The sequence below is a fragment of the Ostrinia nubilalis genome, chromosome 20 (genome assembly GCF_963855985.1).
Source record: "Ostrinia nubilalis chromosome 20, ilOstNubi1.1, whole genome shotgun sequence".
Lineage (NCBI taxonomy): Eukaryota > Metazoa > Arthropoda > Insecta > Lepidoptera > Crambidae > Ostrinia > Ostrinia nubilalis.
The window spans coordinates 6,444,784-6,509,595 of NC_087107.1; the positions used below are offsets into that span (position 1 = coordinate 6,444,784).

Here is a 64,812-nt window from a genome sequence, read left to right on the forward strand (position 1 = left end):
GAAGTTGCTCTGCGCTTTTTCTTTAGGAGATCATCCACCTCCTGCAATTCTAAACACCAATGACTAACGATTGTTATTCGTTTGTCTATCACATGAAAAGCTTATTGTTGTCCCTGATGTTTTCTTTGAATTAAAAAAATACCTATACGTGCGTAGAGACGTGGGAAATATGAAAAATGGTTAGTTTATAAACATTTATTTATTTTCACCAACTTAAACTATCTTTACAGGTTAACATGAAACCAAAATTGTAATTATGAATAATAATAAGTTTTAATAAACTTTTGAAACTTCAACTTCTAATTCTTAGGATGTTTGGACTAAATAAAAATATTTTCTTTCTTTCTTTCTTTCAACATATTTTCATATCTATTGCGCCATGGTTATTTTGAAATGCATTATGCAAGTATAGGAGTAAATCAATGACCTAATCATAAATCATGGTGTGCAGGATTAAAAGAAGGCTTTTAACGCTTTAAACGTTTATTGCTTAAACATTCCGTTATAAATAAATAAAGTCTTTAATGGCAATTGTGACTAGTTGCAATAGCGTTTAGTGGTGGATAAGGGGAGCAGCGTGTACCAAGGGGGCAGCAGAGTACGCAACAGGAGCGGCGATCTTGGCTACGGGGGCGGCGTAGGCTACCGGGGCAGCAGCGACCTTCACGTGCGCGGGTTCCTTGTGTACTACGGCGTTGAAGCCGTTGTGGGGGTCAGCGGTGTACTCCACGGTGCGCTTGGTGCCGTCGGGGTCCACGACGGAGTAGGAGCCCTTGACGACATCACCGTCGCGGGTTTCGTGCTGGGCCTTGGAGTCACCGGTCAGGCCATCCTGGACGTCGTAAGCGAAGCTGTACTGAGGGTGGGGGTCGTATTCTTCGACGGCGACTTTAGCGACGGGGGCCACGGCGGCGAGCTTGGCGACGGGCGCGGCGTAGGCGACGGGTGCGGAGTGTAAGAGTGGCGCGGGGGCTGCGTGCACTACGGGCGCCGCGGCGTAGGCGACCGGCGCCGGGTGAGCGGCGTATGCAGCGGGAGCGATCACCCCAGCGTGCGCGGCGGCGATGGCACACACGAACACTACCAGCTGGAATGGAAGCAGAAATGTAATTTAGATTGCCATATCAAATTACAGTGCTTAATCTAAGGGATGCCGTATGCTGAAATCCAATGGAAGCGACGACTTAACTCGCTAATTATTAACCGAAGCACTGGTTCACAACTTTATAAGGCTTGTAATGTGCTGATTGATTTCAGATAAAAGTGAGTGATTTTCAGCCGAAGCCAGGATTTATGATTTCGAAAAATTAAGAGCTTAATATAATAAAATTCTAGCCTACCTTAAAAGCCATTGTTGATAGAATGACAGTGACTTCACAATGAGGAGACCTCAAATTGAATGTACCGTAATTGTGTTCGTCGGACTTTTTATATACACCTCCCTAAAGCCTCGGGCGTTGCATTATACGTCGCGGCGCCGTGCGCATGAGATTTATTAACCGGTCGCTTTAAATGTTTCGAAACGTAAAAAGCTCTTTATGAACTGCAGGCGTCTTGAATCGGGACGTGTAATACGAAAACGAGAATAAGTAGGCTATGATTGATCTTGGGCAGAAAGATCACTTGCATTATAATGCGGTTGCTTTCTTTGGGTGTTTTGTCCTTGCAGCCCGCGCGACACACTCTTTAACTTGTAGGTACCGCAAATTGACAATCGTTCATAATGCTCTCTCATCGTTTAATTTTTAAGTTGTACCTACTTGTATTCTTTTTTATCCAGATTTTGCTGGTATTATGTTCATTATGATGATAGCTGATGTGGATGTAATGTGGGTAATACAGTAATGACATGAACTAAGGCGGTTATCACATTGCGCCGCGCTCCGCCGCGCAGCGCGGGGCGACAGATTTAATCATTGTATGCAAGTACCTCAGTTTGTATAGAAATCACGCGCGGCACTTCACACTGACAACGCGTCCGCGCGCGTGATTTTTTATATGAAAATCACGCGCTCCGCGGCGGAGCGCGGCGCAGTGTGATAACCGCCTATACGGGGCTGTTACAAAAAGTTGAAAGCTCGTTGAACACTTGTTTAAATTGTCATTTGTAATGGAAATGTCATATTAAACCAATGTTCAACGTGTGTTGTCTACCTAAAGTTACATAATAAATATGCGCTTCAATCAGTAATAATAAAAGATGAAATAATAAAAGTTCTCGTTGTTCTTCCTTTCTTCTTCAGTAGGTATTTCTTTTTATTGAACAAACCTTTTTTTATTCTTTCTTTCTTCTTCTTTTTCAGCCAAATGACGTCCACTGCTGGACAAAGGCCTCCCCCAAGGTTTTCCACAGGTTTTTTTTATTCACTTGAATTTAAACACGGAAAGCCTTTTTGGTGCTGACATTTTCATTGTCAGTGTGACAAAAGCGTCAAAAATTAAACAAACTTGCGAGGACGGTGAAATTATAAATCTATTTCTATAACTTTGGAGTAATAAGCTTCCTAGTTCTCGTTAAACATTATACTTAAAGATAGTATCACCAGCTTAAAACTATTGGTTTCTTAGAAGCAATGTTGTGGTCGCGCGTTTTGCCTGGCGTGAGGCGCGCGGGCGCTCGGCTCTACGGCGCCTTCCACGACCCGCTGGACCACGTGACCGGCATCGAGAAGAAGGAACTGCTGGCCCATCTCGCGGGAAACTGCGACCCCTTCCACATACTAGCTATTAAACGAGGTAATGGTTGTTTAATCACAGAAAATTCACTTAACGATTCGTCTGTCGTTCTACGCCTAGCAGGCACGTAAGTTATGTTTTTCTCGCGTGCTATGTTCAATAATGTTTTCAATTTTATTGAGTTTGTAAGAAAACCGAAGACCGTAAATTTTAAATTCTAAGAAAGGACACAAAACTGTAAATAAATAAATTGTGATCGTCTCCAGTTTTACAGGGCTCAGTCCGTAACTCAAAGAGTTAGATAAGCAGGGCAAGATTTGAGAAAGGGCAATTTGGGCTATATCCTTAAAGCCTATGGAACCTACATGTAATCTGTTCTGGCCTAGGGGAGACCTAGGACTTCAAAAATCCTGTTGTCTTCCCCTGGGTTGCCATCAAGAGCGCGAGTCCGTTCTTTTCCCAGCTGTGGTCATAAGAACTTGATAAGTTGAAAGAAGTCATCATTTCAGCCATAATAGGACGCCCATTGCTGAACATAGGCCTCCCCCAATGTTTTCCATGTTGATCGATTGGTAGCGGCCTGCGTCCAGTGCTACCTTTATGATGTCGTCAGTCCATTTTGTAGTTGAAAGAAGTAATCACCAAAATTTTATTTCCCAGGGCCAGGCACCCGCGAGCGGCCTAACCTAATGCCGAGCGCGAACCCGTCGCGGCTGATGGCGTGCCTGTGCAACGAGCACGTCATGCACCTGGAGTACATGTGGCTACACCAGGGCGTGCCCAAGCGCTGCGGCTGCGGCTACTGGTTCGTGCTGTGCCCCGTCGCGCCTTTTGTATAGATATTTATTGAAAATAAAAGAAATATAGACTGAGATTGTCTTTCATTAAACATCCGCTGCCCCGAGGTGTGTGCCCGTGCTGTGACTACTGGTTCGAGCTCTACACCGTCGCACCGCTCTAACGATACTCTGTAGATATTATTTATTGAAAGAATAGAAGGATGAAGAGTGAGATTATCTTTCATTCAACACTCGAGTAGCTAAGCTTTCGTAAAGTAGGTTTTTGAAAAGATTTCCGATAGTTAGGTTTTAGGAAATCTCCATCGCGCTGCCACCCTTGTTAAGGTTTGTAGGTTGTGTTGAAATCCACACAGAGCTTCATTCATACTAAGTTTTCTTCGAAATTGTATCTAATTAGGGAAAAGAATGGGACCTCTACTAAGCTCCGTTTAAGCTTTCTTTCTTTTAATTGAAACTCCGAACTTCCTTATGTTCCTTCCCGGGGACTAAATATGCAGTTGACCTTTTTCTCTCATGAGGTTTTTTTGTGTACTAGTTGACTGCAAAGGAAACCACAAACACACATCATGGGATCACACAACATTAAACATGGAATAAGAAACTATAAAATGAAGTAAAGCTATAACCACGCACGCTGCACGCTGGCTCGCTTCACCGACCCACATCTCGTTGCGACCTTGAACCGCTCCGTGGTTTCCAACTTTAGTACCGGAACCTTAATCTTATGGCCTATTACGTTTTGTTAATGTAATCAAAGTTATCTGTATCGTAGGTTTATTTATGGTAAAGGACGTCGACACTACTACGAAACTGGTTTTGATATTTTATGTGGAAATAAAATTAAATTTAATCTTATTGTTAACTCGTACATAAGTACTGAATCGTGGATATGCTATATTTTGTTAATATCTAACTCTACATCAGTGATATCATTGGGATCTTTGATAACTAAGCTGTCGCTTAAAGTATTTTATTTAGATTTTCATTTTAAAAAGTTCAAAATGTATTCTGCTAGATAAATAAATGTAACTTTTTTTTAAATGTAACTTAGATTATGGAAATGAATGATAGATGATGTACGTAGTCGTACCAACTGTTAGACCAATGCAAAGCATCTAAATACCTACATTACATAATTATTCTTTAAATTATAATCTAAGCAATTACCTACTACGTTTAATGTATGTTAGACGTTACCAATTTTTTTATTACTAGGCTACTAATCTACATGTTTCAAAATAGCATAAAATGCGTCGCTGTCTAATTATTACAAAATTATTACGAATAGCACTAATTACAGACTAGCTGTGGAACACTTTTTGTGTGGATGTCATTTCTCAATGTAGAGTCACCGTATACTAATACATTATTTTCCACAACCAGCACCCTTTGCACCTCTCTCCTAAATCCATACTAAGTACATTAATGATACCAGCAGTTTCTATTTACATATATAATATTATTATGAAAGAAAATGAAACATTTTTGTTTGAAACAAAATATTTCATTTAAAACACTTTTTTACAAAGAAATATACTCGTACAATACACAATAGCATAATCATAAAGTATAAAGTATCACTTTTAATCGATTAATTTTATAATAACCTACCTTAAATGATAATATCACAAGTGTTTTAGTAACTTCACACGCGTCTTACTTTCTATGAGCAGGTACAAAATACTGTCCATGGTTATAGAGCGCATCTTCAGGAGCTACATCGTTCGATGGAGTGAAATAGATGGGTTGTGGTTCTTGTTGGTACTGGGCCCTTGTGTACAAACGAACTGGAGCGTAATTTACTGGCCGTTGTGGCTGGGCAGGCTCGTAGCGCTCGGCAGGCTCGTACACAGCTTTAGGCTGAACTGACGCATATCCGTAGCCAGTATCAATTGCGTTATTTGCAGGAACATAAGCATTGTCGACTGGTTCAGTACGAACAACAGCATTAAAACCTTTCTTCGGGTCAGCAGTGTAGTCAACTGTTCGTTTCGTACCATCGGGATCTACCACGGTGTATGATCCTGACACCACATCTCCTTGTCTAACCTCATGCTGGCTTTTCACGTCTCCAGTCGACGGGTCATCAATGTTGTAGGAGTATTTGTAATCGAGTTCTGTGGGTGGTGGATCCTTGACGATGATGCCAATGACAGCCGGCACTGCCCACGTCAGTAATAATGTCTGGAAAGCAAAAAAATTCTAAATTAAAATGATTGACACTTTTAAAAAGCTTGGTAAGATCAAATATCTGGTTGCGCCAGACAATGAGATCGAAAGGACTAAACTAGTTCTGAGTTCTGCACAAAAGTAGGTCATTGATTGCTACCTGCTGATATAGTGCACTAACTAAACACTAAAGTCAAATGCTAACATCCAACTAGATATCCAAACACCAAGATAGCTTAGTTGACGCAAGTGTTGCGGTCAAAAATGACACAGCAACGCGTCATCCGATGAAAAGTTTTAAGCAGCATGAGATGAATAAAAAAATAAGATTAAATTTACCCTAATCATGTTGCAAAGCGCTCGACAATAGGATCTGGAGTAAATAGTCCACGGCACTCCGCGCCGGTGGTATTTATAGAGGCGGCTTGCATTCACTCGAATGTTCCGTGTTGCTACCACGCTGCTCCGATTGTCGCACTTACCTTTATTTACAATTAAGCTGCGCTAACTCGCTAATGCAGTGTTAAGACAATCACATATGAACTCTGGGCCTATGCGTCCTCTTGATCATTGCGCAAGCAAGTCGTCCTTTTATACACGGCCGTGGCTTATTATACAATGTATATGTAATTTGTCTTTAAACATATTATTATTCAAATAATAAACAATTTAAGTAAAGTCCAGAACCTTGGCAAATTAATCTTCATTCGAATTTCAGTGGGAAGGGAACATGACGAAATTCTTTTTACCCTAACTTTGCTCTTTTGTATTGTGTTCGTTACCACCCCTTGAAGTTAAGCATTTAATAACTATGTTGTAATGCGATACGAGAAGCGACACACGCAACAATGGCGTAATTAATTCACACACTCATACATTTTTCAAACACCATCACATCAAAATTCGAAAATATTTTCAAACATTCAAAACTAAACAATCGAGAATACCTCGAGCCCCTGTAAGATTGTTTTAATTAATTAACGTTACTTTTAACACAGGGTTACAGGCTCCGCTAATTATTAACTTAAATCTCCAAGTTTTGATTAATAATACAAAAATACCATTTTCCATTAAAATTATATAAAATGTTTTATATTTATAAAAGTAATTCCGAAAATATAGAAACAATTAAATAAATAAAACTAGAGGCGCAGTGTAAAATGTCCAAGTATATTTGTTTATTACTTAATTAAAAAAAAATAACAATTTGATAGTTACAAAAGTGCTTTATGCAGATACGGACACGCACGACAACATATTGTTTTGTCAAGCTTTAACCTTTGCATTGATCAAGATGTATTTATTGTTTTGCTACCCATTCAATTGAACTTTCCCGAACGAGATATGTCGTAATAGGTCAGGTTTCAAAAAGGTTCTATTATTTAGAAATAATTTATGCCCCGATCTTTCTGAACTAATTAAAGAAACACACAATTTTATTAAAATCTAAGGATTAATAGTATTTAAGTAATTTGTCATGTCAATCACCAAGTCGAGGGCATTTAAATAATATTTTTCATCATTTGTATAATAACAGATTGTTGGTGTCAGTGACTCATCATCGATCACTGGCTCGCGTGAGATGGACGTTTCGATAACATAGTGTTATGGTAGAACGAGCCACGAAGTACACCTTAAAATTGAACGATAATTTGGCTGTTAGGTGCAGTTCAAAAGTTACGCCCATAAATTACTAAGGAGCTTACTGGTTCCCATGCTGTTTACTCACAGATCAGTTCAAAGATAAGTCAATAGTTTCGTTACAGAACATTCATACCCATTAACTGACAAAACCTAATTAAGAACAAACCATTCTTCTATGGTGCTATAAAAATGCATTAAACTAAGCACTAAAGGTACAACGAAAGGGATATGTTGACATTGTGTAGTAAAAAATAAAATTAAACATACGGCTTTGATTTCCCGGAAAAAGTTTATTAAAATAAATGTAACAAGAAACATTATTATAAAATGAGCACCTAATATGCTCGACTTATTAGGAATTGAAATGAAAGGCGTGTCTTTCATTGACGGTGTCACGACCAGTGAATTGACATTACATCAAAACATTTTTGCATAAAATATATTAGCATTAAAGGTCAATATCGGTTACTGAAATAGAATAGCTGAAACTATATCTACAAGCAAGCGCGACTCGGACTCAGGCACCAAGAGTTCCGTACAACTTGTATGTATGTAAATAATATGTAACTTGTAGTTTGTTCCTGCAATTACAGTTTTTTTGGGAAGCCCATTTAAATATTTATTTTAATCTGTTAGTATTTGTTGTTATAGCGGGAAAATTATTTGTAAACATTTCAACTGTCTGGTTATCACGGTTCATGAGATACTGGTGACAGACAGAAATAGGCTAATAGTGTCTCATTTTACCCTTTGGGTATGGAACCCTAAAAAGTAGTGACAGGTAGAGATGAGACGTATTTACTAGAACAGATCCACACACTAGGTATTTTACAGTACGAGGCGGCACCTATTCCATTTTTAAAAATACTTGATCCACCTAGTATTTTATAAATTACACGATTTCCGACCCTACCCTGAAAGTAATAGAGGTTATTATTGCGTAATCCGTAGTCGTGTATTACGCGCACCTAGTATTTCTCGCTAAGCTTATGTGCGAACGTAGAGATTCACTCCGTCTCTGTCTGACCAAACAAATTTGAGCGCGACGAAGCAAACGCACACAAACGTAGTCAAACCATATTCATGTAAATAAGAAAAAAGTATGTAAATATTTTTATGAAATTGATATCTTTTAAATACGCCAACTTTTACGTTGACAGTCCAAAGCCTGTTGAAGTATGAAGGGAGGAATTATATTATTATTCAATTTCAAATTGCATTATTCATACTACGGTTGTATCTTTTCAAAGAAAATTGTATTTTAAAGTCATATTACTTGGATTAGTCCGCACTAGTCGCGTCAAGTATGCTAAATTACTACGTACTAGGTGGAACAGGTATTTGGATCGAGTATTAATAAATACTTGGAATAGGTGCACCTAGTATCAAATTTACCTAGTATAACCCATCTCTAGTGACAGGTGATTTTGGCGCTGAAATACAACTGCTTTTTGTTGAGACTCAAAATCGTCAAACATTTGAGCTACAGAATCATTCAATCAGAATTAGAAAAAGCACATTCGAGCTCTAACAATACTCGTAAAGTGCAATAAGACTCATGATCTTGAGAATCGAGAAGCCTTTTGATTTTTATTTTTTCGTGGAATTATTTACTCAGTTTGCAAAGGTAATAAATTATGATGAATTGAGTCGTGAAGTGCAGCGCTACTTAGGCTTATGCGGGCATTAGTCACGGCCTCATGTGTTACTCAACGCGCAGAGGACTGCAGCTCCAAGGTCATGAGCGTATCGCCCAATGAGAACAGCCAGCTCATAAAGAACCACATTGTATTTATTTATTTATAGAAACCAACAGCGATACATTGGAAATAATAGTTAAATTAAATACATATCTAAATATATATAACTCATAGGTAACTGACTGACTGACTGACATAGTGATCTTTCAACGCACAGCCCAAACCACTGGACGGATCGGGCTGAAATTTGGCATGCAGGTAGATGTTATGATGTAGGCATGCGCTAAGAAAGGATTTTACGAAACTCCACCCCTAAGGGGGTAAAACGGGATCCACGCGTACGAAGTCGCAGGCGGCCGCTAGTAGTTGAATTAAGTTAAATATTAGTTAAACATATTGCATTCATGACACTATGGTAAACGACGTGTGATCAACGCTACTCTTTGTTTGTGAGCAGTGTGGGTCTGATTAATACTTTTTTGGGTGTCGACTTCCTTACAGCACATAGATTCAAACTTATAAAAACCCTCAATATCATGTACCAAACATGTGTTGTTACTTTTAAAACAAAAAATTACGAACCCCTTTTTTGGACACCCTCATATCTCGTTTCTCTATTTATTTGAGTAAACATCCGACTATACTTCAGTAAAGGCATAAAAACAATGTGAACTGGCTGTTTTAGTTTCGTCTGTCCATAAGTGGAAGCAATTTCGTTTCAGTCGATAAGATTATTGATAATCCCGATTGTTCGTGTTTATAAAAAAAAACAATTTTATACTGATTCCGGTACTTTAAAACAGAGCAAAGTGTTATTAATTGGTACAGCTCTTTGTATCTTTATGCTTTATTATTTTCCTATTTAATTACGATATTTAAACGCAACGATATTGGATTTATTATACTCATCTCTTAATATTTAAAGTATTTAGTCTATATTTTAAATTCTATTACTATTTACTTTAAATATGAGGACATATTATATTTATTTCAAATGTCAACTCAAATTCATTCAACAACATGGTGCATTTTAGCGGAAGCGCAACCCGTAAAATCTTTTCATAGAAAAGACATCAACGCGTCACATAAGTATTCAAGCTATCATCGTAAAATTGTGGTGTTAAAATGTCAAGTTTAAGTTAATCTACTTAATTCTTTACTTTAAATATTTGCTTTTATTAATTACAAAATACATTTTATGAAAAGATAGTCATGATAAAATATAGTATTAATTACAAACTAAATTACAACCAGGCAGCATCAAAAGTAGCAAAGCTGTACACTTTTACATTTCTAGAATGTTTATTCATAAAAATAATGTTATTAAAAATAGAAGTTAACACTGAGTATGTATTTTTGTACCTCGATTGCCATTTGAAGTTACCGAATAGAAAGGACTAGCTGTGAGCCTTGGTTTAGTTTTAAAATTTAATGCACATATTGCATTCATCCTACCTACAATGTGTGACCCGGGCTTAACTAGCTGATAAATTGGATAGAAGTTAAATGAGGTCGAAATTATGTCACAGACGATAAGCTACCTACCGTATGCAATAGTATGATGAATCTAGAACGAGTCGCAGCTATGCTATGGTGTGAAAAGCTTCTATGAGTTATAAATATCATAACCCATCAACATCTATAGTTCTTATCGCAATTTGAAATTTTACTACTAAATTGTAAAGTTCAGGTTTTTTTATATCTTGTTAATACTGTTTATCGTCATCATTTATGTGTGACTGTGCTTTTGGTCCATTTAGTGCAGAGCTAACTGATTGATTGTTTGCAGACGATAGAGCAAAAATATTTCAAAATTGGCCAATATCTATTAAAATGAGAGTTACAATCTGACAAAGCGCAAGTCCTTAAACATACGAGCGCGCTGCGCAGGCGCTCGCGAATAATGGCAGGGCGCGGCGCACATGTGGCTCAGGGTTGCCACTTGCGATTTCTTGTACCTATTACCTAGTTACATAATACAATAATGAATTAATTATGTCAAATTATAACAGTGGTTTGTTTTTTTATAATAACTGTTAAAGTTTTAAAAGTCAACTTTTTAAACTTTAAAGTAGTGTAAAGAATCCATTAGTCAATGATAAAGTTTCTTGATTTCGCGCTATTGATTATAATAAATACGGAGTGTGAAAAACGCAATAAGCAAATGAAATTATCTGAAATATTGCATTTACAATAAATCTTTTTTTTTTATATTTTTTGTAGTTTTTTGTCATCCATGTAACATTCGCACAAACTGGTTCGCACTCACACGCCCTTCGCAAGCTCTTTGAAGCACGGAACATTGCACTGCATATAAGTATCGCACTACCTACTCACATCCGATGAACGTTTACGACGCGAACTGACCCACTTTGGAACAAGAGCAAGAAAAATTTACGCGTTTACACCAAACCACCTGATTCAGGCCAAGGGCCCCATTCGTGTTGGGCACTTATTCGATTTAATTTTGTAGTTATGGCTACGCTATCGTAAAATGACGACTTTTGTGATGTTGATGACGATATTAAGCTCGTGAGTGATTTAATATGTATTACATTAAATTACTGTCAAAGTAGGATTATGAACTTATGAAATAAGCATGTAATACATATATATTTTAACCATTTAAACTTAAACTAAAATGAAAGCAAATAATTCGATTCCTCTTATTTATTACCTTAGTTTTAACACTAGCACATAACAATACATAAACATAAATAATCAACACAACACGGTTCAGGTCACTGGGACGGAACATAGGCCAGCCCAGACGGATTTAGATAAACGCATTACTTACAATCACGTAACAAATACCACGCTGACATCACTCCTAACAACTGCTAATTACAATTAGATCCCCTTAAGTTCAACGTGTAAACAATAACTGACATTCTTAGTCCGTTAACAAAAAATAATTAAAAGATAACAATGAAGAAAAAAGCAGAACACTTTAATTTTCATAAAAGCGTAAAATATATCCAAAGCTCTCCTTTGATAACCAGTTTAATACGTTTGGTGGCCGATTTCTTAGACTACATATCACGAGGCGGACAGTAAACTGTATTTAATGTAGTTTATGTCATCGGCACCTCTAAATCCATCTAAGCGGTAAATCTGTCAGACGAAGTTAAGATTACAGAAATGAGGGCTCATTTTACGTAACTACCGTCTCTTAGTTATTGATACAATGGTGAAAGTTGATGACATTGGTGGTCATAGATCCTAGAGCCCCGAAGATGGTATATTTCTGATTACCCAAGCTCCGTCTGGTGGTTATTGGTTCGGACTAGTGGAGGTAAGCGTGGGCGGCGACGGGAGCGACGGCCTTGACGACGGCGGCGCCCACCGGCTCCTTGTGCACGACGGCGTTGAATCCGTTGTGGGGGTCCGCGGTGTACTCCACGACGCGCCGGGTGCCGTCGGGCTCCACCAGCGAGTATGAGCCTTGGACTACGTCGCCGTTTCTGGTCTCTTGCTGGTTCTTGGAGTCACCTGCGAAAGAAATAAAAATATATTATGAATATGGGAAATGTTTCTAGTTGATAGAGTCTAAAACCTGTATTAAGGAACGACTCGATTTAAACACTGACATACATTTGGATTCAATATTAAAATTCAGCCAGTACAAGTCTAGAATCAATCTATACTTCAGACCGAGTCAAGTTTTGAAGGCACTTTCGCAATACCGAGATTTTTAAGCTGCTTGCTTTACATCAATATGAAATTGTCTACGTGACATAATATTCAGCTCGAAAGGGGTAGTAAACCAAGCGAAAATTATAAAATCTTGTGTATACCATACCTGTCAAAGCATCCTGAATGTCGTAAGCGTATGAATACTGGGGGTTGGGATCGTACTCGTCGACTGGAGCCGCCACCTTAGCGATGGCGTGTCCGACGCCGACGGCGTAAGGCGCGGCGTAAGGCGCTGCGTAAGCGGGCGCGTGCGCCACCACCGGCGCCGCCAGTCCCAGCGGCCGCCCGTAGGCGTAGGGCGCCGCCACCGGCACTACGCCGCCCAAGGCGCCGCTGCACACCGCTAGGACAGTAGCTACGATGATGACCTGTAAACCGACGTTTGATATAATATCATTTTTGATAAAAAAACTTTTGATATATTATAGGATTTTATCATGTTTCTAATTATTTTTATACATGTTTTTAAAATTTAATTTATGTTAAAGAAACATCTTAACTTTCCCAACGTTTCAGTTTTACAATATTGGGTTAAAACATAGGCCTACCTAATCATGAAACTTTAAATCCATGACAAATTCTACAGAAATAATTATTATTTACACTTATTATTGAGTAATTAAGATCTAATATCAAAAGGTATCGTACCTTCATGTTGAGTAGGTTCGACGTTCCCAAGTGTTGTGAGTGCAGAGGGTTGCGCATGCACCGCTTTTATACACGCATGCGCAGTTCAAACGCCCGCTTTAGAAAAATGCTGCTCTATGCGGCCGGCCCTATTCCCTTTACGTTGGTGTGTATGATTTATTCATAATACGTTTATTTATTGCATATTGGTTAAGGTTGCGGTGCTAATCATAATCAATCAAGCTAAATATTAACGTCTCTAACATAATAAAAAGATAATTAGATACTTTAAAATTTTAGTAGGACCTTTAATGACTGTAATGTAAGTAAGAAACATAGATAATCATGTTTTTGGAAACGTTAGTTAGATCTGATATGAATTACCATTTAAACAATAGTTTTTATGACTAACAAAGAGTAATAATCCATCCATCCTCCATCCATTTAGTAGATTTTAAAATAAATTAATATGGCTATTTTGTTAAAGATGTCACATATATCCTTTTAATTAAAAATTACTTTAATTGTAGTTAATAAAATAAGCTAACATAACTTTACATAATTCGAAATTAATATGCTTAGTTTACATACATGTTTAAAAGTCGTGTACATACCTAGGTATGCTAGGTACAGCTAGAGACCGCCTACATACACCAACTAACGGCTATTATTCCATTTTATTCAAATATGACCTAAATGTTTATCGGTCTAAGACCACATGAGTGCTAGGTAGTGTCCGTATGTCACAAGTTTTTGGGTCACAGCTGCAATACACATTCCGAAAAGATCAGTCAGTCATTTTCAAATAAGTGGAGTAAAGCAAATCAAATTGATATATCTAGATAGATAGATTGAAGATTCAATCGGCCTGTAATTGAGAAGTGAGCATTGAATTCTGTATCCTTCCCATGCGTTTATTTACTGGCCTTGTCAATTTACAAGAAGTTATTCCCTGTGGTGGTTGCTTTTGTACTACGTCACTCACGCGTTGGGTGCCACAATATTTAAACGCAGTATACACTCGTAGAGTTGTGGAAGTTCACATAAAGTCAGCATTTTTCCCCTTTTTATTTTAGTTCTACATTGGCTGTTCTCGTTTAGCTGCATATAAATTGCAATGCATGTTATCACTGCTGGGTGTGCGATAGTGGCCGCGCTACATTCGAAGATAATTCAGAATAGCCCTGCCCTTATACGGATTAATTGAACCAGTGTAGAATTATTATAGAGTGGAACTAAAGGACATGAAATAAAATATTAATATCTAATTTATGTAAGCTACTGATAAATTACCAACACAACTAATTATGTTTTTTTTAATGTGATAATTATTAGAACACCATACCATATGCCACATTCACACATTCTTAAAAAACTTTTGTTAATTTACTAATCGTTACATACCATACTTTTATTTAACTAATACCATATTTCCAATTATTATTATAATCAATTACGAAAATAATATACGTAATTGGTATAAATAATAATTAATTGAAATGTTTTATTAATTATAATAATAATTGGGAAATATACAACCATCATAATGATTTTTTTCTCTAATATGAACAATGCGATGCGGTTTTTATTTTATACAAAAATATTTTTGGGATTAACGTTAAATCAATTTTACAAAGTTATCTCGAATTTACGATATGATTTTTAGCAAAAGGCGACATCTATAATACTAAGTTCATATCATCCAGTGAACTACAAGAATCCTTGTTTTTACCGACATCTGTTCAAAAATTCTTGTACTACCTGCTTGTACTTTCAACACTTTCAGACAGATTTTCCCATTTTTTGGGAAATATTTTTTGTTTTGTGGTCCACAACATTATTGAACATTATTGATTATTGTCTCAAAACTGCCGTTAGCACAGTGTTGTTGTTAATGTCACACTAAGTAATGTTACATTTGTATTAAGACATTTATCGAGCTCCAATGATATTAAAGAACTATAGATATGTTACGTTCATAGAAATTACGATTTGAATCCGTGCCGAGCTATTCCAAATTGCACACATTGACAAATGTAACTGATAAGTGAAACAAAAGATACGAAATAGCACGCAAATGAAAGAGATAGCTATAGTTTTAACGATTCTGCACTAACTAATCTATGTCCGCAGCGCACGCATCCTTATCGCTCTAACGTCAAAACAAGATCGCTTTCTCTTTCTTAACTTGAACATGGCGCATGGCGTCTTGATTGTTTGCATAAATAATTGAAAATATAAATACTAAATAATTTTGCATAATCACATGTGGTAAGAGATCCCTTGTATTTTGTTTACTTTAGAGTCATAATTGGTACACTTTCGAAACACACACGATGGCATTTTTTATTCATTTTGGTAAGAACACAGGAACTTACGGTGTGGTACGCACGCGATTGCGCACGACGCAGGCCACCAGTGGGTAGACACTTCTCATGCAAAAACTAGTCTCTATATGTAGCAATTGATATACAACCTTATGCCTTAAGCAATAAAGTGCATTTTGGATTGATTTCACTATAGCAGGGGAACCCGCGGATCAATACCACCATACTAAAAATAATTGTTAGTGTCCTTATGTTGGTAGTATTGTTAGTTTGACAAATGAAAAAAAATGTCTGTCAATTGAGTTTGAGTTTTTAACCGGCGAATTGATTCGTGTGAAGTTATTTTCTCAGATTTGGTGCAATATTACTGTAAATAAACTTTTCTGTCGTTTACGTTGAGTTGATTAAGTTCCTCCGTATCGGGCGTGATAAAGTTTGCTGTTCAGTGTTATGTTTTTTGTGAGATAGAGACTCTTTTAAATAAGCTGTGTTTCAACTTCTACAGAAGTTTAAACTCTTATTTACTTTTCTGTTTAATGGGTATGTTATCTACTTACTTGAAATATTACATCTATTACAAATCTATTTTTCATTAAAAACAACCCTATGTGATGAAAATGTAAATGTACTTTCAAAACTGGTAAATGCATGAACCAGGGCATTGACACTGGTTGGAGAGAAATTATAGGCTTTGTTTAATTAATACCTTAATTAATACCCATTTCATTTTAGGCTTCTACTGATAATGGAGAGTAGAAACAACAAGAAGTGCGTTATTTGTAATAAGAGGCGAAGTCGTGGTGGATCACCCTTACTTTTGAGTAGGTTTCCTCTGGATTCTGACCGGTAAGTTTCTAATAACACTCATTTATTACAAGATAATTTTACTGATTGTGTAAACTTAAAGGCTGGGATTAATATTTTTAATCATACAGTAAATAACCATAACCAATTTTTAATTTCAGTATTTTGTTTCGTACTCTGCAAATGAATTGCATAACAATACTAAAAGAAATTAGTTGATGAATAAATTTCAGTTTGTTATTCTTTTTCTTTTCTAATAGGTATTTCTTATTTCAGTTGTCGAATGTGGGTTAAAAATGCTGGCTTAGAAGACTTAGCATATGTACCTATTGAAAAGTTACACCAACTGAAGTTTGTTTGTGGTGGGCACTTCACTCCTGAATCCTTCAATGCCAAAGGAACTCGGCTGAAGAACTCAGCTATTCCAACACTGGAATTGAGCAATCCCATCTTGCCAGATGAAGTTTTGACAGAGTTTCCTCTTCATGTAAAAGACTCCAATAAAGAAAACCTCAAGACAGGTATGATGATGACTTCAATTATTTTTTTAAAATTTAATTTACTATCTATCAATTTTTCTGAATTATTTAGATGTCTTAATTAATTTTCTTTGGTTTCCAAAACAAACCAACCGAATGCAATTTAACAAGGTTCTTTCTTTGTAACCACAAACATGTGTTGTATGCTTATCAATAAATAATATATAATTTCAATTATTAATTATATCTATACTTTGTTACAGTTCTTTATGATCATTCATATTGCATTCCAAAGAAGTCAAATCCAGTTGAACGAGGTATGTTTATCTAGAATTATACTAATAATATAAAAAGGAAATATTTAATTGTTTGTTTGTATTTGATCGGCTCCGTAACTCGAAGCCAAGATAGCCTAAAGTGCGGGTTAGAACCCCACAGCTTGAATATTGTAGTAAACCCACTCGTAACACAATTTAGCTTAGAATGTGTGTTGAGTTAGAGGGACTTTAGTAATTTGTGTAATACAAATTCTTCAAAAAAAGTACCGGACCAATTTGAAAAATTTTAGGCAATCTACATTAATTAGCCAGGTCAGCTAGTTTAATAATATTTATAAGCTAGTAATTTTTAATGTGAGCAAGACATGTACTAGACTGATTGTACCCTAAAGTTGGGTAAGAACATGACATTTTATTACCCAATTCACATTTCATTATCTGCTTTCAGTTCCCCTTACAACTACAACCAAACAACTAAATGCAACATGTTTGGGAGCTGTGGATATACCAGATTCTAGTATTTCTGCGAAAACAACTTTTGAACCTCTTCCTTCTACTTCCAATGCACCAGAACATATGACCTATAAACCCATTACTCATGGTAAGTGTACAAACTAATTATTTACCTTCTAAAATATGCCTTCCCTCAAACTAAAGAATGCCACCCTGGATGCGTTCTGCAGTCTGCAGTCAGGTCAAAATGAACTTATATGTACAACATTCTAGGTTTCTGTACATTTTATATTAATGCGATTTGACCGTGCGGATACGAACAAAGAACGCAAAGCACACGTGACTGATTGCCTTATCACGACCACTTACAGATTGTCTTGACATACCCGCAGACCGCATCCAGAATGCAGAACATTAAAACCTCTAAATGCCTTTAATTTAATATTATGTCATTGTTATTGAAGGTGGGCCCACGCTTCATATTTTATGAGAAGAGCTATCATTATCCTGTCTTTGCATTTTTTAAAACTTGATAATGATTGATTGATTTGGAAATAATATGTTTCATAAAACAACAAAATAAATTTTAAACTAATTTGCATATTTATAATATTTCAGATGATAAAAACATTTGCCATCAAGATGCACAGGCAGAAATATTAGTCCACAGTTATAAAAGACCTAAGAAAAACATTGAAATGAAAGGTAAGATAAAACATACCTAATTTAAAAAACTAAGTAAAATTGCTGATTAATTAACCAATATTCAATTCAATTTGCTTTAATGTTGTTTTTTTTACTAATGGAAATGTTTTTATTACAGACACTTCATCAACATTTACAATTAAAGAGAAGAGGCTTTGGCGACAGTTACAAAATGCAAAAAAAACAATAAGGAATATAGCGAAGTCAATAGTGAATTTAGACAAGTTAGATTCGGAAGTGCTGACATCGTTAGTAAAGGATGTAGTGCAGAATAACAAAAAAAAGTCACAAGGAAAAAGGTGGACTTTAGCCAACAAAATATATGCTTTGGCTTTATTTAAACGGTCCCCTAAAGCATACCGCTATATGCAAAAGCTGTTTACGCTACCAAGCACTAAAACGCTCCAAAGGATTTTAAAAAATATACCAATGGAGCCTGGTATAAATAAAAATATAATTGATATGTTAGAGGCAAAAGCATCAAGTATGCCAAAGGAAAATAAATATTGCTCGTTAATATTTGACGAGATGGCGTTAAAGAAACGGATAATTTATAACGAAATTGCTGATAAAGTGGATGGCTACGTGGATTATGGAGAGGGCGAGAACATGGGACGAGAAAAGAAAATTGCAGACCATGCGTTAGTGTTTATGATACAGGGTGCTAGACATAAATACAAGCAATATATTGCGCACTATTTTGTGGAAGGCACAATATCAACAGCAAAACTGGCAAAAATTATATCGGACATCATCAAAAAATTAAAAGAAATCGGATTTATGGTTCTAACAACAGTTTGTGATCAGGGATCTACAAATATAGGAGCTCTTAACATGTTAAAAAGAAACTGTGGACAAGGCATAGATAGCAACTTTTTCTCTGTAAATAATGACAAAATTTTTATAATCTATGACATCCCTCACTTGTTCAAATCATTACGAAACAATTTCTTTAAAAGTGGAAATATGTCTTTCGATGGAAAAATTGCACAATGGAGGCATTTGGTAGTTGCAGAAGAACACAACAGAAATTTTTTAAATTTTAAAAAACTGAATAGTACCATTGTAAATCCAACATTCAAAACTAAGATGAGGGTGAAGTATGCTGCGCATGCTCTGAGTAATACCGTGGCAGCTATTTTAAAAATGATGGCATGGAAAGAAGTTTCTGATTGCAATGATACAGCATTTGTGATTGAACAGTTAGATAAACTATTTGATTGTACAAATGGTCCATCATCTTTAAATGACGTAAAGAAAGGGATCCGGGAAAATGTTTCCACATCAAGTAATCACATTGAGTCTTGGACCTTTTATACTGATAAGTTAAAAACCATAAAATTTATAACAGCAGAAAACACGATACTAAAAAATGTTAAATGCGTAAAGGGATATCAAATATCTATCAAATCCTTAAACGATATTTGGGAAAAGTTAAAGAATGAAGGGTTTAAATATATGAACCTTAGACAGTTTAACCAAGACTCTCTGGAAAACTTATTTGGAATCATTAGGCAACACAGTGTACCTAACCAATAGAAATCCCACTATCACGCACTTTACTGCAGCGCTTAAAACAAGCATGGTTACTGGGCTGAAAGTGCCTCATAGCAGAAGTGCTAATTGTGAAGCAGACAACAATAAACATATGCTGGAATATAAAGACATTTTAAAAACTAATTTGAAACAACAGAAATAAAAATTAATGTTCAAGATTCCACAGACACTGAATTTTATCCTGTGTTGTCTATCCCGGACCCTGAAAACTTAGAACAGCCCATTGAAAATTTGTGTAGCCTTGAAAACCAACCAGTAGTATATGTAAGCGGGTATTTAGCTGCCAAACTATTACAGAACAGTTCTTGTTTAATTTGTGAAGAGTGTTTGAGCGTGAAAACTCCTGTTGACAATGATTTGTATGCATATATATCTCTTCGCGAATGGTGGCATGATAAAAAAAGTCTCGTTTATCCAACAATTCAATTATGTACCACCGTAAATGAAGCTAAACAATTTTATCATGACCATATTGCCGACCAGATATATATGGAAAATGTTGGAAAATTCATTTTCTTAATGTTGAGTACAAATTGTAATTTTAGTTGGTTTAAATGTCAACAACATAATAAAGAAAAGACAATGCCGGAAATTGGCGTCTTTTTTTTTTCGCGCGGCCATCGACCAAACCTTGTTTTTTGATTACAAAATAGTATAATAAACCAAACTTACTACGACATGTATACCTCTAAACTCAGTCTGAACTGAGTTACGAGCATTAGAAGTTTGATGATTTTCATACTAGATTTGCTTTTTGCGCGCAAGTTTTGTAAGAAATTGCAACAAAATAGTGACATTGTATGTGTGAACAAACAATACCATCCATTAAAGGCTCCAGACATCAGTGTGAAGCAGAATCAGCGCAATAAAAAAATAGCGCAATATTTTGTTGCAATTTCTTACAAAACTTGCGCGCAAAAAGCAAATCTAGTATGAAAATCATCAAACTTCTAATGCTCGTAACTCAGTTCAGACTGAGTTTAGAGGTATATATGCCGTAGTAAATTTGGTTTATTACACTATTTTGTAATAAAAAAACAAAGTTTGGTCGATGGCCGCGCGAAAAAAAAAAGACGCCACCTTCCATACAAAATCTGGCATTGCCATTTATGATAAGATGTTTAAAATATTAAGTTACCTTTTTCTAAGAAAAAGTTGTAAAATCATTAATGACAGCTTCATAAAAAGTGAAAACAATTTTGCTGACAAAAGTAAAAAAGCACAGCAACAAAGCATTGAAAAGTAATCTTAGGGCTGAGGTTCGATCAGCTGATAAAAAAATTAAAAATGTTTATAAATAAAAATCCTATTTTTTCTTAGAAAAAGTTGTGAAAATAAAAGTTTACAAAATTATCATTTCTGTACTTTGTTATAATTTTCAATAATTCCTCATGCCTACAACTGCTATGTCATGTTCAATACTTATTGTAATATACCTATTTTATTTCGAAATAAATAATTTACGTTACAAAACTTCGTTTTACTTACACATAGTATAAAATAAAAATAGTAATCATTAAAATATTGAAGGTTCCTATACTAGATATCGATATGCAATTACAACCCTAGCAAAGTATCGATAATCGATAAGTTATTACGAACGTCACTAATACTGTCAGAAAACAAGGCATTATGTTGGTAGCTCCGCCTGTAGTTTGTGCGGTTGGTAAAGATTTGCGGGTCGTTCTCTAAAATGCATATGTGTGCGTGAGCTCAAAAAATATCTATGGAGTGCCGTCTCTTACTCTTTTATGCTCTTTGCAGGCCACATGAAGACTAAACACAAGACGTCACAATTGGGACGTATTTGAGTATTCACAGCGCGAGCGCTTATAACATATCTGCTTTTGTTTTTATATAATATCATTGTCGAGCTCTAATTGAAAAATTTATAAAATGACTTTTAATTTGGTCTATTTTGTTATTTAATTTTGTAAATTGACTATGATGCATGGATACACTTTTGAATACATTTAGTGAAATATAAATAAATCCTAAATAACATCAGCTGCTGATTCAAACATCTGTAGCTTCATGATTCAAACCATGAAGCTACAGATAAAAATGGAGGCCAGACTCCCAATACTATTTCTTGACATAGGTATCATTAAAAATGATAAGTGTAGTTACTGGTAAAACGTTTTAGGAAGAAATTACTGTAAAAAATGTGAAAAATGTTTACAATGATCCAATGTCGGAAATCACAAAATAAACACTTACGCGTGGAATCTTATGTCACTTCCAGGACAGCACGTACTACCGCAACCACGCACTACAAAATTTTGCACCAATTCTTGTGATAAAACAATGATTATTTCCTGTAAACAATCTCAAACGAAATTAACTGCTCAATAAACAAAATAGTAAACAACCGCCATGATGGGCCGGATTGGGCCGATGTTGCCACATGGTACCGATTACCCAGGAATTGGGATTGTATTTCCCTGATTCGCCAACACATTAAGCCCAAATGGCCGACAATTTTGTGATTTTTTATTTAACTAGGTAATCTTAGTTTCAAATATTAATTATTTATTTGTTTAACTTCTGATTTGGTTAGTGAATTGGCTATTTCGAAGAATTTACAAGGAGATTTAAATCAGAAGATAGCAATACTACAGTCTAATTTTTTAGAAATCAGCAGAAATGTCATCAAATATGGCCAACTGACATAAAAATATTTTTAGTCTGTGAACTAGTGATGCGACAAAACCTCTCGTTAATCGCGAAGTGAAATGTTGTAGTACTTGCGTATCAACGCCGGGTGATCGTCAAAATACTAAAAATATGCAACAAAGTCGCAACATTGAATGTGAACTGATTATGAAATTTTCGAGAACAGGAAACAAACTGTATGCACAGATGTAATCAAAAAACACACTGGACAGTAAAACAATCAATGATATCCGTAAAGTTATTAAACTTCTGTTGCTTGTTGCGTGATTGGTGGATTTTGACACATCTGTCAATGTCATGTCAAAAATAACCTATCATGCAGCATTTGGACCTCGCGTCTACGTATTGCCATCTGGCGGATTTTTCAATCGCGAAAACCCTCATTGATGATGATTGAAGTTTTTTATTTTCTTAAAAATAAACAATGGAACAATACGTAAGCATAATTGCATAAAAAAGTAAAATAATTTCGTTTAAATAAAACCGACTAAAAATTAAACTGACTCCGAAAAAGTAAACACTAAAAGTAAAAAAATAAATTTACGTTATCTCTAATATTGTCGAAGTTATCGCTGGAAAACTAAACAAAGTATCGTATATTTTTTATTTAAAATTAATCAGTAATCGGAATAAGTGAGGACTTAAAATAATATCGATTAAATTTACAGATTATTGTCTATGACTCACAGGTTACGGCACTGATGTGTCAGAGACAAGTCATAGACAATATGGAGATAACACATGATTTTAAACGTCAAGTCAATTTGACAAGTCTCACAAATTTTCATCGTCCACGTATTTTGCTAAAATAATTTGTTTCAAAGATTGATTTCAAACTTGTATAAACGTGAAAATAAAGTTGGTTTCATGGGCTTGTTAAATAATGTGTATGATATTATGAACACGTAAGTGATTATGGTGTAATTGTGTATGAAAGTGTTTGTTTACATCTCTGCTGGATTCTAAAAAATCAAGGTATACAGTTCACACTAAAAAGAGAGGTAGGGCCGCAGAGAGCGAGATAGATATAAGTAGGTATTTGACTCAAGTTTTGTTCCAAACTCTGCCCTCCATTTTTATCTGTAGCTTCATGATTCAAACCCAGCCCAGTGAATGTCTCATCTGTGCAGTGAATAGTAGTGGTGATGAAAAAAGGCAAAACTAAATACCCAACATTGCAACACCGATCATTTCTGTTTATGAAATGGAAACGTCACTTTTCTTTTCCATGAATGTGTAAAAAAATCCAACAAACAGTGCTTTGTGATGTGTTTATAATAATCGTTTTTAGTTAGATAATAAGTAAAATGGCAGATTTTGATGCAATTTATCCAGATGAGACTGAGAGTGAGGAGAATATAGAGGAGACACATGTGACGTTAGTGCCAGATCCAATAGTCGTCCGTGGAGCTGGTAACATGACAGTGTAAGGTTCAATTTTATGTTCATAATATCAGCTGTTCAGCGTAAAACATCATACTAACTCGTATCTCGCTCTCCCAAAAATATGAGACTCGTATGAGCAAAATCTATTCTTGTTCTTTGTCGTCTGCGTTCAATGGCATTGAGGTGATTTCTTGAGTCGGATATTGACCTGGCGCCAATTTCAATTTTCTTGAGAACACGAACATGATAAATTAATACCAATTGCATATGTGTAAAGGTCATTTGATTTCTTAGTCCATGATTTATCTTAATCACAATTTCTTGACGAATTTAGAGATCTCATCTTACAAAAATCCTTTGTAGTTGTCCATTCTTACAAAAAAAAGCCCCATCCTTTTTTTTGTAAGAATGGGCTTACAATTTTCCACATTTTGAACCACAAGTTATTTTTATTTTTGATGAATCAATGCAAAGTTTATTAAGCTTTGTGTTATGATTTTGCCTGCCATAATGTTCTAATTTGTTTTTTATTATGTATGTAAATAATCTAAAGAAAGAAGCTGACTAATAAATTAGATTATGTTACTTTTAAATAGAATGTTGTCCTTTATTTAAACTTATAATGTAGGTTTTGAATCAATTATATCTTAGTTTAGCCATGTTATTTTCTGATGCAGTAGGATACAAAATTTTAATACACCATGGCCATGCTCCATGAATACAATATTCTAACATTGTCAGCTGTTCAAGGTTGATTTATGTGGAAACAAAGTGTACTCAAGGAGTATAGATGGCAAGGTCAAGAATGAGCAAACATTTATAATATTGCTTACATTAATGCTATCAATATTGGTTGTTATTTGCACTTCATTCATTTAGATACCTACTCATTCCTAATTATGGCCCATCTATCCTTAATTGAAGAACTCATTAATATAATTACTAATGCATGGATTTTGTAAAGCTGTGCAGTTAATCTACTACATTATATTGTTTATAATATTATCATTGATATTTTTTGACTGTTGAAAAGAAGCTTTAATATTGATTTTTGTTTTTCAGTTTTGGCTTAAGCAACCGCTTTAATACAGAGTTCCCATCCGGACTGCAGTCGCGAGTGGCTCCGGAAGAGTACCAGGCGACGGTGGCCCGCATCAACAGCGTTCTAAAGAAGACCTTGCCTGTCAACGTCAAATGGCTGTTCTGTGGCTGTGTTTGCTGCTGTTGTACATTAGGATGCTCTCTCTGGCCAGTTATATGCCTTAGTAAAAGGGTAAGTGTATGTACTAAATTGCAGTATTTACATAATTTTTCTATAACTATTCTCATTTTTAATTATATTCATTGATCGGAGACCAAGATTATTGCACCAATTATCCTCAGCTGGCTCATTTTATTATTCTGAAACAGTATAAAGTTGATATTCAATAAATATGTTTGGCTGATATAGAAGAACTCTTTTTAAGCCAACTTATTGAAAGTTCATTAATATGATTTTATACTAATGTATATGTCAACTTTCTTGTCAAGTCTTAAGTTTCCTACAGATACTGGTGCAGGATTTCTTAATAATGTGAAATACTTTCTTTTCTTTTAGACTCAACACTCTCTCAACAAATTATTGGAATGGGAGAACAGCAGATTATACAACAAGCTGGGACTCCGCTGGCGCCTGACGAAGCAGCACTGTGACTCGTCATCTATGATGGAATATGTACTTCTTATAGAATTCATACCCAAAATACCAATATACAGGCCTGACTAAATTCTCTGCTCCAAGGCTTGCCTGTGGGCTACATAAACGATCTGTAAATAATATAATCCTAAAATCGTAAACAATATTGTATCATCGCATCTAGCATTATGTATGTTACAAGTGACCACAATAAGCGATTTGTGCACAAGCATTTCGGCCCAGGGTACAATTAATAATTAGCATTGACTAATAACTTTAAGAAAAGAATATCACACTCCATATTTTCAATGATAGCCCAGAAATACATGTGTCAAAGAAATTTTATGTTCTTTGGGTGTCTATATAAATCAGTATAGGTACTAAAAACAAGAAGTTGCAGCAGCAACTCGTATAAGTAGATCTAAGGAGCTTTATCAAATTGGAGTGTGGAAGTTGTAGTAAGAAAATTTGCAAATCAGATTGTGCACAGTACTTGGGTGAGTCTTACACTTCCTTGTAAACGGACAAATAAATTTAAATGGTATAGTTACTTGCTTTTTGTGTATAGATGTCACTGAAAATTGCAAGCTTTTATTTGCTTAAATGCAAAATGTTAACTTAATGTGTATGTTAAAGTACTATACTTCTTAAGATAATACTTAATGATCTTAATGATGTTAAATTCGTATTGTTGGGAAGTTGTTGGGTTTTAGAAACTATCCTCTTCGAAAAATGAGGCTGGCAAAAAAGAAATAATTAGGTTTCTACTTTATTAGTTGAATCTTGTGTGTGACTCATACACATTACTCACTTTTAACTTTGTGCTGCAGTTATTTTTTAACGTTTCGACCTTTAGACATTACTTCAGATAACTTTATATCTGATAGTTCATGTTGAAGTGCTTGTAATCTAGTAATAATAACCTATGTTTTATAATTAATGTCGTAACTTGTATGATGATTTACTGTATAGCAGTTTTTATGTTAGAGAAATAAAATGTTAGTGGGAACGCCTACTAAATTGGTGGGCAAACAAACTGATATGGTTACAGCCGTTATCCAGCCTTACAACCGTCATAAACATTATTAGAACAGTTAGGTATGTGATATGCAATTTGTTTTGTAATCACTTTGCTTCGTGCAATATAGTCAGCTCTATTTTTACTCACGTTTATGAATGCCATTTCTAATGGTATAACACTCATTCGTTCTCTCAATTTGTCGTAATTAATTCTATTGGTTGCAATAAACGTAAGTCAAATTTCATTGTTAACAAATCATATTTCTTAACTTTTAAAATTTTCTTCGTATTGTTTTCCAGCCAGCATACTTTACTAAATGTATGTTTTGTACCTGAATTGTCAGTTTCTACAGATTTAGGAATAAGTTAAAGCCATAGCATAGCGAGGAAATACGAAAGATAATTCTTAAATACGCTAGGGAAATGTTCGGGACTGTGTTATTAGACAATTAGTTATTATAAAAGTATGTACGTATTCTATATTAGAAAAAATCCCGCCCTCTTTTCCCTTTTCAACGTGTTGTGAATGTGCCGGATTTTCGTTAAATATTGTAGTCGCTATTTCGCTATAAAGTCTCACCGCATTCATAACTATTGGGAGAACACAAATTGGAGCGTTGTCTTGCCATCCAACATGTCTCAAGTTGTTTTTGTCGGCAACGGTTGAAAAGTGAACAGGGTATGTTGACATTAAGTTGTAATTTAAGGAATTGTAAATATTTTAAGTACGTATAGATTATTTTTGTTCAAATAAAGCTCACTTAATGTGATGTAATGAGGCATGTTTTATTTTACTTCTTAGCAATTCCATCATTCAAGTGCTATTGTTTTGCATCAGACTTAACGAACTTGTTTACCCAGGTGTAAATCTAACAACGCTAAAGTCACGATTTGAATAGGTACTACATAATTATACTGTTATTGTTAAAACCCAATCAATCCAACCACGATGTTTCATAATCGGGAGAGCGCGTTAGTTTTGGGTAGGTATTTTATAGCTACGATTCTCTTACGTTATGTACCAAGGCGCCATAAAATCAATCTAATTTATTGGAAACAAGAACGCTATGCGTGCGTTCCGTCTACGTGACGCAAGCAACGCGTACGCGCAACTCATAATAATACTTAGTAGGTACTAGCGTAACAAATAAAATATCATAAAATAATTGACATTTAGATTTTATTTCATTACTTATACATAAATAAATTCATTGTATTATACACAAAAATACTTAAGGCACTTAATATTATGGTCCCTCGAAACAATAATTATTAACATTTAAATGACACAAACAGAACCTAACAAAATATACAAATTATTACAAAAAATATATCAACTGTACGTAGAATAATTGGATTTCATAGATACAATTACAACATAATATTGACTTTATAAACCAACATAAGAAGTAACGTTAACTTATCAGCTGATTATATTATACATGGCATCAATAAATACATATATTTTTGTAACGCGTCGTACGAATTGCTTTTTAAGTTAAACTTATTGAGTAACCCACACTTTGCTTGACAAAGAAAATGGATACTTACTGCATTGTAGTATTTGGTTTAGTTATAAAACATAATATACAATTTAAAGCATTATAACGTCACCTACAAGCTGCTAACTCAGCCACTCGGCTGTAATCTCAGGTATAAAATAAGTAGCAAAACTATAATAATATGTATACAACTAAATTTTCAGATCATATCAGGACTATTATACATAAACGTAATATAATTACACAACCTTTACCAACTAAGATAATTAATACTCTAACGAAGGGGCGTTTTAGTTAAATAAAAGCACTAATATTTACAATCAGTCATTACAAACTAATCTTGCATTTTTAAATAACGCTCATATACAGGCCACTTTATTCGTCCGTTAAAAACTACCTGTACATACACCTACTTAGTTTTATTATGGCAACAAGAGTGCAAAACTCATTTTAGTAATTGTACATAATAAATGGCTTAAATTGTCTAATTTTTCGTAAAAATGGACGTTGGTTACGCAAAAAGGTGCTCTCTAAATGTTGTCATGTAGCAAAATTGGAAATATATTGCACTAACTAGTATTAACTATTATACCCCCCATATTATCGTCGAGGGGTAGTTAAGATTAAGGACCGGTTTCTTTATAAAAAAATGTAGATAGTTGTCATCTATCAAAGAAAATTTAATAAAATCGCCAACTACCAGACATCTATCACTTTTCGAGACCTGTTAAAACAAGATTTGTAGTTTATCTAACAGTTAAGTTTTAGGCTGTCAGCGACTTTATCAACAAGTGTATGAAACTGGCCCTTTTGATATGATAGACAGTCAGTCTTCATGCAATGTATCACATTGGAGTAGTATGTCTACCTGGGGCATTTAATTGGGGCTTATTTAGCTTAGTTGCACGTAATTGACGGGGAATTGTCCTTTCATGCCGTTACATTCTCCAAAGTACCATTCATCGCTGACTTTCTGCAGTACTGTTATTGTGTCTCCTATACGGAAGCGTAGGTCTCCTGGTTGCGCCGGCTCGAAGTCGTAGAGAGCCGTGGCCGTGGCAAAGTGGGCCGGCTTCGCCTCGTTCGGGAGAGGCACCTTGATCTCGACGTAGCTGCACGGGAACAACCCTTCGGCGCCGCTGCGAAGACTCCCGTAAAGCCACTCGTGGTCCACTCTACGTATCAGGTTGATCCTCGAGTTTGCCTGAAAATAAAAAAGCACAAATATAAAACAAACTATTTAACTATAAAATGTGAATACCTACGTTTACATACACAATACAGTTTTACGGGTGTTTTAATAGGCAAAATTATTGCTGTCATCTACCCAATTCACTGCATTGAATATACCTAATCAACTGCCTAAGTGATGGTTGGTGAAATATTTCACAAGGTTTTCAAACGGTTTCTTTAGAAAATTCGAGAATCGACTGTTGTACAGTACAGTTACATGCGGGCGTGAACAGTGAGTCGTGACATCACACCCAGCTATTTCCATACTAGGCGGATACAGTTCCATTGTCATTTTCTATTTAATTTTACTGTCCTTTTTATACCCCTCTTTACACGTCATTATGGGACTTTAACACGAAAAAGTTTTTTTACTTGTTACGGTTAGTCCAGCAGAAACTAACGATATACTTTGCAAAATAGCAAAAGTTTTTACCCGACTGCGCCAGGAGGGTTATTATTACAATGAAAAGCAGGAAAAGAGAACAAACAAGAACCTAAATAAAGCTATCAGTCAATGGAGTGTCGTCACAGCCAATGATTGCTTTTTATCAAGCTATCAATAGCCGTAGTACACCCGCCGAGTTTAAATGGCGAACCAAGGTTTCTTCAACCGATCCTCATGAAGTATAATGACCCTTCTCGGCCAATCAACGCCGCTATTAATACAACAAGATTTCAAGTAATTGACTTCTGACCTAGACTCATATATTAAAAGAAGTAGGTGCATTTATTTTTATACCGATAACAATTACATCGTGTAAAAGTTTTATGTGAATTACATAAATATTGTATACATAATTAAGAACTTCTTATTACCTTAGAATTTACATCTTATTATAATTATTTTTAACTAAAATAATATAGTTACTACATAATAATATTTTTCTAGCTTTAAATAATAAGGCATCTTAGGTATCGATTTTAGGCAAACCGATTAACTACTTTTGAACCTAACGATTTACGAAAGAATATCTAGAAATTAAAAAGAGATCACCAAATTACGTCACATCAGTTGCTGCAAGTTTTGCGTAATTTTTAAAACTGTCAATCGCACAGAATGGCGTTGCGAATTCAATTCGCTACAAAATCATACACTAAGCTACTTTATCTCAGGAATTACTTTTTATTTAATTTGAAGATTATCGCACTAGACATTCATTAGTAAGCATTACTTTAAGTTTGATCTGAAAATGTAAATTAAGTTAGTTGCTCTCAAATATTAGGCTTCAAATAACGGTTCCAAGTTTGATAAGTGGGTGGTGGCAATCAGACCGCATAAAAATTGCTCAAGTTTTAAAATACCTATTTATAACAATTATTTTCTTTACTCCGTTTTTTCACAAAAAAATATAATCATGACTTACACAAATAGGTCAAATTAACAAATGCTTTCATTTGACGTCGACATCGCGCTTAATTATTGCAATGTCCTCGAATTCATTAAGGTAATTAGGTATCTGGTTAACAGACAAAAGTCGTAATTGTTGTCCCTGTGTACCATAGCTACGTCGATTTTATAAAGTAACTCATTATATAGCTTAAAGAACACTAAACCTACCTAAATAATTAATTCATATTTATTTATTACAGCAGAAATATTCAACCAATTCATCTAATGCGAGTAGACTTAAAATAAGTAAATTATGATATAAAAAAAGATATAAAAATAATTAAAGTGTGATTCATACAATAACAAGAAATTGATTGAAGTAGATAAGATAAAGTGCGACTGATCGACACAATTGACTCGTTTAAACAACAATCAAATCACATTTTTATATGGCGAGTGGAAGTTCGCTTTGTGATAACGATAGCCAGTTCCTGTGGCATATGTGACACCTACTCAATGGCACTGGGTATCGTCCAGCGTGTGTGATATGCGATTCATTGCGAAAACTTCGCAATCGTTTGAAACGTAGGTATTGTACTGGTACAATCAGCGCGTGAACGCCCCAAACAACAGCTATCCTACAACGTCATTAAACAGGTGGTTCTAAACAATCATTGACGTAACGCAACAGACGTTATCTGTCCACGCATGCGGCGAGCGACCATTGTCTAGGTAGTAGGTTTGAACAAATGGCTTCAACATGCAATTATATCAATTGCCGAACACATTACCTACATAAGTTGTTACCAAATTCAAAAATAGCGAATTCCAAAGAGAACAATCATACTTAAGTAAATATGAGCACCTTAAAAGACAACACATTTCATTATAATGAAATATTACAATGAATTAAAATATTCATATAGGATTTATTCTCCTATAGCTAGAGCTGGTATTCGAAGCCGGGACCCATGTAAAGCTATCTACTACACTACGGCGCTTCATGGTCGTTATCTTTGCTGATACAACGTATTTTCCAGAAAAATGGCTAACGATGGTCTACTACACAATAAACGGAATGTTTAAAGTATGCAAGCAGAAGCTTCCTTAATACGTTTAGAATAGATTATCTTGTTATGACGTGAACAGCTGTACTGCCTCGCCTATTTATTGGCGCTAATGGATGGCGAAGCAAATTTAGAACGTAAAGACATGAGAATACATACAGGTGAACAACCAAAATACCTTCCACAAATTCCTTGCCAAATTACAGCGTATTTGAAACTAAGAAGTCATCGAAGTGGTATCGACGAAGAAATTAATAACAATGGGGATTCTTGGTAATTTGATTACACTGAAATAAGACAACACATCAGACAAAGGAACACAATGGAATACCTACTACCGACTTGTAATACTGAAAACTGGTTTTTGCGATCGGCGGATAATAATGAGAATCCTAGCACATTATAAAAAATGCGAATAACAATGACTTTATCTAACAACATACCTAATAATGATATCTATTTATTTTTAAAAGTCTCATTACTTTTCTGCGTATTAGCGATAAAAGCCTTAATTCGATATGACGACCGAGAAAACTTACACCTACATAATGCCTTCTATTAATAGCAGCTACTTGGCTTCAAGCCATTGCGAGGTCTAATAAACAAAACAATCCATAGTGTAGCTACAGTAATAATTCTAATATTTTTGAGGAATTCAGTCTATCTGGCTTTTCAAAACATAAAACCTATAAATTAAATAACGCACACATAAAATGAAATACAAATTACAAAGTCGGTGAAAAAAAAATTACGGAACTAAGGATAGGAATTATTATACTCGTTGATTGGACTAAAAGAAAAGTGAAAACCTTACGCATTTTTTTCACGCTTCTTCGTCAACGGAAATTATTACTTACAGTTACAGACATCTTTATCTAAATTCGTCAAACCATTTTGGAGATAAAACGCAATAATATTATTACGTTCCTTGCGATAATAAGACCGCCTAAATTGTGTCGTTCCATTTATCATATATTTTTTTAATTGCCAGTTTTTATGTTTTGGTATGTAGTGTGTAATATAGACAGATTAGATATGTCTGTTTTTGTTTGCAAAAATAAACAGTCACGCATACAGTGCGACATCCTTTCGTCGCAAATAAAAATCCAAATTGATTATTATGAATTAAACATACAAAATACGAAACACATTAAAATAAAAGAATTGTGTAGTTGTTGCCACAGCAGTATCATAACATTCATATACAAAAATACTTATTATTTGAAAATTTTAAATGGATCTAGGGAAACAGTATTTGGAAACTGTTCACAATTTTTGTAAAGTCATGAACACGAAAAAAAATAGTTTTAAAGATATTCTCACTAAAATCATGAAAGATTCGTTCGTTCGTTCGTAAGTTTCAGCCGAATGACGTCCACTGCTGGACAAAAGCCTCCCCCAAGGATTAAACTATCCTATTTGTAGAAAGTGTTTTTGGATATTAACTACCAGTGCCTTTAGAGACAATGTATTGATAACAGTTGATAACGATTATCGAACGTTATTACTATCATTGACAAGAGAGATACAGTGCGAAAAATTAATGATGGACTTTTAAACCATTAGTCATCTAAGCAAAATTTAATTTCAATAATAGGGATATAATTGATACACCAACCAAGATATTGCATAAGTCAGTTTTTAAGTCAGTTCAGCATCATAATGTACACATGAATAAGTCTAGTCTATGAGTAGGTATTATAAGAGTAAACATACGTAAATAATGTCGTAATTGATGATAACAAAAGTGTTATTAAATAAAAACATACCGAAAAACAGAGGTCATCTGGGTGATCCGTAAAGTAATCGAACAGAGCAATGGCGTATGGCTTCTCCGTTTCAGCGCAGTCGAAGTTTGGCTCCGAGTTGAAGTCAACTTCTTCGGGCCACTCCACTGGTAGATCCTCGTCTGCCTCCGGAGGCGGTGGCGGGGGCGGGACGGACGGCATCGGCGGCGACGACGGCTCGGGAGAACTGTCCCAGGCGAGCCTAGATTCCTGCAAAATAACACTTATTTTAAATACACAAAGTAATATTTTAGGAATTATTGGGAATTTACTTAAATACTGTCTAACTCCAAACCATATTTTCTGCTTTCTGCATAAACGCAAAAGTTTGTTAGGATTGGTATGGTTGGTATGGAGGTTATTATTATTACCCCTTGGCATAATACTGCTGCACTGGACGAATTTTGATGAAAAAAAAACTCATCACCAAATTCTAAACTAGATGTATTCTAGAAACATTATCTATTCATCAACCAGGTATTTTAATCTTAAATCTTTTTCATGCAAACCTTAACTAATTTAATTATTACTATAAAAAACTGCTTCAGCCAAAACATATACTTAAAGATGTGCATGATAAACACCTAATTAGATTCATACAATTGCTAACCAAAGTAGAGGGCATGGCCATGACTATTAGTGTTAATATGATTACTGGCCACTATGCAGCTTGACTGACTTTTCCTCAAGATACATGGTACATAATACAGTATGTTATTTATATTAGACAGACCCTGTTGGAATTATCAAAATAGGTATGCACTCAACTATTATTAAATAAATATTATTATATTACAATTTTTTTTTATTCTCTTTTTCACTACAATCTGTTGCCTTGCTGGAACATTGAGTAGTATGTTTGTTGGGATATGTCATGTCTTGCTCGGTATGTGGCCTGTGTCACATCCTACTTCACTTTATTGGGTTTTAAGTGTGTCCTGTGGAGTTTTTCGTTTCAGTCTACGATGTGTCTGGGTTTCGTCCATCAGAGGTCTCGCCAAGGGGTTGGGGTGGTTTGTGATCCGTTTTTTGTACGATTTTGTATGATGTACAATTTCCTGGCTGACTGTGTTGATTTGTAGGTCATGATGCAGCTGTTCATTTGTGACATACCAGGGAGCATTGGTTATCATATTACAAATGAAAAGTTATATTTTCTCGCACAGTCTCTACAGTTGGTTTACATCAAAACCTTGTAATGTTGTAAACAAACGCAACAAGAAAAGATCTTTGATACTATGCTTGTAAAGTAAAATGGAGGAAAAAATATGCTGTTCAGATCCAAATGCAAATAAAGAAAATATTGACCAATTAAGAATACTCTAATTGCTAAATTGATATTTTTAGTATAAATTAATAGAGCAGAATAGAATAAAAATACTTACAAAAGTATCTCCAAAGCCATTACAAATTTTTTGAATTGGAGTCGTAGTGTTTATAGTCATGGGAGTGACTGGGAAGGTGCTTCCAAACGTTGTCTTCAACAAAGCAGAGTTGTCTGGAGGCTTAGGCCTGGCTGGCTTTGCTCTGATTATTGTAGGGCCTTTTATTATTGTTATTGGCTGGTTACTCGTTTGCATCTCAAACAAATCCTTATTTATTATAGGTTTCTTCATAATGGGAGGTTTATTCACAACAGGCTGAGGTGAAAAAGGATCAATTGTAGCCAAATCATCAAATGTATCATCTTTTGTAACCTTTTTCCTAGAATTCAAGAATAAATCAAAGTCATCTTCAAATCCACTTTCAGCCTGGGATGCATTTCCACCATTATTTGCATTATGGTGATTCGTAGAAGTTGTAGCATCCGATCCAAAACTGTCCACACTGAGACCATCACTGCTGGACCTTGTGGTAAATGTTGGGGAGCTCGGTGGCGAGGAAAAGTCTATGAGAGTGCCCGTTTGAATATTCTTTGGCTCACATTTTGGGAACACTTTACTTGTATCCACCTCATTAGGTAGATCAGTAACATTGTGTTGATTGGCATGATTGTTACTACTATTCTTCTTACGGGATAATAGAGAAGACAATACTGTTGGTCTTCTAACAAAGTGAGAAGGCTTAACAGGAACATCAGGTTGCTTGTTGCCTACTTTCGGAGGGGGAGGACGTGGGGGAGGCATTTTCTTCTGCACATATGGGGCTGGTTCAAACAAATCTGCACCAAAAGGGTCATCATTCCAATTGGTCACTGGAGAATATCTATTGACTGCTGGCTTAGGTACACCTGGTGCTGGTCTAGTAGGACCTTTCATTCCTGTGGACAATAGCATGAAATTAAAAAATCTGTTGTGGCACATACATTGGCACTGAATTTAAGTGTACACAAGTGTTATCAGTGAAAATATTTTCAGTCATTGTAGTCAAAGGCTCATTCTAATTAGAATGACTCACTTTTTTCTGAAATTTAATGTAACTGCATGAAAATAAGCCAACTATCTGCTTATAGATGGTTCTTGATATCAAAAAATCACTTCACTGTGGGCAGCAGCAACGTCGTGTCTGCATAACAAACTTCGCAATTTAACGCAATAAACTAGCGCGCTGCGTAACTCGTCCGCGTCGTGACTGGGGCCTGCCTGGAACTCGATGCGGTATCGATAGTGTTATTTTGATATCGATATCCACCCACCAACAACAAGCGTGCGCTAAACACCGCGCCTCTCGCAGTATCAGCAAGTGCCTGGCACAACGATGCACGGTCTTGAATGGGTTCGTTTGTCGTAACAATAAACGGAGATGGTAAAGAAACATTTCTTTACGACGAATCAACACGTTGCTACCATATTTTAGAGATACATAATAGTGATTAAAAGTTCGCAAAGAATAATGTTTTGAATACATAAAATAAATGACACAGCATAGCACACAATACCTTGTTTGAATAGATCCATTAGTTTCCCACAATCCTTCCTTCACTTCAATCGTTTTAGAAAGAGAGCCCTAGAACCTGACCATCCAAGAAAAGAATCCTGAATCGAACCTGAACTAGAGGAAAAGGGAAAATAAAAACTATTACGGTATTAACTTGCTAATTGGGTGACACTCGTAATTTATTTTCCATTCGTTTCGATCCCGTTTCTTCCGTTTTTACATTAATTTTACATGACTGACAGCCAGCAAGCCTTGCAGCAACGAAACGTCAAGTATGTGTCAAAATCCAAAGAGTATATAATTAGTAGTAGTAGGTAACACAGTACCAGGCCTGGCTCACTCCGCGCGGTACATCCGATAATTACCTACAGCGAAGCGCCCCGCCGCGGCGGCGGGTATTATATCAGTCGAGTGTCACGCGCGCGCCCGTCAGGACGCTGGCGTGCGTTGTAGTATGATAATAATTCTATGATCGAAGTATTATTTAAAAATGGACATAAAGAGAAAGAAATATTGTGCGGCGTTCGGGTGTTTAAATTCGAAAAGAAATCTACCGGATTTATCTTTTTTTTTCGCTTCCCAAAGATGCTGAAAGGTATGTTGGCCATGTAGGTAATCAATAATTCTTAGGATAATATAGGAACCTAACCTACCATGACTACTGTTCAGAATTCGTTCGTTCGTTTCAGCCAAATGACGTCCACTGCTGGATAAAGGCCTCTCCCAAGGTTTTCCATAATGAATGCATACTTACCTACATACGTACCTCATTACAAATAAGTAGATTAATTATTTTTTCACTAGACAGCAACCCTAACTGCGTAAGAAGAGTTCAGAGGCACGCGATAGAAAGAGACAAAACTTGTAGGTGAATAAAATTGTAGGTACGTAGTGCTGTGCGAGCTGAATTCCACTGTATCGCGTCGTAGCAAGACTCGCATTTATTTAAATCGTCTTGCGGAGTAATCCTTCTGTACCTGTACTATTACTTATTCTGTGACAGTACCATGAATGAAGCAACACAGTAAAGGAACAGCACACTTATTTCAAAAAGGGATCGAAATCACGCGCCGACCACATAAACGTCTATTATTTATAGGGTCTTCAGCGCGTGTTTTGAACTGTTTTGCTCTAGAGTCAAGATAATCAACAATAAAAAAAATATTTTTGGTGCAAATAAAAATGTGATTGTGTGGCAAACGCAAAACACACGCTGGAGACCTAAGACCCGTTTATACAATCCCTTTCCGAGTTGATAGAGTGTGCTTCTTCGTCCTACCTACTCGACTAACATTCGACTAAATTACTACAAATTTACGCGCCACTCCACTAAATTATTCGACCAGTGCTATAAAGGCTTATGAGCCTAAAAAAAGTGACGGCAGCGCCCATTTTAATCAACTTTGGGTTTTGAAGGGCCGGTCCATATTATTACAAGTCAATGGAATGGAACAGCTGATGTTGGACGGACTGACATCAACTGACATTTGCATTTTGCTGTCAAAGCCACCCACCGATTATTTTTATTGAGCCTTGCTTGTAATTGTTGTGTGGTATTTTGAAAAACATTTCTTTGTGTACCTACTAATATTATATTTTATCTAATAAATTTCAGTTCAAGTCACAGAGGACATCTATCTGTAGTGACTAACACCAATATTATGTTGTGCGATACAATTTTCACCAGACTGTCCTAAAACCTAAGCCTAAAGTTGAAATATAATATAGCAGAGAAGATATTACAAAATGTCTTTACTAGATTTACCAATTGAAGTTCTGCTTCAAATTTTGTATGACTTAGAGCTAACAGATCTTCATAATCTCATGCTTACATGTAAAACTGCCAGAAATATCGTCATATCCAATAACTCAATTTGGAGGAATATTATTAAGTGCTGGAATCAAATGATTGTTCGTAACAGTACAGACAACAGGTTGGTATAGTTTATAATAGTACAAAAAGGTGATTTCATTGGTTTTCTAAAATAACAGATTTAAAATTTAATTTTTATTAATAATTTTGCAGTAAAATCAATACTCTTTCCATATATAACCAATTAAGGATTTCAAACAACTGGCGTAAAGGAATTTATAAAAATAAGGTAAGTGTACGGGATTAGCATAATGTTCTATTTAAATTCCTTTTCTTGAAGTGATGTCAAACATAAACTTTTTGGATATCTTTTACAACCAGTTGATATGAAGTGTTTGTTATGGCCCAAAGTTTAACTTGTAGAGAACACCATACTGCATTAAGTACCTAATTAAACCTAAAAACATAATTAGGTAATCTTACTAATTAACATTTATCACATTACTTGCAGGTTATCATTCAGCATAACACAAAGTACATGCCTTGGTTGTATTTTCACAACTCTCAACTGATTTTACTATCTGTGGGATCTGAATTACATTGTTATGAAGTAGATAGAAGAGGAACACTGCGTGGTGCCGCTCCTATTTGGAAATTTAAAGTGCCAACAGTTAAAAGGGGTGATATTCGCACAAATGATATCTCTAGATTTGTAATGTCAGAAAATATTATATTTTGTGGAAATAGGTACGTAAGAATAAGATTTCATAATTATTTAAAAATAAACTAAAGTTTTTCGTTGTAAATATTACATGTGTACAATTTTTTTTCAATTACAGAGATGGCAGCTCTACTGTGGCTCTATTGACACATCCGAAAAAAAGACCAAAACCATTATATTTCATTTCCAACTGTCAAGAGAGCGGAAAAGTAGAAGTGTCAGCTGTAGAGTTGGTTGCTAACTCGGAAAAGGTCTGTGCCATAACTGCCTCAATGCATAGCTCTAAACTATTGTTGTGGAATTTTAATAATGAAACATACTATGATGAAATAACTTCTTGGACAGACCCATCAGAAAATCCATCAAAATTTCGTAAGTCTATTTATTATACTATTTATGAACGGATGGAAATTCTAAATAAATGTGTGTACCTCTTAATTTTCCTACATCCTTTTTAGTCACAGAAATCGAATTTCCCGAAGATATAGGAATAAGGTGCCTCAGCCTGCATAGTAGCAAGAGGAAAATAGCAGCTGGCCTCAATAGAAGTGTTATACCTGTTTTGATTGATATTGAAACGTAGGTGAACCTTTTGAACTCATATTTTTTGTATTGTATAAATGTAATTCTTATTCACTATCAATTTCTCCGTTATTCATAATTTATCATTATTTACAATTTTAATTATATTATGTATCTATGAAATCTCTATACATATTATTGTTTTTTTCTTAAATGTTCAATCTTTTTACAGGCGTAAATTTTTGTACAAACCCCTATTGGGTCGGTGTCATAAGCTATTAACTCGAGACATTAGGTGGCATGATCCGAATACGATTATATATGTAACAAACTATGGCACGGTGCACTATGTTGATGTGCGGGCAAAGAGAGTGGTGAGGCATTATTTATGTAATACTAACAATAACTACTTAGGACCTTTAATTATTTGTATGTCATTACTTATTACATTTCTCTCATCTTTATAGGTTCATGAAATGATGGACCCATTTCAAGCCTCATGTTACTGCCTCAAATCTGATGGTGATCGAGCAATAATTGTCGGCTCCTCAGAATATTCCCGCTGTGTTTTGTATGACATCAGAAAACATGATTCCCATGTTCAAGTAAGTAGTTTGTATGTAGAACTATATTTGTCTTTTCTATTTACAACTAATTTCCTCCCGCGATTTCGCCCGCGTTGAATTCAGTCTGTCATTTGATCATTATTTTATTGTGGAGTACATTTTTAACTATGATAGAGATGAAACGGATATCCGGTAACTATCCGGTAGGCCGGATATCCGGCCTAAATTTACTATCCGGCCAGATACCGGATAGTAACTCACTATCCGGCCGGATACCGGATATTAAAAAACTACGACAATTTCCTATTAATAAAATGAAATACATTAATCTTTGAGGTAAACATTAATAAAATGGCTTATAATAATGACGGCTTTTATTTAAAGTCCAAAAAGTTACAAAAAGCCATAAGGCCTTTAAAAAAAAACTAATTTCTTTTTCTGAGCTGTTCACTCTAATGACGAATACATAAATAGCAAATATCTGTTAAGTCGAAATATTGCCAAATAAAATAATTTTCACTGATGGTCTGATGTCATGATGCAGTTCAGTCAGATTACGCAGCAAGTAAACATTGAATAGCGAAAGTTAAATTATTAACTTTCGCTATTCAATCACACACTCACGATGGCAACCGAAATCGCCCGAATTGATCTGTCCCCTAGTAGGCCAGTAGAATTAGATTTTAAATCGGAAATAATTCCTACAAAAGATTTTATTGCTTTAATGGCTTCATTGGTTGCCCATTAAGACTCTCCTAGGTTTTCGACTTCGACGTAGGGCATGAATATCGGAATCTCGGAATCTCGTAATATCGGAATCTCGGACTGCGAGATCCGATATTTCAATTCCGATATTGAGCGACCCAATATCGTAATATCGGAATCAGATAAAAGTTTTAATTGAGATTTTAAACAAAGCGTTTAAACTCGCCACAACCTACCACAAAGCCCAAAGTACATTATAGGCAAAGACCAATGATTTTCTCATGTCTCTCACCATCACTTTTTGTTCCACTGTAAATATTTTAATATTTTACTATTTATGGTTAATTTAATTTGTTCTAAATCAATTTAAGCATTTGCCATAGGTGCTTGGTCAGCAAAGAACGACATCTCAACTCCCTTTCAAACATTAATTTTACTGGACTATGGACCGTCAGCTCTGCGTCCTCTATGTGTCCAGCCATTGCCACTTCAGCTTGCTAATCCGTCGGGCTATGTCAGCAACCTTAGTTAGTTTACGGAGCTCCTCATTTCTGATTAGATCTCGTAAAGAAACACCAAGCTTATCCCTCTCCATAGCACGTTGTGCCCTATATTCAAAGGCCACGTTTTCAAGCCGTATATCATCACTGGTCTGGTAACACACACTAATTGAAGACTTTCGTCTTCGCGTTCGACGATTTACCTCTTTCTCGAAATTGCATCTAACTACCTAGCTGATCGTTTGTCCGAGATAGACATACTTACTTATCAACAATCTCGAGAATCGAGCTCCTAACCGAAACTGGGTAATGAGCAACATGGACATTCGACATAAGCTTCGTTTTTTCCATATTCATCCGAAGGCCTACCTGTTGGGAAACTCGATTAAGGTCTTCGAGCATTGTGGTAAGGTCTTCCAACGGTTCTGCCTTAGTACGCAAAATAGACGGACGATGAGGCAGCAAGGTTCTGAAGTGGAGGCCACGTACCGGAAAGCGCAGCGTAGGACTCATAATCATAACCACTAGGTGGACCGACGACCTCATAAAGGTAGCAGGAAGGCGCTGGATGCAGGCCGCCACCAACCGGCCATTGTGAAAATCAGCATCGGAGCCTGTGTTCAGCAGCAGACGTCCTATGGCTGACATATGGCTGGCTAGTGGTTTTGTGAGTTGTACCACAGAATAATAATAAGTACTGTACATCGATAATCAAAAAGGAACAAATTACAAGCATACCTATTCAAGTTCAAAATTGTAGAGAGTGGTAAAAACCACTCTCTACAATTTTCTTAACACGTGATTTGAATGACTCTAAAATTCGTTCCGCCAACATAAAACTGGGTAATATAATGAAGGAGTAAAAGTTTGTTTGATACCTGTGATTTTACAAAAACACTTTAATTATTTGCTAGTCCGTATAGGCTCATTATCAGTAACCATTTATTATCAGGTGATCCGTCTGCTCGTTTGCCTCTTGTCACATAAAAAACCAAATGCAATGGATACCCATAACGTAAAAATGGTTTTAAAATACTTCAATTTTATGAAGTGCTGTTTTGTACCAATTTAAAGATTTTGATTAAAATCATTATTTTATTGTAAACAATCCAGAATTCTTACAAATATAACCAAATATTAATTTTATAGCATATGAACTCAATTCCGATATTAATATCGGAATTCCGATATTGAGATCTAATATCGGAATCCAATATCGGAATTGAAAACCTTCCGATATTACATGCCCTATCGACGGCGTTGTGCTTAATAGGTGGTGGGGGCCCCCGAAAGGGGCGCTTATTCGGTTTTCCGGTTATACCGCGTAAAGGACTTACCCTATCGAAAAGTGGTCTTCCTGACGGTTGAAGGGCATTTAATCCTGCATTAAATAAGACCAAATTTATATGTTTTGAACAAACCGTTCTCGTGCAAATGTTCGGCAAAGTAGAAAATATGTGTATAATTAATGACCCTCTCCACGCCCAATAGCTCGTCACCCGTAGGCTCCCAAGCCTTGTAAAGGGTCGCCTTAACCAGCGTATCCCTGTCAAGGCTCACGAGTTGGATTCGCTTATCCTTGTTCGTCCCAGCCGTTCCTTAACTGCAGTTGCTGCACCTCTTCCTGGCACTCTCCTGAACGACTCTGTGTTACCTAATGTGGCTGCCCCTCTTCCTTGTACCCTCCTGTACGATTGCATTGCTTAGCCATATGCCTGGTCCAAGGTTCGACGCCACAAAATCAACTTCGTATGCGTGAAAATAGTTTAAATACTATTTTCCGTGCTTGCAACATTTTTCTTTACTGCTTCGCCTCTATTAGTCGTAGAGTGATTGTATATATCCTATAGCCTTCCTCAATTCGCACCTTCGGTAGAACAAGGGCACAATTGCACTTTTTGCAATTTTACAGGAGAGCTATTAATTATTAGCTACACATTTTTAAAGTATTTCTGCATACTTAACTCATTTTTGCAATTTTTGACAATTGTGCCCTTGTTCTACCGAAGGTGCGAATTTATGAGCTATTCAACACAAAAATAATTATTTCAATCAAACTAGTAATTCTTGAGATTAGCGCGTTCAAACAAACAAACAAAAAACTCTTCAGCGTTTTAATATGAACTTGTTGTTGTTGATTTTTGGCGTTGAACCTTAGACCAGGCATACGGCTAGGCAACGTAGTCGTGCAGGAGGATACAAGAAAGAGGGGCAGCCACAGTAGGTAACATAGAGTCGTTCAGGTGAGTGCCAGGAAGAGGTGCAGCAATCGCAGTTAAGGAACGGCTGGGACGAACAAGGATAGGCGCATCCAGCTCGTAAGCCTTGATAGGGTTACACTAGTTGAGGCGCTCCTTTTTAAGACTTGGAAGCCTGCGGGTAATGAGCCATTGGACGTGGAGAGGGTCATTAATTATACACATATTTTCTACTTTGCCGAACATTTGCACGAGAACGGTTTGTGCAAAACATATGAATTTCTTATTTAATGCAGGATTAAATGCCCTTCAACCGCCAGGAAGACCACTTTTCGATAGGGTAAGTCCTTTACGCGGTATAATCGGAAAACCGAAAAAGCGCCCCTTTCGGGGGCTCCCACCACTTAAGCACAACTCCGTCGAAGTCGAAAACCTAGGAGAGTCTTTATCATAGCTGGGCACCGTTAATCAAATAGTTAACTTCGTTAATCGTTAAACCGTTAATAATAAAATTAACTTCGTTAAACGTTACATTTCGGAAGATTTAACGCAAGTTAACGTTAATCGTTAATCCGTTAACACATGATAATAAAACGAAAAAAAAAATTTTGTATGCAAGGTTCAAATAATTTCGAAAGCTTGTATCGCGCATGCAATTTATTCCTGTTTTATGTTTGCGCTACAAGCTTTCGAAGTTATTTGAACCTAGGCTTGCATAAGTATACAATTATTTTTTTCGTTTTGGTACAACTGCATTTCAGAATAAAAGCTTATTTTTTAGGGTTCCGTAGCTAAATGGCAAAAAACGCAACCAGTTTATTCGTCATGTCTGTCTGTCCGTCTGTATGTCACAGCCATTTTTTTCCGAAACTATAAGAGCTATACTGTTGAAACTTGGTAGGTAGATGTATTCTGTGAACCGCATTAAGATTTTGATGCAAAAATAATAATAATAATAAATATTGGGGGCTCCCCATACTTAGAACTGAAACTCAATTTTTTTTTAATCAAACACATAGTATGTGTTACGTGTGGGGTATCCATGGATAGGTCTTCAAAAATGATATCGAGGTTTCTAAAATACTTTTTTCTAAACCGAATAGTTTGCGTTGCGTGTCAGACGCTTCCAAAGTGGAAAAAGTTGGTCCCCCCCCCCCCCCCTCTAACTTCTAAAATAAGAAAATGAAAAATCTAAAAAGACATATGATGTACATTACTATAAAAACTACCAACGAAAATTGTTTTGAACGAGATCTAGTAAGTAGTTTTTTTTAATACCTCGTAAATCGTAAACCGCTTATTACCGCGTAATCTATATCTATACTTATAATAAATCTGTAGAGAGGTCAATTCTGTACATGAAATATATTTTCAAAATAACTATCAGGGGGTGATTAGTGATCGATACTGATGCCAAAAGGGCAATCAGTAAAATTTTTGTCTGTCTGTCTGTCTGTATGTTCCTTATAGAAACAAAAACTACTCGACGGATTTTAACGAAACTTGGTACAATTATTCTTCGTACTCCTGGGCAGGTTATAGGATACTTAGGAATTCCCACGGGCACGGGAATTAGCGGGAAAATCCTTTTGTATGAAAAATCTAAACTGCTTAAGTTAGACGCTTGAAATTTGGCATGCAGGTACCTTAGTAAACTTAAAGCTTAGTTACAACAGGATATTGCAAAATTCCCACGGGAACGGGAGTTAGCGGGAAAAAACATTTGTATGAAAAATCTAAACTGCTTAAGTTAGACGCTTGAAATTTGGCATGCAGGTACCTTAGTAAACTTAAAGCTTAGTTACAACAGGATATTGCAAAATTCCCACGGGAACGGGAGTTAGCGGGAAAAAACATTTGTATGAAAAATCTAAACCGCTTAAGTTAGACGCTTGAAATTTGGCATGCATGTACCTTAGTAAACTCAAAGCTTAGTTACAACAGGATATTGCAAAATTCCCACGGGAACGGGAGTTAGTGGGAAAAAACATTTGTATGAAAAAATCTAAACCGCGTAAGATAGATGAAGGGGGTAAAACGGGATCCACGCGTACGAAGTCGCGGGCGGCCGCTAGTCTTTCATAATAACTTAAATAAAAAAAAAAAAATTCATAAATCACTGGTACGGAACCCTTTGTGCGTGAGTTCGACACGCACTTGGCCGGTTTTTTAGTAGTATCTCAATCTCAGAGCCTTGGTTAAATTACAATATAATTTAGCACCAGTGCTCGAAAAGACAAATCCAGCAAACCCAAACTCGATAAGGTTCCACCGTTTCGTTTAGGAATTCCTATGGCCACCTCGTGACTCCATCATCAGACCAGCTCAATGGTACTTACCATAACATTGCATTGTCATCGTACTTACATAAGTATACCAAATTTCAGCTCAATCGGTTGAGGAAAACTGGTCTTAAATTCAGTTGCAAGAGTTGTCACACACATACTAACAAGTGTCGTTAGTGATCTGGTTACAAAAACTGTTGTTTTGGGTTCTGGAAGTTCTGGAAGCCCGAACGTACTTGTCAGAACGCGTTTTTTTTAGCGTTTTTCAGCGTGCCTGCTGAATCTTTTTGGTAAATAGTAGGTACTGGATTAACGATTAACGGACTTAGGATAATTTAACGGAAGTTAACGAGTCCGTTAACATTTTTTAAAGTTAACTTAAAAGTTAATCCGTTAATAGAAATGTTAACTTCGTTAATTAACGATTAACGGATTAACGAGTTAATGCCCAGCTATGGTCTTTATGGGTAACTAATGAAGCCATTAAAACACTAAAATCTTTAGTAGGAATTATTTCCGATTTAATTCATTTTTGTGTTTAATTCTACTGGCCTATAGACAAGTGGTAAAATCTGACATTCTACTCGGACTGATTAGATTTTCGAAAAGTGTGACTAGTCTAGTCTACTAAAATAGACCCACTGATCGCGTTCGAAGCACCTGTGCGGCGCTAAACTCGTCACGACATGTAACGAGACAACGGGCCAACTATCCGGCCGCCGGATATCCGGCTATCCGGCCTAGCAGCTGGCCGGATACCCGGTATCCGGTATCCGGCCAAACAACTACGAGTATCCGTTTCATCTCATGATATCTCCTAAAATATTAATTGAAAAATTTTAATTGAAATATTAACATGTAACTTTATAGTAAATAAGAAGTAGTTTCCATTTAAGTATAGGTTAATGCAATGGTGGTCTCCTTATCTTACTGATCACGCAAGGTTGGTGCCCAACGTGGGGTTTTTTAAGCCAGTTTTTTAATCCGTAGCTAAAGCAACCAATTGATAAACTTTGTTGCTAAATGTTACTGATGATCGGCTACCGATCAAAAAACCGGCGAAAAATCAGTCTTTCATTCTACATCACTTCATCTGTAACAACAGTAGGTATTTTGGCTTTTCGGTGATTCATCGACAATATAAAACTTGTTTGTTTCAGATGTATTTTACGCAAAAAAAGTCATCTCCTGTGTACAGTTTGGATTTTGATTCCACTAAGCTTATTGCTGCGGTAGATCGTAGCGTAGCAGTCCTAGACTACAATACCAGCTATCGTGGAATACGTGGAGTACGAGATTATTCTCACACTTTTGAAGTTATTAAATAGATTATTGACATTTTTCAAATTGCATTTGTAAGTAGGTATAGGGTCATTCCATGACAAATGTTACCGAGGGTGAAAAACTAAATATGTTCTTTTCGCATTAAATCTAATGAATTTTGAAAGTAAACATTCCAAATTATAATGTGCAACAAAAGAAATCTGAAAGAAACAAGTTATTTTTAAGTTATTAGTCTTCAAAGTCTATACTTAAGTCAACTGTCTGAATGATCATTTTCTCTCTAATTATTGGTAATACGATTTAAAAAAAACTATCAATCTGTGAAACGTTTTGCCACTATATGATTCGAGGGTATTTATCATAGTATTGGTAGATAGCGTCATAGTCCCAAAAAAATGGATAATCATCAAGTTTTAAGTGTGTTTTCTTGTTACTTCGGCGATGTAACACCCGAAACAGAAAAACAGGTATTTGTTTTATTATTGTACCTTACACATGGATTAGGGTAACAATATTTGGTAAAAATAAGGACATGGTAGTAATGATTTCAAATACTAACTAATATCTGAGCATGATACTAATTTAGTATGTTTCTTTCTTGATTAAAAACTGTAACACCCGAAACGTTTCGGGTATTACATTTTTATTTATATGTCGATAATGTGTGTATATTGCTTGGAGAAGTGAAAAAGTATTACTGTGAGGGTCCTTTGACCTCCCACTAGCGCTGGCATCGGAAAAGGAGTCATATTTCTCAATTTAAGACTTTTTTGAAATGTCGACTTAACACTAAAATTAAGGTATTGCTAAAAAGTGTTGATTTTTGACATTTCCAATAAATATCGTAATTAGAAATTAAAGTAATGCGATTTCAAGCCAAAAACAATAGAAAAAGCTATATTCTGAAGAAAAATTAAACTTGAACTTTGTATATTTTTTAAAAAAAGCTGCTTCGTAATTTCAAACCAGAATTCGCTCTATTTGTGTTTATTTGTTGTACTCCTTATTTTGTAGTACCTAGAGACTAATAAAACACCGATTTTATCGATAAAACGCGTTGAATTTTCGTACTCGTAACACCCGAAACAGAACCATTGTAACACCCGAAACAAAGAAAAAATTTATAAAAAAATAGTAAAACGTTTTATTTAACAGTGATTGTATGTTACATGGTTTGTAAATGTCATACTTTAGAAGTCCTGTAAGTTTGAGGTATGATTCCTTAAGAAAATTCGCTAAATTTCGAGTAAATGCAGCAACAGTCAGAACATAGAGGCAAAATCTCGTAACGCCCGAAACGCACACTTTTCGATTCATATTTTCGATATCCTACATTCTAAGCTGTACAAACTTTATTATTTAGATAAAACAACTAAAAACGGACAGATTAAGGCACTAACATTATTAAAATACTATTTCAAAATACATGAAATTGTTGAATATGTGTGTACGAACGTAACACCCGAAACGATGGAATGACCCTATACCTGTATTATACTTAGAGATCATAATATATTTAATTATTCTGTACGTGTGTTTGTTACTTATCTCCTAATCGGCTGGACTGATTTGGTTGAAACTTTGTACAGAGTATATTTCAATGGGTTCCTAGATGGATTGAAAACACAATTAAACCTGATAGGTGACGCTCCTCTCGGTATCGGGTTCAGCTAGCACCAGCGCCACACCATAGCATTTTAGAGTAACTAAAGCAAAGAATACTCATACTCCAAGAGAAATAAATAGTACGAGAGCCCACGACCAAAATTTTTGTCTCATAGCAATACGGCCAAAACCGCATCAAATCGATAGATACGATTATCCTGAACTCGAAAATACCAATATCAGACATTTTCCGCGTAGCGTTTGATCTGACCGAATTTTCAAAATTGTCAAAGAATTTTACCGAACTGCATCATAGCAATATGTCTGATTTGCAGACTGTAGTTGAATGATAGTTCTGAGATACCGGAAACATTATTTTCAGACGTTAGTGGTGCTACACCACTAACGTCTGAAAATAATGTTGCAAACCCGTAAAATCACTTAAAAAAATTAAAAATGAGACAAAAAAAATGTCTCATAGCAATACGTCTGAAAATCTTTTTTATTAGTAAATTTTGGTTATTTGATGCGAACAAAACAATTTTCAGACGGAAATGTGAACGCATTAAATTTTGAGACCGTTTTGAAAATGTTAACAAATTTTACCGATCGGTATCATAGCAATATGTCTGAAAATTGTTGGACATGATAAAATAAGTTGTCCACATGTGCAAAAAATTTATATCAGACAAATTAAGTGTAGCACCTTCTCTATCATACAACTTTTTGATACACTTAAAGTGTCTGAAAACAGGTTTTTGGTAATCATGGCAGCAATACGAAAAGTTGAAAAAAAAATTTTTCCGTATTGCTATGATACAGGTCGGCTAAATTTGTTGACATTTTCAAAAATGCGCTCAGGCTATATGCTATAGATGACCCACGCTGAACTGTCCCGCCAAACTCAATGACAGGGGGGCGCTACCATCGTTCAACTATATGGTTTCCAACATGGCAAAAATCTGAACCAGCGATCCGGTATTGACGGTGGCGCCCTCAGATCATAGAAAGAGAATAGATATGAAGTCGCGCGTAACTACAACGAGAACCAGTGTCCCCACATTTCCCCCACCACAGCTCCCACACACACATTCAACTGTGTAAAAACAAAGCGACTGAGAGTCTACGACAACATGTGCAACCGGCTTAAAAGTGCTGTGATTGGCCAGAAGGCGTGCCTTATGGCCAATCAATGGCCGCGTGACGTGACGCACACTTTGAAAAAAGCAATTAGAGAGAAGAAAGATAAAATGGAGTCGATAAGATATCGATACTTTAAATCCTGGGGGCAAGGCTCGAAATTGGTTTAAAAAATGCTTGTATGAAAACCTTTTTACTTATTATTATACGTTATTATTATGTTCTTTAACGATTTTTGCATAAAGGAGTCAGTTCCATTCTGTATGGACGAAAAACTCAGAATCAATTATTGGGACTAAATGAAGTTACCTTATATTAATTTACCCCAACCAAAGCTCAATGTCGTTATCGATGGAGTATAGAAGTTATAGACTGACAAAGTTTGTATGAAAAGTCATGGGTTAAGTAGGTACTTGCGATTTTTACCAGTATTTACAATATTGGTAATATATTATTATTTACTTTAATAATAATAACAGGATCACTGTAATTATTATTAACTACTATCGCGCATTAACTTTTTAATTATGGCGAAATTCGTACCGCCTATGTTTATCAAAAATAATGCCTATATTAGGCTTTCAACTAGCTCTTATAGTAATTACATAGTTGACAGTTACTAATCCCTTCTACTATTGTTATTGTTTTTGTAAAAACTTAAAAATCGCAAGCAACTCATGATTTTTTCATTCAAAATTAGAAAATAGAAAATAATAATTTACTTCTATAATATTTATCGATAATAGGAAACCGTATTTGAACACGAGCCCTGCACTATGTTACGACCGGCACATGCGGCCGTACTGTGTATTTTCACGCGTCAGTGGATATCGGAAGAAATAAAATACATTGCGCAGTAGTTACGCATGACATAAAGTGGTTGCTAACTAAATCGTCAATGTACAACGTGTTTGAATTTTTATCACCACTAATTTCGATATCGCAGTAAATGTCACGGCACTGAATTCGTTCGTAAAAATGTTTAGTTTTTTTTATTTATAAGCAAAATACCAATGGATTTGCAATACTTACATGTGGTAAATGACTTCATTGTTCCTGTAGTTCTTCGTTTCACTTATGTTATTGCACGTTACGACGCATTATCCAACAATATCGGAGAACATTTCCTCAGTACGACTGAATCGCGACTAACCTGGCGTCGCGGGCGATGTTCGTTTCTGGGCATATCGCGGAGACACGCGCCACGCCCCCGTTTCACATCTATTCCCTTCTATGATCTGAGGTGGCGCCCCACTGTCAATGTCATCGACAGGACAGTCCAGTACAAAGAGCATAAAAGAGTAAGAGACGGCACTCCATAGATATTTTTTGAGCTCACGCACACATATGCATTTTAGAGAACGACCCGCAAATCTTTACCAACCGCACAAACTACAGGCGGAGCTACCAACATAATGCCTTATTTTCTGACAGTATTAGTGACGTTCGTAATAACTTATCGATTATCGATACTTTGCTAGGGTTGTAATTGCATATCGATATCTAGTATAGGAACCTTCAATATTTTAATGATTACTATTTTTATTTTATACTATGTGTAAGTAAAACGAAGTTTTGTAACGTAAATTATTTATTTCGAAATAAAATAGGTATATTACAATAAGTATTGAACATGACATAGCAGTTGTAGGCATGAGGAATTATTGAAAATTATAACAAAGTACAGAAATGATAATTTTGTAAACTTTTATTTTCACAACTTTTTCTAAGAAAAAATAGGATTTTTATTTATAAACATCTTTAATTTTCTTATCAGCTGATCGAACCTCAGCCCTAAGATTACTTTTCAATGCTTTGTTGCTGTGCTTTTTTACTTTTGTCAGCAAAATTGTTTTCACTTTTTATGAAGCTGTCATTAATGATTTTACAACTTTTTCTTAGAAAAAGGTAACTTAATATTTTAAACATCTTATCATAAATTTCTTTATTATGTTGTTGACATTTAAACCAACTAAAATTACAATTTGTACTCAACATTAACCCATTAACGCCCAAATGAAAACTACGGTCAATTTCACATAGCCAATGTTTATTTTCTTTATAAAAATACTTCATAAATAATACTAAACAGAAAGAAAACCAAAAACAAAATCAGAAGTTAGATTTTCAGGGGTGTACTAAGTTTTGTACAATGGGCGCTTATGAGTCATATTGAGCAAAGCTTTCTCCATCCTGGCACAGTATTTTTAGGCACTTGCTATAAGCTGTTTTGACTTTATTGAAACACACAGTAATTTTAAGCTGTCAAATCAGCTTGTTTGCTGGTTTATTTTGATTATAACCATTATTTCATATTTTTTTCTCCATCAACTAGAGCAAGACTACCTACTTTTATTTATCTTTTATAGGTCAAATATGTGCGTACTATATGTTTGTGGAATGCTAGCTGATCTAAGCGACTATATGGGTTTACTATGCAGTGCAGTCTGCATGCATTTGAAATTATCATGTCCACCACATAAGCGAACAAGACCCATCCACCGCTTTTTTTCCTTTTACCTCAATTTGGTAAAGTTCTATAGACTAACCATCTGATCTAACCCACTGATCTTCTTATTATACTGTAGCTGGACACCCTGCGGTGCTTAACTCTACTTTTTTTTATCAAAAGACCCCAATAATGACCTTTCCCAATGGTTCTAAAGCATCAAAATTTGTTCCAATAGTACCCACATTATTATCTTTCAATCAATACTAATAAAATTATGTTTGGCTTGTCGAATAAGTCTCTATGCTTTTTGTGAAAATCTTTATAAGTAATCAAAGGATACCGTTTGGTTCTGTTTTCACGTGTGGTTCCAAAAACTATGTAACTAAGTCTCTTTAGATCGACAAACAGGTCATAATTGGGAAAACAAAATGTTTCTTTTTGTTGTCTGTAATCCCATAAATAAAGAGCCATGTCATTGGAAAAAGAAAACAATGATTACATATAAAAACTATGAAGAAATAGGTAAACACTCTAATAATAATGTCGTTACTGTACTATTTTACGTAACGTGTCAAGCGCCCATTGTACTAAAGTTAGTACAGCATCACTTTGGGAGTTATAGCATGAAAAACTTTCCATGAAATGAACTTTTCTATGTATTTTTTATTAGGATATGTTGTTAGCTAATACACAAACAACTTATTTGGTACTTTGTGTAACTTAAACCTTGCATAAAAAATTATCAAGTACCCTCTAGAAGACACGAAAAAATCACTGAAACGAAATCGCAAAATACCCCCTTAAGATTGTATAATCATGGTCTGTTTCATCTCAGGATATAATGCATAGACCTTTGTTTACCCATTGGAATTATTTCCAAAGTAAAAATACCCACTAAACCAGATTTATCGTAACTTAAAGTTGTGTACTATTTATTGTACGGCGGGCGTTAATGGGTTAAGAAAATGAATTTTCCAACATTTTCCATATATTATCTGGTCGGCAATATGGTCATGATAAAATTGTTTAGCTTCATTTACGGTGGTACATAATTGAATTGTTGGATAAACGAGACTTTTTTTATCATGCCACCATTCGCGAAGAGATATATATGCATACAAATCATTGTCAACAGGAGTTTTCACGCTCAAACACTCTTCACAAATTAAACAAGAACTGTTCTGTAATAGTTTGGCAGCTAAATACCCGCTTACATATACTACTGGTTGGTTTTCAAGGCTACACAAATTTTCAATGGGCTGTTCTAAGTTTTCAGGGTCCGGGATAGACAACACAGGATAAAATTCAGTGTCTGTGGAATCTTGAACATTAATTTTTATTTCTGTTGTTTTTAAATTAGTTTTTAAAATATTCCAGCATATGTTTATTGTTGTCTGCTTCACAATTAGCACTTCTGCTATGAGGCACTTTCAGCCCAGTAACCATGCTTGTTTTAAGCGCTGCAGTAAAGTGCGTGATAGTGGGATTTCTATTGGTTACACTGTGTTGCCTAATGATTCCAAATAAGTTTTCCAGAGAGTCTTGGTTAAACTGTCTAAGGTTCATATATTTAAACCCTTCATTCTTTAACTTTTCCCAAATATCGTTTAAGGATTTGATAGATATTTGATATCCCTTTACGCATTTAACATTTTTTAGTATCGTGTTTTCTGCTGTTATAAATTTTATGGTTTTTAACTTATCAGTATAAAAGGTCCAAGACTCAATGTGATTACTTGATGTGGAAACATTTTCCCGGATCCCTTTCTTTACGTCATTTAAAGATGATGGACCATTTGTACAATCAAATAGTTTATCTAACTGTTCAATCACAAATGCTGTATCATTGCAATCAGAAACTTCTTTCCATGCCATCATTTTTAAAATAGCTGCCACGGTATTACTCAGAGCATGCGCAGCATACTTCACCCTCATCTTAGTTTTGAATGTTGGATTTACAATGGTACTATTCAGTTTTTTAAAATTTAAAAAAATTCTGTTGTGTTCTTCTGCAACTACCAAATGCCTCCATTGTGCAATTTTTCCATCGAAAGACATATTTCCACTTTTAAAGAAATTGTTTCGTAATAATTTGAACAAGTGAGGGATGTCATAGATTATAAAAATTTTGTCATTATTTACAGAGAAAAAGTTGCTATCTATGCCTTGTCCACAGTTTCTTTTTAACATGTTAAGAGCTCCTATATTTGTAGATCCCTGATCACAAACTGTTGTTAGAACCATAAATCCGATTTCTTTTAATTTTTTGATGATGTCCGATATAATTTTTGCCAGTTTTGCTGTTGATATTGTGCCTTCCACAAAATAGTGCGCAATATATTGCTTGTAATTATGTTTAGCACCCTGTATCATAAACACTAACGCATGGTCTGCAATTTTCTTTTCTCGTCCCATGTTCTCGCCCTCTCCATAATCCACGTAGCCATCCACTTTATCAGCAATTTCGTTATAAATTATCCGTTTCTTTAACGCCATCTCGTCAAATATTAACGAGCAATATTTATTTTCCTTTGGCATACTTGATGCTTTTGCCTCTAACATATCAATTATATTTTTATTTATACCAGGCTCCATTGGTATATTTTTTTTAAATCCTTTGGAGCGTTTTAGTGCTTGGTAGCGTAAACAGCTTTTGCATATAGCGGTATGCTTTAGGGGACCGTTTAAATATAGCCAAAGCATATATTTTGTTGGCACCTTTTTCCTTGTGACTTTTTTTTGTTATTCTGCACTACATCCTTTACTAACGATGTCAGCACTTCCGAATCTAACGGCCGAATACTGAAACGCCATTTAAATATTTGACGGCTTCTCAAATAGTTAAGCAGCTCCTAAACTTACATTTCGCATACTCAAAACAATATCTGAGCAGTTCTCAATTTTTAAGCACCTCTCAAATTAAGTTGCACTCAAACGCCACTTAAATGAATTTTCGCATACTGAAACGCCATTCAACGCTAAGCATTACTCAAACAACTGTCAAATCGTCTTAAGCAGCTGTTAAATTTGAGAGTGCTTGCGCGGTATCTTAAATCCTATTCTTATACCTAAATCCTAAATCGACCTAAATAGTGGTAAATAATGTGTGTCATCGTTATCATTTCTTTCGAGCCTCGAGGAAATACCTAGATCTAATCGCAGGAACGCAATAAGGCTGAACGCTATTGAAAAATATTATTATAATGACATGCAATTCCGAGCGAGGTTCCGCGTCTCTAAAGAAACGGTGTTGTTTCTGAATTCATAATTTGGAAGCTCTTTGAAACCCCTCACCAAATGCCATACAACCAGTGGACCAAATACTTATTATAACCCTACTGTTCTACGCAACGGGAAGTTATGAACGTGTACTAGGTGATATCTTCCACATCTAACAGCCAACTGTGCATCGTATAGTGCACGAAGTAACAACCAAAATAGCTGCTATGAAATCGCTTTACATAAACATGCCTATTTTTGAGGATTAAGGGGACATCGCATAGCAGCATTTCCAAGAGTTGTTGATTTGTCAATTTGATGCTCTGTCAGTCAACAATGATAAATGTCAATTGTGGTTACGTTTCGGTCCACGATCGCCACTTAATAGATTTCAACAATAAAAAGTATCACATTTAAAATTACTTTTTTAATTAAATAAAAATGCAAGCATTAATTTTTTTAGATGATAAAACGAGATTTATATATAATAGAAACTAAAAATAAACTGTTCTATGTTAAGTTGATTGAGTATATTTCCATAAAAGACAATACATAACCAAACGATGCTGCGTGTAATGGATAAAAGACGTAAAGTTATCATTTGTGTAAATGAAAACATACTTTTTTTGGTAAATGTTGCCATTATGTAAACATTTGAGAGCTGCTTAGCTGATCACGGCTTCAAATCCGTTGAGTAGCGTTTGAGAATACCATTTAAAATTGAAGGATACTTAAAATTAGGAGCCCGTCAGCTGAGTGACAGATTTGAGTAGTGTTTCAGTATTCGGCCGTAACTTGTCTAAATTCACTCTTGACTTCGCTATATTCCTTATTGTTTTTTTTGCATTTTGTAACTGTCGCCAAAGCCTCTTCTCTTTAATTGTAAATGTTGATGAAGTGTCTGTAATAAAAACATTTCCATTAGTAAAAAAAACAACATTAAAGCAAATTGAATTGAATATCGGTTAATTAATCAGCAATTTTACTTAGTTTTTTAAATTAGGTATGTTTTATCTTACCTTTCATTTCAATGTTTTTCTTAGGTCTTTTATAACTGTGGACTAATATTTCTGCCTGTGCATCTTGATGGCAAATGTTTTTATCATCTGAAATATTATAAATATGCAAATTAGTTTAAAATTTATTTTGTTGTTTTATGAAACATATTATTTCCAAATCAATCAATCATTATCAAGTTTTAAAAAAATGCAAAGACAGGATAATGATAGCTCTTCTCATAAAATATGAAGCGTGGGCCCACCTTCAATAACAATGACATAATATTAAATTAAAGGCATTTAGAGGTTTTAATGTTCTGCATTCTGGATGCGGTCTGCGGGTATGTCAAGACAATCTGTAAGTGGTCGTGATAAGGCAATCAGTCACGTGTGCTTTGCGTTCTTTGTTCGTATCCGCACGGTCAAATCGCATTAATATAAAATGTACAGAAACCTAGAATGTTGTACATATAAGTTCATTTTGACCTGACTGCAGACTGCAGAACGCATCCAGGGTGGCATTCTTTAGTTTGAGGGAAGGCATATTTTAGAAGGTAAATAATTAGTTTGTACACTTACCATGAGTAATGGGTTTATAGGTCATATGTTCTGGTGCATTGGAAGTAGAAGGAAGAGGTTCAAAAGTTGTTTTCGCAGAAATACCAGAATCTGGTATATCCACAGCTCCCAAACATGTTGAATTTAGTTGTCTGGTTGTAGTTGTAAGGGGAACTGAAAGCAGATAATGAAATGTGAATTGGGTAATAAAATGTCATGTTCTTACCCAACTTTAGGGTACAATCAGTCTAGTACATGTCTTGCTCACATTAAAAATTACTAGCTTATAAATATTATTAAACTAGCTGACCTGGCTAATTAATGTAGATTGCCTAAAATTTTTCAAATTGGTCCGGTACTTTTTTTGAAGAATTTGTATTACACAAATTACTAAAGTCCCTCTAACTCAACACACATTCTAAGCTAAATTGTGTTACGAGTGGGTTTACTACAATATTCAAGCTGTGGGGTTCTAACCCGCACTTTAGGCTATCTTGGCTTCGAGTTACGGAGCCGATCAAATACAAACAAACAATTAAATATTTCCTTTTTATGTTATTAGTATAATTTTAGATAAACATACCTCGTTCAACTGGATTTGACTTCTTTGGAATGCAATATGAATGATCATAAAGAACTGTAACAAAGTATAGATATAATTAATAATTGAAATTATATATTATTTATTGATAAGCATACAACACATGTTTGTGGTTACAAAGAAAGAACCTTGTTAAATTGCATTCGGTTGGTTTGTTTTGGAAACCAAAGAAAATTAATTAAGACATCTAAATAATTCAGAAAAAATTGATAGATAGTAAATTAAATTAAAAAAAAATAATTGAAGTCATCATCATACCTGTCTTGAGGTTTTCTTTATTGGAGTCTTTTACATGAAGAGGAAACTCTGTCAAAACTTCATCTGGCAAGATGGGATTGCTCAATTCTAGTGTTGGAATAGCTGAGTTCTTCAGCCGAGTTCCTTTGGCATTGAAGGATTCAGGAGTGAAGTGCCCACCACAAACAAACTTCAGTTGGTGTAACTTTTCAATAGGTACATATGCTAAGTCTTCTATGCCAGCATTTTTAACCCACATTCGACAACTGAAATAAGAAATACCTATTAGAAAAGAAAAAGAATAACAAACTGAAATTTATTCATCAACTAATTTCTTTTAGTATTGTTATGCAATGCATTTACAGAGTACGAAACAAAATACTGAAATTAAAAATTGGTTATGGTTATTTACTGTATGATTAAAAATATTAATCCCAGCCTTTAAGTTTACACAATCATTAAAATTATCTTGTAATAAATGAGTGTTATTAGAAACTTACCGGTCAGAATCCAGAGGAAACCTACTCAAAAGTAAGGGTGATCCACCACGACTTCGCCTCTTATTACAAATAACGCACTTCTTGTTGTTTCTACTCTCCATTATCAGTAGAAGCCTAAAATGAAATAGGTATTAATTAAACAAACCCTATAATTTCTCTCCAACCAGTGTCAATGCCCTGGTTCATGCATTTACCAGTTTTGAAAGTACATTTACATTTTCATCACATAGAGTTGTTTTTAATGAAAAATAGATTTGTAATAGATCTAATATTTCAAGTAAGTAGATAACATACCCATTAAACAGAAAAGTAAATAAGAGTTTAAACTTCTGTAGAAGTTGAAACACAGCTTATTTAAAAGAGTCTCTATCTCACAAAAAACAAAACACTGAACAGCAAACTTTATCACGCCCGATACGGAGGAACTTAATCAACTCAACGTAAACGACAGAAAAGTTTATTTACAGTAATATTGCACCAAATCTGAGAAAATAACTTCACACGAATCAATTCGCCGGTTAAAAACTCAAACTCAATTGACAAACATTTTTTTTCATTTGTCAAACTAACAATACTACCAACATTAAGGACACTAACAATTATTTTTAGTATGGTGGTATTGATCCGCGGGTTCCCCTGCTATATTGAAATCAATCCAAAATGCACTTTATTGCTTAAGGGATAAGGTTGTATATCAATTGCTACATATAGAGACTAGTTTTTGTATGAGAAGTGTCTACCCACTGGTCCAGTATTTTGGAACTATACGCGCAAAATGTCTGAAAACAAACTTTTTCGTAATACAATTATAAAATCTATGTAAATTTTCACTATCAGACGTATTGCTATAATACCGACTGTCTTTTTTTTTTGACACAGCAGAAATGGCCTCCCACGCAGTTGCTACACTTTCGCCCGTTACTACACACCTAGTCGGGTTCAGAATCATACAATCTAACGATTTTATAGGGTTTTTGCCGTATTGCTATGAGACATGGTTTTGGTCGTGGGCTCTCGTACTAAAAGCCACACCACAGACTACTATTACGTACTCATGAAGCTAAAGATAAAAATGGAGGGCAGAGTTGGAACAAAAACTTGAGTCAAATACCTACTTATATCTATCTCGCTCTCTGCGGCCCTACCTCTCTTTTTAGTGTGAACTGTAGTATGTATTGCTATCTTCTGATTTAAATCTCCTTGTAAATTCTTCGAAATAGCCAATTCACTAACCAAATCAGAAGTTAAACAAATAAATAATTAATATTTGAAACTAAGATTTCCTAGTTAAATAAAAAATCACAAAATTGTCGGCCATTTAGGCTTAATGTGTTGGCGAATCAGGGAATTACAATCCCAATTCCTGGGTAATCGGTACCATGTGGCAACATCGGCCCAATCCGGCCCATCATGGCGGTTGTTTACTATTTTGTTTATTAAGCAGTTAATTTCGTTTGAGATTGTTTACAGGAAATAATCATTGTTTTATCACAAGAATTGGTGCAAAATTTTGTAGTGCGTGGTTGCGGTAGTACGTGGTGTCCTGGAAGTGACATAAGATTCCACGCGTAAGTGTTTATTTCGTGATTTCCGACATTGGATCATTGTAAACATTTTTCACATTTTTTACAGTAATTTCTTCCTAAAACGTTTTACCAGTAATTACACTTATCATTTTTAATGATACCTATGTCAAGAAATAAATATTTTACATTGGTTTCATTGAATTTGAGCAATTTTATATTTTTTGTTTATTTAGAAAGAGCGAGTCTGCCCACAGAGAGCGAGATAGTGATACTTAGTTTGTGCTTCAAGTAGGTATTCGGAGTGTGGCCTCCATTTTTATCTGTAGCTTCATGTCTCCAACTTCCTCATTGGCCCTAGAGCAATTCCAAGTATACCATCAATAAAAGCCTAATTAGAGTCATCAAACCTCTCAGTCATTCAATTAGAGCCATTAGAACTTCATAACTATGAGTTGTTTTCTATGTGTAAGCTGAGGACACGTGTCTCCAGCTGACACATCTGTATCTTCGTAAATATTTATGCTACGATAATGTATTATACCTCAAAAATTACAGTCGAATCCAAATAGTAGGCTTTCCACTTTTCAAGACTTTAGCTCAAATACTGTTAAAACCACGATCAAAAAACTATGTGCGAGCTGGAGTACCGTGTCTCCAGCTTACACATCTGTATCTTCGTAAATATTTAAGCTACATCAATGTTTTATATCTCATAAATTAAAGTCGAATAAAAAAACCCGACTTCAATTCTTTCAAAGCTTTATTTCGAACCGTTTTCGAACTACGAACCGATACGTATGTGTAAGCTGGTGACACGTAACACACGGTGGATTATTAAAACCGTATAAGTTAGAGTTGCGTTTTAAAGATCAAATAATTCGTTATAATTAAAGTACACACGAGACATAATTTCAAATCTCTAGGCCTCTTAGTTTCAGAATTAAAAGCCAAAAACTATTTTCCCGCCAAATAATTCAAATAATATGGGTCGACTGCGACGTTGCCGTTCCGTGCGTCCACTAGAGCAGTCGAATTTGAACCTAAAAACTAGTACTGTTTGAATCATTTTTATTTGTAGTTTAAATCATTTAATTTCGATTATAAGAATTTTAGACTAGGAGCCAGCTGATTTCTGTATTGAGTACTTAATAACCTATATTTTATTAACCCTTAAATTGTTTTTGTCCGTTTTAAAGGACATGTCAAATAATTGCTTACAGAATCTAAATTAAAGCAATTTATCGACTTTCAAGGGATATTTTATAAAAAGCATGATATTTTATGTGAAACACGGGGCTGTAGTTCAATAAAAAGCCGCGAATTTTAAAAATAAAGACAGTTGAATAAATGCAACAGCAATGTCAAGTTTTCACTCTTGATAAATGTGGCAATACTGTAGGTATTACACTTGTTCTTGTGCTTTATTGATTGATTTTATAATATTAACGAATAAAACTGACGGTTATTGCCAAAACTGTAAAAAAATATCGATTTTTTTCCATTCATTTCAAGGTTACAAATGTTATGTCACTTAAAACGGACAATGCCATGTATCAGTAATAAATACTCATGTTGATTTTTAGACATTTTTACCCAATTTCCCCCTTTTAGGGGTTGAATTCTGAAATAACCTGAAACACGTGTTTATTCATTTATCGATAGGAATGTATCCTGTGAAGTTTCGAATTAAATAGTGTAACTAATTTTGTTTCGCCCTACAAACTTTGGACCCCCATTTCACCCCCTTAGGGGGTAATTTTGGAAAAATCCTTTCTGATAACACCCCTAGACCCTAATAAGGAACCTACATGCCAAACTTTGTGTCTTTATACCCACTGGTTTGGGATTTATGTTGATAAATCAGGCAGTCACTTTCTGTTTTTGTATGTCTGGGTATTTTTTGATAAATTTATGTAAAATCAACAGTAAATAGTCCAGATGGATTGCAAAAGGCGCTGGATTAGCCAGAAGATGATTATCAGGGATTCCTGTATTGTTATTAAGAAAAGTTGTTTTACGTTTGTTTTTCTAAACTGGCAATGTCCGCCCTAAGTGACATGATTGTAATGCTAAATAATTGGCAATGTCCGTTTTGAGTGACATGTCATAACTTCTATACTAATTGAAATTTTTTCAAAAAGTAAATATTTTTTTCTTAATCTATCAAAACAATACCTAAATCCCACATTTGACCATTTTTGAAGCAAGGGTTCAATGAGTGCCAATTTAAGGGTTAATAAGAAAAAGCTAGGTAAAACAAAATTATATTTTAATATACAAGTATAATAACGAACTTGTTTCCAAAGACTCAAATATTTGTGGAGTTTCTAAACGCAACCACTTTAATTTTTATTTAAATACCGTGAAGTCCCACGATTCTGCCACGTCAAGTGGCAAAAATGGGCAACAACTATACAGGGTGGAAACGTTAAGTGATCTCACTCGATTATTTCTTAAGTATACAAGATATTAAAAAACTGGTTACTGATCCTGAAAGTGCTTAATGAGCTCTTTCAAACGGTACCAATAATAAGTTACAGAATAAACTGGATCTATCTGAAAATTCAATGTTTCCAGCTTCCATACTAAATGTATGCCAGACACACAATTTTAGAAGTGTAATTTTTTTAATTTAATAATAAATACTTAAAATAAACTCGTAAATTGTATTCTTATTTTAAATTATTAATGAAAAACATTGGTTTTAGGCTTTACTTGCTACAATATTGTCAAGAGATGAGTGTCATCATGACTGTGGTAGTACTAAATGTATGGAAGAAGGAAACATTGAATTTTTGGTTAGATCCAGTTTATTCTGTAACCTATTATTGATACCATTGGATAGAGCTTGTGAAGCACTTTTAGAATCAGTAATCAGTTTTACGATATCATATGTAGTTTTTAAAATAATGTGACTTTACCAAATGTATGGAAGCTGGAAACATTGAAGTTTCGGATAGATCCAGTTTATTCTGTAACCTATTATTAATACCGTTTGATAGAGCTCATGAAGCACTTTCAGGATCAATAACTAGTTTATTGATATCTTGTATAGTTTAGAAATAATCGAGTGAGATCACTTATCGTTTCCACCCTTAGTCCAGTAGAATTAGCTTTTAAATCGGAAATAATTCCTACAAAAGATTTTATTGCTTTAATGGCTTCATTGGTTGCCCATTAAGACTCTCCTAAGTTTTCGACTTCGACGGAGTTGTGCTTAAGTGGTGGGGGCCCCCGAAAGGGGCGCTTTTTCGGTTTTCCAGTTATACCGCGTAAAGGACTTACCCTATCGAAAAGTGGTCTTCCTGGTGGTTGAAGGGCATTTAATTCTGCATTAAATAAGACCAAATTCATATGTTTTGAACAAACCGTTCTCGTGCAAATGTTCGGCAAAGTAGAAAATATGTGTATAATTAATGACCCTCTCCACGTCCAATGGCTCGTTACCCGCAGGCTTCCAAGTCTTGAAAAGGAGCGCCTCAACCAGTGTAACCCTATCAAGGCATACGAGCTGGATTCGTCGATCCTTGTTCGTCCCAGCCGTTCCTTAACTGCGGTTGCTGCACCTCTTCCTGGCACTCACCTGAACGACTCTGTGTTACCTACTGTGGCTGCCCCTCTTCCTTGTATCCTCCTGCACGACTACGTTGCCTAGCCGTATGCCTGGTCTAAAGTTTGACGCCAAAAATCAACAACAACAAGTTCATATTAAAACACTGAAGAGTTTTTTGATTGTTTGTTTGAACGCGCTAATCTCAAGAATTACTAGTTTGATTGAAATAATAATTTTTGTGTTGAATAGCTCATAAATTGAGGAAGGCTATAGGATATATACAATCACTCTACGACTAATAGAGCCGAAGCAGTAAAGAAAAATGTTGCAAGCACGGAAAATAGTATTTAAACTATTTTCACGCTTGCGAAGTTGATTTTGTGGCGTCGAACCTTGGACCAGGCATACGGCTAGGCAACGTAGTCGTGCAGGAGGCTGCAAGGAAGAGGGACAGCCACAGTAGGTAACACAGGGTCGTTCAGGAGAGTGCAAGGAAGAGGTGCACCAACCGCAGTTAAGGAACGGCTGGGACGCACAAGGATAGGCGCATCAAGCTCGTAAGCCTTGATAGGGTTACACTGGTTGAGGTGGCCCTTTTCAAGACTTGGAAGCCTGTGGGTAACAAGCCATTGGACGTGGAGAGGGTCATTAATTATACGTATATTTTCTACTTTTCCGAACTTTAGCGCGGGAACGGTTTGTCCAAAACATTTGAATTTGGTCTTATTCAATGCAGGATTAAGTGCCCTTCAACCGTCATGAAGACCACTTTTCGATAGGGTAAGTCCTTTACGCGGTATAACCGGATAACCGAAAAAACGCCCCTTTCGGGGGCCCCCACCACTTAAGCACAACTCCGTCGAAGTCGAAAACTTAGGAGAGTCTTAATGGGCAACCAATGAAGCCATTAAAGCAAAAAAATCTTTTGTAGGAATTATTTCCGATTTAATCAATTTTTGTGTTTAATTCTACTGGCCTACCTGTATTTTGCTCTATGGTTACAAACAGATTTTGCATGACATTGACAGATATGTCAAAATCCACCAATCACGCAGCATTTGGACCTCGCGTCTACGTATTGCCATCTGGCGGATTTTCCAATCGCGAAAGCCCTCATTGAATTCTTCTTCTTTTGTTGAAAAAAAAAAATTAACAACATTAACATCACAAATCACAATCACTACTAAGACATCACAAAATAGACGAAACACAGCATTTGCACAGAATTGGCCGTAAGGATCTATATCCATAGCCGTATAACTTGTATTAAAAAAAAAGATGACAGTTGACTGCAATATTGAGAAACAGTCAGTGTTGCCAGAAGGTTACTTTTGTAACCTTTTAGCTGATTTTTGAACTGC

General features: G+C 35.4%; 8 protein-coding genes across 10 annotated transcripts; 3 read left to right on the plus strand and 5 right to left on the minus strand.

Moving 5' to 3' along the window:
• Positions 1-465: 465 nt before the first annotated feature.
• LOC135081555 (larval cuticle protein A2B-like) lies at positions 466-1,427 on the minus strand. The gene is made up of 2 exons (XM_063976298.1): positions 1,341-1,427; positions 466-1,087 (listed from the first exon to the last, which is right to left on the minus strand). Exons 1-2 carry the CDS (start codon positions 1,350-1,352, stop codon positions 554-556), a joined length of 546 nt encoding a protein of 181 aa, XP_063832368.1. The 5' UTR covers positions 1,353-1,427; the 3' UTR covers positions 466-553.
• Positions 1,428-2,419: 992 nt separating this feature from the next.
• On the plus strand, positions 2,420-3,548 carry LOC135081560 (cytochrome c oxidase subunit 5B, mitochondrial-like). The gene is made up of 2 exons (XM_063976303.1): positions 2,420-2,736; positions 3,337-3,548. Exons 1-2 carry the CDS (start codon positions 2,574-2,576, stop codon positions 3,513-3,515), a joined length of 342 nt encoding a protein of 113 aa, XP_063832373.1. The 5' UTR covers positions 2,420-2,573; the 3' UTR covers positions 3,516-3,548.
• Positions 3,549-4,346: 798 nt separating this feature from the next.
• On the minus strand, positions 4,347-6,064 carry LOC135081557 (larval cuticle protein A3A-like). The gene is made up of 2 exons (XM_063976299.1): positions 5,985-6,064; positions 4,347-5,660 (listed from the first exon to the last, which is right to left on the minus strand). Exons 1-2 carry the CDS (start codon positions 5,991-5,993, stop codon positions 5,133-5,135), a joined length of 537 nt encoding a protein of 178 aa, XP_063832369.1. The 5' UTR covers positions 5,994-6,064; the 3' UTR covers positions 4,347-5,132.
• A 5,580-nt stretch (positions 6,065-11,644) lies between these two features.
• LOC135081534 (larval cuticle protein A2B-like) lies at positions 11,645-13,559 on the minus strand. The gene is made up of 3 exons (XM_063976258.1): positions 13,334-13,559; positions 12,792-13,053; positions 11,645-12,481 (listed from the first exon to the last, which is right to left on the minus strand). The coding sequence occupies exons 1-3, from the start codon at positions 13,388-13,390 to the stop codon at positions 12,276-12,278; spliced, it is 525 nt and encodes a 174-aa protein (XP_063832328.1). The 5' UTR covers positions 13,391-13,559; the 3' UTR covers positions 11,645-12,275.
• A 10,014-nt stretch (positions 13,560-23,573) lies between these two features.
• LOC135081535 (cysteine-rich hydrophobic domain-containing protein 2) lies at positions 23,574-27,447 on the plus strand. Its single transcript, XM_063976259.1, has 3 exons — positions 23,574-24,017; positions 25,040-25,250; positions 25,575-27,447. Exons 1-3 carry the CDS (start codon positions 23,899-23,901, stop codon positions 25,740-25,742), a joined length of 498 nt encoding a protein of 165 aa, XP_063832329.1. The 5' UTR covers positions 23,574-23,898; the 3' UTR covers positions 25,743-27,447.
• Positions 27,448-27,835: 388 nt separating this feature from the next.
• LOC135081536 (SH3 domain-containing protein 19) lies at positions 27,836-36,711 on the minus strand. Of its 3 annotated transcripts, none has more exons than XM_063976261.1 (4): positions 36,470-36,711; positions 34,977-35,851; positions 33,574-33,801; positions 27,836-29,378 (listed from the first exon to the last, which is right to left on the minus strand). In XM_063976261.1, exons 1-4 carry the CDS (start codon positions 36,486-36,488, stop codon positions 29,067-29,069), a joined length of 1,434 nt encoding a protein of 477 aa, XP_063832331.1. In that variant the 5' UTR covers positions 36,489-36,711; the 3' UTR covers positions 27,836-29,066. The 3 variants fall into 3 exon arrangements, with proteins under 3 accessions (XP_063832331.1, XP_063832333.1, XP_063832332.1); XM_063976263.1 differs by lacking the exon at positions 36,470-36,711 and adding an exon at positions 36,074-36,449; XM_063976262.1 differs by lacking the exon at positions 36,470-36,711 and adding an exon at positions 35,989-36,449.
• Positions 36,712-37,949: 1,238 nt separating this feature from the next.
• LOC135081741 (F-box/WD repeat-containing protein 4) lies at positions 37,950-47,147 on the plus strand. Its single transcript, XM_063976525.1, has 8 exons — positions 37,950-38,402; positions 38,495-38,570; positions 38,793-39,028; positions 39,121-39,374; positions 39,461-39,581; positions 39,757-39,898; positions 39,992-40,129; positions 46,939-47,147. The coding sequence occupies exons 1-8, from the start codon at positions 38,215-38,217 to the stop codon at positions 47,104-47,106; spliced, it is 1,323 nt and encodes a 440-aa protein (XP_063832595.1). The 5' UTR covers positions 37,950-38,214; the 3' UTR covers positions 47,107-47,147.
• A 1,466-nt stretch (positions 47,148-48,613) lies between these two features.
• LOC135081873 (THAP domain-containing protein 5-like) lies at positions 48,614-59,117 on the minus strand. Its single transcript, XM_063976657.1, has 7 exons — positions 58,373-59,117; positions 57,894-58,138; positions 57,618-57,671; positions 57,056-57,208; positions 56,498-56,584; positions 56,300-56,379; positions 48,614-48,670 (listed from the first exon to the last, which is right to left on the minus strand). The coding sequence occupies exons 1-7, from the start codon at positions 58,471-58,473 to the stop codon at positions 48,614-48,616; spliced, it is 777 nt and encodes a 258-aa protein (XP_063832727.1). The 5' UTR covers positions 58,474-59,117.
• Between the last annotated feature and the right edge of the window lie 5,695 nt (positions 59,118-64,812).

Coding starts and splice junctions, on each gene's coding strand:
- LOC135081873 (XM_063976657.1), bottom strand. CDS start 58,473: ATGGAGAGTAGAAACAACAAGAAGTGCGTTATTTGTAATAAGAGGCGA. Junction 56,380..56,497: donor GAAAAACATTGAAATGAAAG/GTAAGATAAAAC, acceptor TTTTTATTACAG/ACACTTCATCAACATTTACA. Junction 48,671..56,299: donor AAAAAACAATAAGGAATATA/GCGAAGTCAAGA, acceptor CAATCCATCTAG/GAACCCATTGAAATATACTC.
- LOC135081534 (XM_063976258.1), bottom strand. CDS start 13,390: ATGCGCAACCCTCTGCACTCACAACACTTGGGAACGTCGAACCTACTC. Junction 13,054..13,333: donor CGAACCTACTCAACATGAAG/GTACGATACCTT, acceptor GTCGGTTTACAG/GTCATCATCGTAGCTACTGT. Junction 12,482..12,791: donor CATTCAGGATGCTTTGACAG/GTATGGTATACA, acceptor TTTCTTTCGCAG/GTGACTCCAAGAACCAGCAA.
- LOC135081560 (XM_063976303.1), top strand. CDS start 2,574: ATGTTGTGGTCGCGCGTTTTGCCTGGCGTGAGGCGCGCGGGCGCTCGG. Junction 2,737..3,336: donor CATACTAGCTATTAAACGAG/GTAATGGTTGTT, acceptor TTTATTTCCCAG/GGCCAGGCACCCGCGAGCGG.
- LOC135081535 (XM_063976259.1), top strand. CDS start 23,899: ATGGCAGATTTTGATGCAATTTATCCAGATGAGACTGAGAGTGAGGAG. Junction 24,018..25,039: donor GGAGCTGGTAACATGACAGT/GTAAGGTTCAAT, acceptor TTTGTTTTTCAG/TTTTGGCTTAAGCAACCGCT. Junction 25,251..25,574: donor TTATATGCCTTAGTAAAAGG/GTAAGTGTATGT, acceptor CTTTTCTTTTAG/ACTCAACACTCTCTCAACAA.
- LOC135081741 (XM_063976525.1), top strand. CDS start 38,215: ATGTCTTTACTAGATTTACCAATTGAAGTTCTGCTTCAAATTTTGTAT. Junction 38,571..38,792: donor AAGGAATTTATAAAAATAAG/GTAAGTGTACGG, acceptor CATTACTTGCAG/GTTATCATTCAGCATAACAC. Junction 39,899..39,991: donor ATGTGCGGGCAAAGAGAGTG/GTGAGGCATTAT, acceptor TCATCTTTATAG/GTTCATGAAATGATGGACCC.
- LOC135081536 (XM_063976261.1), bottom strand. Junction 33,802..34,976: donor ATGGCTTTGGAGATACTTTT/GTAAGTATTTTT, acceptor GTTATTTTGCAG/GAATCTAGGCTCGCCTGGGA. Junction 29,379..33,573: donor CAGATGACCTCTGTTTTTCG/GTATGTTTTTAT, acceptor TTTTATTTTCAG/GCAAACTCGAGGATCAACCT.